At 50.5% G+C, this 69,730-nt stretch overlaps 3 protein-coding genes across 6 annotated transcripts; all 3 read right to left on the bottom strand.

Annotated features, from left to right (window-relative positions):
- Positions 1–18,047: 18,047 nt before the first annotated feature.
- Positions 18,048–37,510, bottom strand: MKS1 (MKS transition zone complex subunit 1). Of its 4 annotated transcripts, XM_090025540.1 has the most exons (18): positions 37,339–37,506; positions 37,149–37,261; positions 35,063–35,127; positions 32,747–32,902; positions 32,138–32,235; positions 31,756–31,884; positions 31,320–31,424; positions 30,028–30,136; positions 27,663–27,719; positions 26,059–26,101; positions 25,514–25,576; positions 23,473–23,543; positions 23,090–23,159; positions 22,662–22,769; positions 21,146–21,283; positions 20,398–20,476; positions 20,224–20,321; positions 18,048–19,615 (listed from the first exon to the last, which is right to left on the bottom strand). In XM_090025540.1, the coding sequence occupies exons 1-18, from the start codon at positions 37,416–37,418 to the stop codon at positions 19,518–19,520; spliced, it is 1,680 nt and encodes a 559-aa protein (XP_089881666.1). In that variant the 5' UTR covers positions 37,419–37,506; the 3' UTR covers positions 18,048–19,517. The 4 variants fall into 4 exon arrangements, with proteins under 4 accessions (XP_089881666.1, XP_089881668.1, XP_089881667.1 ...); XM_090025542.1 differs by lacking the exon at positions 37,149–37,261 and having other exon boundaries at positions 37,339–37,510; XM_090025541.1 differs by lacking the exon at positions 25,514–25,576 and having other exon boundaries at positions 37,339–37,509.
- Positions 37,511–51,223: 13,713 nt separating this feature from the next.
- On the bottom strand, positions 51,224–58,727 carry BCL7B (BAF chromatin remodeling complex subunit BCL7B). The gene is made up of 6 exons (XM_090026678.1): positions 58,461–58,727; positions 56,096–56,171; positions 55,665–55,761; positions 54,286–54,456; positions 53,785–53,864; positions 51,224–52,688 (listed from the first exon to the last, which is right to left on the bottom strand). The coding sequence occupies exons 1-6, from the start codon at positions 58,550–58,552 to the stop codon at positions 52,596–52,598; spliced, it is 609 nt and encodes a 202-aa protein (XP_089882804.1). The 5' UTR covers positions 58,553–58,727; the 3' UTR covers positions 51,224–52,595.
- A 503-nt stretch (positions 58,728–59,230) lies between these two features.
- On the bottom strand, positions 59,231–68,704 carry TBL2 (transducin beta like 2). Its single transcript, XM_090026677.1, has 7 exons — positions 68,548–68,704; positions 68,332–68,465; positions 68,062–68,246; positions 67,123–67,274; positions 63,273–63,399; positions 62,132–62,284; positions 59,231–61,530 (listed from the first exon to the last, which is right to left on the bottom strand). The coding sequence occupies exons 1-7, from the start codon at positions 68,663–68,665 to the stop codon at positions 61,074–61,076; spliced, it is 1,326 nt and encodes a 441-aa protein (XP_089882803.1). The 5' UTR covers positions 68,666–68,704; the 3' UTR covers positions 59,231–61,073.
- Positions 68,705–69,730: the final 1,026 nt, after the last annotated feature.

Genomic DNA, 69,730 nt, shown 5'->3' with positions numbered 1-69,730 from the left:
CTTACCTGGATCCACCTGACAAGCCCTGACCCAAACAGACCCCGATATACACCGAAAGCTTTTCCTGAGCCCCACAGCTGAGGTATGACAGGTGAATCTTTGCTGGCAGTCCTTTAGATGCCTTATGGCAGAGCAGCTATGAATGAGCACCGCTGCAGGTAAGGTGCAGTGGTGGACAATAAATATATGTACATTGATTAAACTGCATAACAGTTAAAGTTATATTGGTCAAGAGTTAAAAGTTATGTAATTCATATCATTGTTATGTGGTTATGCAGATGTTGGGGAAGTGGTCAAGTCTTGGTTCACCACAGAAAGGTAAAGAATAGTACAATAGTGGAAAAAATACTGAACATAAGTAAATTACTTGAAATGTGTGCACATGGAAGATAGTTTATATATGTGGTTTATCTTAAAACACACGTTGAAAGTTATAACCTCTAAATGCCTGACTGCCCGAGGACATTTCTGTGAGAGTCTCCTTTGCCCTTTAGCTCTTACGTGAATCCTTCTAATCCCACACCATTGTCTCTTCCAGCAGGAACTGCTCCGAGATGCTGCCTGCCACAGCTTGAAATCCTAGCTGTGTACACCATGAAACACTGAAACTTCGGAAATTTTTCCTGCCAAGTCTGAGAAGTAAGGACAAGTTTTTATCCAGTTTTTTCCTGACCCACCTTGTCTGGTTTCTGAAGATGAAAACTCATCTCACTGAGTAAAGACAAAGTAAAATTCATACCACATTGTAAGTAAAGCTGTAGCACATGGTATTTTTGTGGAATGAGCCAAAGTAAATTGGAGCAGAGATGGAATGCAGATGGCTCCAGGCCCTCTGATGCAACAGATTATTAAAGCCTGTTTCCCTACAGAAGACTTCCAGGATTTTCTTAGCTGTATGATCTTTGTTTCTTCTTCACTATGAGCACTTGTCCACAGCATAAGCTTTTTGTGGCTAAAGATGTTCCTGGGGTTTTTTCACTGTCGTAATGTACCACGACTAATGACGTAGCATGCATGCTATTTAGCATGTTATGGCCTAATATGCTATTACTAGTAAAAAACGCTAGGGGGCACATCATAACAATTCTACCTTCTTGAGCTCCCAGTACTAATTTTCACCAGAGGTCATTTTAAGATAGTATTTGATTCTTTGGTTGGTCTGTTTTCTTGGGTCGGGTTGGGTTACAATGGGGGGGGGGGGTTGTTGGCGGCTTTGGTGGGGGGGGGGGGCGGTTGAGTTCAATAAGCAGTGCTTCCCACCTCCCCTGCAAAGCCTGCCACCCCCTCACAAGTCTGGCTTGGCATCAGGGGTCGGTACCGCAGGCCACCCAAAGGAGTGTTCCCCCCCCCACGTCTGGCTTGCCATTATCCCTGGGTGTTGGTATTGGGGTACCACAAGCATTGCATCACCCACACACTTTGCAATGCCACCCAAAGAGGCTGGCCCCCCCCAGTCTTTTCTGGCCATTTTTTTTCCACAGGGTTTTGGCACTCTTTTTGGATGGGATATTTGCGCTCTTTTCTAGCCCAGCTCCAGCCTGTCTGGAGTTTTTTTTAAACACCAAAACAAGGCTGGTGGAAGGGGGTTACTGCTCTGCTGAAGACCTGTAAATTGTGGGAGCAGTGGTCAGGGTGTGTATATGCTGTATCGACAAGAGATTTTTGAGGCGAAGGAGAGGATGGCAGCACACCAGAGGCAGAAGGACTCAGCCCAGCAGGGACACTTGCCCCTGGGTGGCACAGGAATGCCAATGCAGCATTCAAGAAGAATGCAGGCTGCTGCTGCTGCTGAAGTCGGGTGCAGTGTTTGAGTGCAGGATGTGAGCCACTCTGTGACCTGGGACTTGAAAGACAACACCGCTTTATGCATCCGTAAGTGATACCCGACACTTGGCTATGCCCTAAGGGGTGGGTGGGGGGTGCATTGTTTGCTTCAACTTGGATGTCAATAGGGTGGGTGGATTTAATTGTCGTGAAGGAAGGTGTAAGGTATTGCATAGTGTGAGGGAGTGGGGCCTAGGAGCGGCCGTGAACTCCCTAGCACCCCCTACCGTCGCTCACGGTGGACTCAGCACCCTCAGAATCTCGCCCGCCACGACTTTGCTGTTTAATAGGTTAAATGGGAGGCTGCCTTTGTTCCCCTGGTGAACGGTGTGCGTGTTCTTGCCCCTACTCCAAGTGGGGCGCCTCTGTGCGCCCCTCCCGTAAGGGGTATGCGTGCCTCCAAACCTCCCCTTTAGCACGCCCCAAGCCTCGCAGCTGTTCTGTGGGACGTTGTACGGTTCCCTGCCCCTCAGGTGCTCTCCCCCTGGCACCCTGGGCTCGTCGCCCGCCTGGCGCCCCCTGGGCTGGGCTCCTACCCCCCGGCCTGTTACCGGTGCCCCAGGCCTGTCTCTCCGCTGTCTGGCTCCTACCGGCACCCCTGGGCCTGGCTCGTCGCCGCCGCCCTGTTCCCAGCGCCCCTGGGCCTGGCTCGTCGCCGCCGCCCTAGCTCCTACTATTCACTCCAATGTCCTGCCACTGGTAAATATCGAATTGGGCTCAGGCGGCCGGAGCCTTACCTGGCCTCCCCGACCCTACTGGGTCTTTGCCAAGAATCCCGGGTTGGGCTCAGGCGGCCGGAGCCTTACCTGGCCTCCCTGACCCTACTGGGTCTTTATCAATCAGAGCCTGCCCCACTCTGGGGCCTGGGCCGTGCCTCTCGCAGCTGGGGCTACAACCCCCACTCAGCGAGCACCCTCCTGGCACTCCTTATGCTGTGCCTGCTGTGGCACTGTGCCCCTGCTGGGTACCGGGGACCCCCAAGCTCCTGGGGAGCTCCCGTGAGGCCTCCACTCTCCCCTACAGCCTCACCCCGTCCTCCGGATTAACTGTAACACAACGCAAGCCACCTGGCTTCAGCATAAAACACAGAGCCTCCTGCTCATAACGTAAACACTGAGCCCCCCACCAGGGCCTCCAACCCTACCTTTCGTCAAGGGGCTCTCATCCCTGGCATCATCGCAGCCAGTCAGCACCACAAGACTGCCACTACCAATTCAGGCCGCTCAGCTCAAGCTCAGCTCAGCTCAGCTCCAGAGCTCCTGCTCCTCCAGCTGCCAGAAGGGAACTGCTAGTCAGGCTCTTGCCTGGGCTGTTTATAAAGGCCTGGCCCTGCCCCCTTCTGGCCACATGACCTGTCTGGTTGCCCCAGCAACCGGTGGCTGGGCTGCCCCAGTGATTGGCAGCTCACCTTACCTCATTCTCCGGCACGGAGCACCCCAGTGCCCCCATGACACATAGCATGAAGCCCCGCAGTGGCAGCACATTCTAGACCAAACCATACATCATCCACCCTAACTACATGGGGTTTGGCCCAATAATTAACAACTGTTGTGAATGTAGTGCTGTGAATTTAGGCTTCAGGATTCCCTGGTGTTCCTTGTAAGCTAGAGGTCAGGTCTGGCAAAGCAAACAATTTTAAATGGTGTTGGAATTATGGTCTCCCCAGGACAGCTTCTCAGTTCCCCAAGTCAAGTCATGGATGGCTGTTTTAGGAAGCAAATGGGTGCAGGCTGCCAATGTCTCTTCATGACAAAATTGCCAGCAAAATATTCAAAAATTGTGACCCACTCACTGCTGTAGCCTGGAAGCCAACAGGATCCCGGGCACAGGAGGGGTTTTCATTCTACAATTTATCCTCAAGCACACGAAATATTCAATTTCTATGCTCTGCACCCAGAAACGAGATTATGGACCACCACCCGCATTGCACTCCCTCCAACAGTGTAAGAACCCTGATCACCCTGTGGGAACGGCTCATACAGGATTTGTTATTGCCTCCTTATCTAATGGAAATGTGTTTCAGTCATCCATTCTAACACATTCACCGTTTCTCGCCTGCAGTGATCACCCATCATTTTCACCAAATCACCAGCACAATAGCTGTTCAAGTATGCTTCTGAATGCCAGTGGCTAGACTGTCAAAAATGAAGAACTGCCATAAATGTCTGGAAATTGCACAAAACACCCTTGTATTATGCCTCTCTTCATAAGAGGTTCACAGGTCTCAGGTCCTTGGACATACCCCAGAAAAGGTCGTAGCAGGCTATATCAATGTCTCATCTGCTCTGCTATATGTTTTGTTGGAAATGGCGGGGTCCAAAAAAAGGCAAAATTTGGAAGACATGATGGAAACTTTGCAAGGGTGGGGACTAAACTGGGCTTATGCAGAAGTTGAGGCAATGATTGATATTTGGGGTACGTAACAATGTGGGGTCCCCTAGGGATGGCCATGTTACCCTTAGGGCTCCTTAACCATGCCAATCTTGCCCAACAGGCACGCTCTCTCTCACCCGCCACATCTTGCTGGTTCTATTAATATAGAGAGGCTGCCCTTGATCTTTTATGTTTGGACAGGGTCTTGCTGGATTTTACTGAACCCTGGGGTTTGTAGACCCCTTGGCATCCTGCTTCACAGTGGATGTCTCCTGAGACTCTCTCAGCCTTATGGGCTATATGCATGGCTCCAAACCACCCCTTTACCACACCCCAAGCCTCACAGATGGTACTGATGTTGTCTTGCCTAAGCCTTACTATAATTTGGCCCCCTTGTCCTCCCTGGGCTCTCCGCAGCCCTGTCTCTGCGCTGCACTGGTGCCTGGGCCTGTGCACCCCAGATACTGTGCCCACACTAGCGCTGGGGTCCCCACGCTGTAGTGGGCCCCCACAGAGGCCTCTTCCTTCCCCAATAGCCTCACCCAAACCACCAGTGTTATAAAACAGCAAATGAAACATGAGCCCCTGGGCTATAACAGAACACCAAAGTTCAGGGTCTGCTCTGCTCCTTTAAAAGAGTAAAACTTCTTCCCTGGTACTAAGTGCCTAGTAGGTAAGGGTAGCTTGTGAGCTCCTGGAGCCCCATTAGCCCTAAGGGCAGCATACCTGATGACTGCCACGTCTCTGGTCTATTCCTCCCTGGAACCTCCTTCCCCTTCAGCTGCTGGCAGGGAACTGAACTGCCTAGTCCCGGCCCTAGGGTTTATATGGGCCTAGGGCCCTGCCTCTTCCCAGCAGCTGACCAGGTGCAGGTGCTGCCAATTTCCTCATTAGCCAGTTGTCATGGTAACCTGCACCTGAGCTCTTGTCTGGCTCTATGGGCTCTCTCCCCAGGCAATCTCTGCTCTTAGAGGAGCAGGCACCTTAGTGCCCTGCGACAGGGTGAAAGGAAGGTGCTGATACAACTGGAAAACCAAAGAAATAAGCTGGTGTACGTGGCTATTGCACTGTTAGAGGAACATGGCATCTATCAGGACTGGGAATAGTGTCGCCGTAAGATCAAGTCCTTGAAGTATGCCTTCCATCGCATAAAGGACAATAACTCTCATTCAGGTGCCTCACGTAGAATGATTCAGTTCTATGACAAGCTGTCTACCACCCTTAAAAGAGATGCTTTGCAGGCTTGCCTGAATGATTTTGGGACAACAAGTTTGTTGCATGAGGAACCAGTAACTCCCCAGTGCCATAGTATGTCAGCAGCCACTTCGCAAGCTCCATGCAATCATCTTCCTCGGTCGCAGACTCAGTCACAGATGAATAACCTCGCTTGGGACTGCTCAAGAGACCTCTATGGCACACAGCCTGAAATGAGCTTGCCCTCTACTCCGGTTAGCCCAGGTGTTTTGGTACCAGACGCCCAGGATGATCAGCAGCAGGTGACCAGAAACGACTCTTCTGTTCATGTTGAGGAAGAGGACTCTGACTCAACCAATGTCCTGTCACAGGAGTCTTCAGGTTCCCAAGTGAGTCCTGTGCCCGAGACCCCACAAGACTCACGGACAGTGACTTGTAAGTTATAGCAGTGGTATTAGCCATGGGGCTAAAATATTACTGCAGCGCACGTCCTTAGTCTCCTGGTGTTGGGGAGACTGGTCCCCTTAAACAAATCTAACCTACTCCCTGCTGGGTGGATGACAGTACATGTTCTTCCAGGCAGAGGGGTACCAGGTACAGGCAGGTAAGGGACAGGATGCCTTGAGACTGGTCAGAATATTTTTGGGGTGCAGCCTTCATAACATGGTAGTGGGCTTTCATTGGTAATTCTTGTGGAGGGTGTCCTGTTAAAATATTTTAAAAATTACTGTCCTTAAAATATTTAGAAGTAGCTGAATGCCTCATGAGAGCTTTCTTTTTTTCTTGGACACAGCAACTCCTACTACTGCAGCAGTCATGAATAACACAGCTGCAGGTGGTCCCGAGTCGACTGGGGGGCACCATGGTGGTGAGTGGGGACCACCCACAGGTGCCGCCAGTGGTGTCGGCAGCGAGGTAGGAGGGGGGGTGGGCGAGCGGCAAGCGGGGGCCACCCACAGCCACCACCAGCCGTGTTTGTGGTAAGCAGGGGGCAGGTGACTGCCCACAGAAGCCATTGGCAGCTTCGGCAGTGGCCAATCTCAGGGGAGACACGTGCCCCCATGCCCCGCTAAGCCTTGCCCATGGCAGCAGTGGTTCCTGGATCATCAAGAGCAGCTGTTAATGCTCACGTCAACACAGTTATAGAACAAATCAAAGAACAACTAAGGAAAATATTCTTCAGAGACTGGCAGAAGTGTCCCGAAACATATCTACATCCACTGGTCAAATGACATGTGAAATTCATGATATCTTTAATAGGTTAATGGGGAGGGAGGAAGTCAATTTTGATTTTATGGAAACCAGGACTAATAAATGTTAGAATGTTTTAAGGAATTCAGTAAGAAGGCTGACTGTAGTTTGCGGCTGGAGCAAAGGTTTAGACAGGAGCTTCCAACACAGTTTTACGATTGCAACAGTACTGAGAGCAGTATTGACTATAGGCCACCCCAACCAACTGTTCATTCTCATCCAAAAGAGAGCTGTGCCTCCTCTAGCTGCAAGTGGAGAGCCCCAAGATGATTCAAGGATGAAGGACAAGAGGATATTGAGCAGCCCCAGGGAGGGTCCAAGAAGGGGGCATCTCGTGGGGTAGCAAGTTCTTGTGCCTAATGCATGAGCGTACAGAAAGCTGAGCAACATCCTAACAGAATTCCCATTCAACAGGCAGTCCTCAGTGATCAAGCTGTAACTGAATTAATGTATTTTTTTTCTCAATTTCAATTAGATAGGCTTTTATGTGAAAAGGAGGTGATGGGATGCTCTATTACCCCCTGTGGTGGTGTGCGTCTTAGGCAATGCTCCCTCATCTACTGTCACCTCAATTTTCTTAAAGCAGATTATACTTCTATCTAGCATTTCTCTTTAACATTAAAGGCGGGGGTGGGGTGTGAACTAGTTAGGTACACTCTATATGTTTTTTGGTTTAACAGCTTTAGTATTTTTTTGAAAAATGAGGGAGAAATAAAGATCCCCAAAGGACTTTTGAAAGTGCCTTGTACTGTTTCGTTTCCATACAAGGAAAGGTTGACGTTCCACTTTAAATCCACCTATGTTCCACACTCCAAAGAAGACCAAAATTGCATCAACTATTAGCAATCTAATCCCCAACCTCTAATACCAGAAATTCCTGTGTTTTCCCATCCTGGCCACCCAGACAACCCCGACAATTCTCCAAGTCTTGGACGACACAGGTAGGCAGCCGGAGCACTGCACCATGACAGGCCTGGCCAGCCCCTTTAGAAACACCTTCCCAAGTGTCAACATTACTAGGGTTCTCCATGGTCATCCCTACAGTTGCCCAAGTCATGCTTGGCACAGCTTATCAGCTACCAGCTTGTGAGAAAGGAAAGGGTTTATTGTAGTTTCAGTCCACATACCACCTCAGAAATTCTGTATATCAGCTACCTCCAAGAAGATCCATGGACAAACAATAATATCTTCATCCATCTGCAGGCTGTCATCTGGACTGCCTGAATTATAAAACCTTTCCAATGTTTTTCTTAAATATATAGCCAAGAAAGTTTTTGGAAACTTAGAGAGGTTATTCTATGGTTTGAACCTGATTTCAACCATACTTCATCTGCCTGAAATGGAAATTCTGAGTCTGCAATTTCGAGGGTGCCTGTATGTGAGCAGGGGGGCTGCTCTGATGTGCTGGAATTCAGTGCATCGGATCAGATTTGATTAACTGAATCTGCTGGAGTGTGGTAATTACCGTGCTCCAGCAGCTTTCCACACATTGGCAACGCATAGGGGGTGCATGCAAATACACGTGCACTCCCTGAGATTGGCGGTGCACCCCTGGAGGCTGGCCACTGCCACCAGTGCTGGCGGTGCCTGCAGGCGGTCACTGCTTGCCATCCCCCTCCTTGCTGCCAACAGTCCTGGCAGTGTCTGCGGGCAGTCGCCGATTACCACCGGCCACTGCTGGTAGCGTCTGCAGGTAGCTACCTCCCTCTTCCCCCCCACTGCCTATACTGCTGTGGCCACCTGTGGAAGGTCCCCTCTCAGCCCGCCCTCGCTGCCGACATCAGTGCGGCTGCCTGCAGGAGCTCCCAACTCACCACTGCCATGTCCTCCCCCTCCCCACCACCACCACCTCCACCTGCAGGTGATCACCATGCCCCCCCCCCCAGCCTTGGGAGGCACAAGGAGTTTATACTTCCATATCTCATGTACCAGTGTCCCTGCACTTCAGAATGGCAGTGGTGACACTTTATCTGAATTTCATTCAACAAGCTTTAGATAAAGCACCCCCACTGCCCTTTTGAAAGGCAGCAACACTGATACATGAGAGGCTCCATGCGCTTTAATTAAAGTAGCAACTAAAAGTGCATTTTTTCTTGCTAGTACAAATACTCACCTTGCACCCAAAAAGTAACCTGAGTACTTGAGAGCTTCTCAGATATACTTATGCTCCTTGGTAATTTATGTCACTCTGTACATGCATGCAAAGATTCCACGAAGCTCTCAATGATTCTCTTTTCTTCCTCATATATAACCTTCCTTCCTCTTAACTTGCTCCCCCCTCTCTTCTCTTTTACAGGGCCTTTTGCAACACTACTCTCTTGTTACTGGCTGATACACAGAATAAAACAGAAGTTGAAAGCAAGCCTTTCCCTTCTAACCCACAAGTCAATCCCATCCTTCTACTTGGGTGGTATAGAAAAGATGATGTGCTGGATGCCTTTCAGACTGCCAGGACATGCAAATACAAAACAAGTTTTTGCATATTCCCAAAGATCATGAAGTGACTCTAAGCCTTTTACTTCCACTGAGTGGCTTTGGCACAGGGAGCAGGGGAAGCTACAAAGTAAACTGCTAGAGCACTGAAAGCACATTAGGTGCTTTACAGACAGGTGTGAAGAGAAGTTCTCTCTCCTGCAAAGCTGTCTGTACCACCGTACAAAGGCTGCAGATTGGGAAACAATGAATCACTGATCAGATATTGAGGCTGAGATCAAGTGGTGAAATCATCATGCACCCCTGGCATGCTGGCACTACATGACAGTGGTACCTGGGCATTTGACTTCAAGTCATGACACTGCTACTGCCAGGCAAGCAGGTGACCCACTGCCATGGCCATTTCATATAAGGAGGCAGCATATCGCCTCTGACCTCTGCCCCAACTCCAGTCACCACCGAACCCCAGTCCAAGTGAGAAGAAAATTCCACCAAAGCTACTGAAATAACTGCGGCTCTAGGAAGGTACCACTCCCAGTGGTAATACTTTGATTCTTTCAAGAAATTTGAAAATGTCGATGGTCCTTCCTGAGAGTTTGTCTTCTCTGTGCAGCGCAGCCAGCCCAGGGAGGGGAGAGGGATGAAGTGTTTCTGATCCTTGTGGTCCAACCCTATCTTCCCAGTCAATGACTCTATGAAAGCACAGGGGCTGCACAAGTCAATGAGAACAGCATTTAGTGGCAGGGCCTGTACGATGTGATTCTCAGATTTGTTCAAAGAGAGTGATCAGCCCCTGGCCCAGATCCTTGGGGTCAGGGTGTGGATGCTCCTGAGTTTTGGGGCTCCAAAATCTAAGTTCTGAAAATTGAACAAGAGGCCAGAGCAGGAGCAAATTAAGAACTTCTCCCAGTTCAAACCAGGTCACCGACCTTCATGTGCCATGCCACTGACCTGCCCAGTTCTCCTCAGTCCTCCCTCAAAGCATTGATGAAGGAGTGAGGAAGAACATCTGGGTCTGGTGAGAGTAAAGGAAGCCAAATCATCCCTCTCAGGTGGAAGCATCCTGCCCCCTTGGTTTGTTCCCCTGACATGGATCAGGGCCTTTATTGGGCAGGGGGACAGAGGTCCCCTTTGGGGACACAGGGAGCTCCTGGAGCAAAGGGGCTGCTTAGCATGTGTCAGGAGGCAGAATCAAGGCCATGAAAAGCATGACAAAGCTCAGGCTGAAGAGCTCAGCACAGAGTAGTGCTGACTGCTACCCTCTGGAACGAGAGCCACACTGCACTGTACAGACCCTGCAGGGATCTGGATTTTTATATCATCCCTTTGTTGATGTTAGGAATTCCACACTGGCCTTTTGCAACAAAGAAGTAGGGAAGCAAACAGCAGTATCCCTGCATCTCCCAGGAAACAAATACATGCACAAACTCACTAATACATAGGCATGAGATTAGATATTTAACTGTACTTCATGTTCTAAACAGTATCCTTCAGATCTGACCCTAATCTCTTTCCCAAATGGAATATAAACACAGTATAACAGAACAGAGGTTCTCAGCTGCTGAGCCATGGATGCTGCTGTTTTCTTGGGCAAACTAAGAATATAGGATCATCAAACTGTACAGCCTTCTTGGCTCTTGATCCAGTCCTGTGTATTTGTAGGCAAGTGTATGCTAAAGAAATCCCCATAGATGCCACTTCCACCCCTAAGAATCAACTAAAAGTCACAATATTTAAAGCTCCAACAATGTTCTATAAGTTGGCATAGGTAAGAGCAGGGAAGATGAGGGCACTGCTAATGTCTACCACCTCAGCGACAGAGGAGTGATTTGTTAAAATATGCTCAGAAGATTCTAGGAAAATGGCCCTGTCCCACACTACAGAGAAAGGCAAAAACTCCATCATCCAAGCCAATCTGACCATGGGGAAAAATTCCTTCCTGAGCCCAAATATGGCAATCAGTCTGACCCTGAACAGAGGAGCAAGACCCTCTGGCTAGGAACCTCTGGGTTTTCTAAGTACCAGCAAAAGCAGCAACATACCCATGCCATACCCCCAGCCTTAGCTATGCCCAATGTCCCAGTGCCTCAGAAGAAAGCATAAAACCCCACTTAGAGGTCACTAGCATTCATGAAGGCAAAACAATTCCTTCTTGGTCCCAGTGGCAAAAGTCCTGAGACAAGGGATTACCAAGTGCTTTCCACACTGCAAAAGCTGCCTTTATGACCACCCTAAGGTCTGCAAACCAATGGCATTAGTTTTGGGGCTGCTGGACTTATGGTTGATACCTCCCTGTGCTGGCCAGTGGGGAGGTCAGAAATCTGTGGAGCCTTATAAGGGACAATGCTGTGCTGTCCTTAGGGAGATGGATGCTAGGATGTAATAGGGCTCTGGGGAAAGTATGTGAGTCTAGGGTTAGGGTGAGAGCCCTGAACCTGTGACCTCTTTGCCCACCCTGTTCCCAGGACAGTAGATTTCTGGATGGCTCTGGAGAGCTCCATCCCAGGGACGCCTCCAGAGTGGTACAAAACACACACCCAAGCAGGGGTAGCTCAGGGAAGTGTTTAACATTCAGTGGATGGTAAATAAGGAAAAGGCTGCACCCAGGGACCTGCCAAATCCAGCCTTAGATGCTGCAGTCCTCTGGGCTGCCAGCAGCAGCATCAACCCCAGCCAGAACCTTCCCTTATGATCAGCCAAGTCTAGGACCCATCAACATTTTGCATGAAGTCTCTGATCCTGTACAGGGAAAGGGCAGACAGAATGTGGTTTTTTTTGTTAGAGGCATTCAGTCAAGTCAGAAAGACCCACCCCACTTCCACTATGTCCACAGAGGCTGGCACAGCTCAGCTGGTGAGTTCTAGCTCGGGGTGAATCTCCAGGTTTCCCCTCTTATCCAGCTGAGGATGGAAAAGGGAGCGGCATTTATGAATGTCTCAACAGCTTCTTCTGCAAAAATCACAAGGAGGGGCATTAAGTGCATCAGCAAGAAGCTGTAGCAGGATGCATGGCTGCTAAAAGTGACAAGGACATGTATTCATAGTGGTCTTCTGCAGGAAGGGTTTTCAAAAGTGTCATGTCATGAAATGAGCTGGAGCCAAGGCCTCAGAGAAGTCAGGTGGTTTGGTGCATGTAAGCTGCAAGGATCCTCTGAACAGGCCTGATGGTGGGGGCCAAACCTCTGCAGCTTCTGGAGAGTCATCCCCTCATGCCTGGCTATAAATCCAGATCCACCTCTGAGGCCATGCAACTGCTTTGACAGCCCCAGCATGGCCCCTACTTCATATCCCATTGAGAAGAGTCAGCCCCACCTAGGCACAGCAGTGTGTGCAAAAAAAGGGTCCATCTCTCAACAACCACTTGAAGGCATCTCTACCCCTAGCTGGGCTCTTAGTGTTACTACGCATATACAGCCAGTGCTCTAGGCTGTGCCTAGGGTGGCTGTGCCTAGGACAGCTGGACTGTCCTCTGTCCTCTATTGATACAAAACCAGATACCTTTATGTCCTCTATTTTTCCCTTGACGACAGAGTAGCAGAAAACCAGAATGTCCTTGATGATGGCCACCCTAGCTGTGCCAGGTGTTCACAGCTGTAGCAGCCACAGCCAGGCCAATCACAACATCATCCCAGGAGCCATCCCACTTCAAGGCTCGGGCCTAGATTCTCAGCACCCTGAAGCTTTTAATTCCTTAGAAAATACCTCATGGCTGAGTGCCATTGTGTCTGTCAGTGCCATGGCTGTGCTCTGCTCCTGCCCAGCAAGCAGGGATAATGCAAGCCTAGGGCACAGCATCTGAGGAGGCCCAGATGCTTCATGCCACTTAATCCAGATATGTGCTGGGTAGCTCAGCGAGCAACAGGAAAGCATGGGGAAGTTCCCCTGTAAGGAATTGGGTCACTAGGAAAGAAGCCTTGCTTGGAAAGGTGCATCTACCTGCCTATTCTTTAGCTCACTGTGTCAACCCCTCCCTCAGGGACCCCGCATCAGTTCCTTTCCATCCCTTGGGCTCATTTCCTTCCTTTCCACTCCGCTCATCTTGCTGCACCAGGAAGCCTTCTTCCTCACCATCTCATCCCCAATTTCCATCTTTTTCCTTTCCCTGTGGGGATACTCACATCACAGCTTGGGGCAGGCACTTGAGGATGAGCAGTAATCAAGTAACAACAACTGTACTGTCCTTTTTTATCCTCCACACCTGGAACATGCAGCAGCACATCTCCAGTGTGGCAGTGGTTTCTAATGGGAGAGGAAAGATCTTGGATTACAGTGACCTTGGTTAGGTGGGAACCCATGGCCCCTTGGGACCCTAGAAGGGCCTCCCCTGTTTAAGTGATTTTTCAGTAGCTCCCCAGAGAGCAAAGGGCTCTGTGCCCGTGGCTGGAGATCTATTAAGTGTCTCCCTGCTCTGTGTCATGGGAAGGTCCCAGTTCCAGAGCCCTGTGTGGGTGCTGGGCTGGGGCCCACCTCCACGGCCTGAATGGCAGAAAAAGCCCTTACAGCCCCATTTGCATCCCACCATCTGCCTTTACAGAAAGAACTGGGCTGTGAACTGCAGAGAAGGATCTGGGCACAAGGATAGGTTCTTGTCTCTGCAATAAGTTTCTCTGGCACGGTTCAGTTTGGCCCATACTTCAGCCAGATTTCCAGAGGAGGTCAAGCCAAAAACAGTTTCAGCTCCACCTTTTAGTGAAAGCAGAAGAGGAGATGGATTGTGTGGGGGCCAGTTGGAAGAGATGGAAGTGGGCCAGGATGGAGAGGAGATTCAGGGACTGAATCTGCTCTTGGATGTAGCAGAGCAGATGTGTATTGTGGCTGGTGGAGGTGAGATGGATTTAATGGGGAAGTTGTATGTTCTGCTGCTCCCCTTTCCTGTCCACATCTGGGCAGGGCCTAGCTAACAGCCATGCTGGTGGAGAGGGGGAAGCAGTTTAATCCAAAAGTGGGTTCCAGGTGATGTAGGACTTTATAAGCCAAAGCCAACATCTTCAAAGCATTCCCACTCCCTGCACCCTAGGCTCTGATGCCCTCTAGGACAGTGCTTCTCAACCTTTGTTATACCAGGCCCCATTTGTAAACACTGATGGCCAGTAAATAGTTTAAGTAGAAGACAGCCCCCTGGCCCTGCCAGTGCCCCTCACTCCAGACTTGCTGCTCCCCACCCCCGGGATGCAGCCCCACAGTGTGTGGGGCAGGGGATGGGTGTGTGAGGTGGAAGGGGTGTGTGGGGCAGCAGGGGCATGTACCCTCTCAGATTTGTGCACCTACAGCAGGCAAGGGGCTGCAGCCTGGTTGGGCCAGAATAGGCAGGAGCTGCCTCCACCACCCAGCAAGTGGGACCCAGCATGGGAGAGGGGAACAGGGTGATGAGACTCATTGCTGTCACCAGGACCCTCGTGCCAGCCGTGCCGCTAGCAGCGTGAAGAGTAGTAGACGCGGGAGGTGGAGCATGGTGCCCTCACCTACTCCTGCCAGCCACCTGTGCGCCCGACCAAGGCCCTACTCCATGCCATTGCCCAGCTACTGCTGCAGCTCCCCTCAGGCCTGCCTCACTGACCCCCACCCCACCTCTCCCCCGGGGTAGAGCCGAGACCTGAGGGGAGTGGCAGTGGTGGCTGAGCCATGGGGATGGGGTAGAGCTGCAGCCCAGCACATGAGCAGCTGGCAGTGGGAGGAGGTGAGTTCAGTGCAACCCACAGCCCTGTCCATTACTCCTTGCAGTGCTGGAGGCTCGGCTGGTGTGGGGATCCTGGCAGTGGTGGCAGAGATGGCAGCAATAAGTCTTGTCACTGTGCTTCACCTTCCTGTGCCAGGTCCTGGCACTGGGCTCCAGAGGTGGCTCCTACCCATGATAGTCCGACCAGGCTGCAACCCCATGCCCACTGTGGGCGCACAAGTCAGGGGGGCAAACGCCCTCCCATGTGTCACCTGTGTCCCCCACCGCCTCCAGTGCTTTGTCTATGCTCCCCCCGCCTCATAGATTTACCTGTGGGGAACTTCAGGAGCTGCTCTCCATGCTGCCTGGCTGCCATGTGCATATGTGCTTGTGCACATGCATGTGGTGCCCCCCTGCCTGATCACCCTCTTCCTTCTTCCCCCAGCCCCAAGCAGCCCCTTGCAGGCTGGAACTCTGGCAGCCTGCAAGGGGAAACTTGTCATTTCCCATGGGTTTCCCCTTTAAAGGAGAATCCATTTTTTAAGTTTGTTCATAACCTTTCATATAGTCTTGCAATCCACTTTTGGGTCACAGCCCATGGGTTGAGAAATGCTGCTCTAGAAGCACTCACAGGCGGCTTCCTATAGAATTCCCACCTCTTTGTGTCAAGCCCTGAGCCAGCTATGGGCAAAAACCAAAACAGAGACCTCTATGCTAGTCCCTTTTGCGAGGGCAGAGCTCAGGATTCTGTATGTGGAAATGGTAAAGGCCAGAACCACCTGAACCTTGAATTAAGGTCAGCTCCAAAGGTCTTTGACATGAATAAAAAGACTCCCATCAACCTCAGTGGGCTTTGACTCAAACCCTAAATGCATCTTGAAGGGACCACAAGGTCATAGTGCAGAAGAAAATCTTTTCCCCACTTCTGTTGTCAGGCTTGTTTGCGGTCCTTATGCTCTCAGCACAATGATCCTGCTTGTGTGAAGTGAGATATTCTGGCCATATAGAAGTTGGGAATGCAAATCACTGAACACATCAGCACAATGTGCTCTGATTCACCCCAAGACTGTAATAGAAATTGCTGGGTGAACCTCTCCAGTCTGCAAGGTGGAGCAACTTAGCTTAAATAGGCTTCCCAGTCCTGCCTTCTGCTCTCAGTATTTGGGCAAGTGTTCCTCCATGTGTATAAAAATAAGAATCCTGAAAGGATGTTTTGTCTAAACTTGTGCATAAGAACTTATGCCACATCACTCTGACACTTTGGGTCTATGGATCTCAAAGAGCCCATGAAGCATTTCGTGAACACAAATATCACTCCATCTGTGAGATAGGGTATACTATCATCCATTTCCCAGGTGGAGAGAATACAGCACTTTTGAGGTGGCTAATTTGGGAAAGGACCCAAGAGCCCTATCTCTTTATGTTCTCTGCTCTCACTACAAAACCACATGCCTCCAAAACAGGCAGTGGGTCTCTGTAGCATGTATGGCACTGAGCGAAGTCACTTTCTAGCAGCTGCCTGGATCCTGACTTGTTCACCCCTTCTGACCTCTCAGGGTCCCACCCTGTTGTCTCATCTGCCATGCTTTGCAGTTATAATTGGATAGGGAGGTTGCCCTAGAGGGCAGAGGGTTTTGTTTCAGGTCCCAGCCTCACCCTTCACAGGCTCTGGGGCCCCCAGCCCTGACTTCCCCCTTTGCAGGTTCTGGGCTTTCAACCCATCTTCACTATCTGACACCGCAGTCCTTCTGTGAATAGCAGCACTCGCCCTCTTTGGAGGGTCTAGGACCTGGGGTGCCCCTGGCACTTTTCTTGATAGCATTCTCCTCCCCTACAACTGGTTCTCCAGTCTATCAACACAAAGAGAAATGTGAGCATCTGCTCCCAAACAAAAGGTTCCCCTAACCCTGGGTCAACAGCATTGTGGCAACAAGCTATAGCACCAGGCCCAAAATACTCATCCCCACTGCCTGTTCATGTAGGAGCTTCCTTGCAGCTTCCCTGAAGTCTGAAGTCCTTTCTTCTTGCGCAGTCAGGGCCCTCTCCTCCCACAGCCCCATTCCTGGCAGGCTGCAGGGCCACACTAACCCCCTTGCCTCAGGCCTGGGCTTATATTCCTTTCTCTCACCTGACCCACTACTTCTGCCCCAGGCCTGCCAGTCACTGGCCACACCGTGCTGGCTGCACTTGGGGTGGACCATTTTATTAAAGGGCCCTCTGCCTCATCAGTTTGTCCAGAAGGCTGGAGCTGGCCAGCTGAACTCTGGCTCCTCTCTTCAGTGGTAGGGCAGGGGCCCCATTACAGTCTCTTGTGAAATAACTGAAAAAGCAAAAACCAAAAGCATCATTCTGTGTTGGCTGGATGCCTGGTGACACTAGGCAATGACTATCATGCATGTAACTCTATCCGGAAAGCAATCACACATATTAAAGGCATTAGTTGGAAACAACTGCCCATGAATCCTGGCTTCCCAGGCCCCCAGCACTATATGGTGACAGGAGGATGGGGAGCTTAAGAGTAGACTGAGAAAATTCCCCCAGGTCAGATACAAGACAGACCTGAAAGTGAATTCCTAGAGCAGCCAGATCCACCAAGAGATCAGAGGGGCCTTCTCTGTAGCATCAAAATGGAAAAGAGAGAAAGGGGTGGAAGGAGAGACTGTACTGAATGGGGAAGAAGGGGAACAGTGACAGTGATTACACTGTGATGTTGGTGAGATTCCCAAGGGAATCTTGTAAATGAATCACTGCACTGCATATTCACTGATTCTCATCTCCCTGCCATTGAGAAACCTCAGGAAGAATCCCACACCACATTTGGTATTGTTTGATACAAACTTCAAATTTGAAAACTATGGAAGGGACTGTCACTCAAGTATTGGGCTGTACAGTCACATCTGCACATGTTCAGCAAGCTGATGATTCAGCACAATTCTTCTGTCTTGTGAGACAGACAGATGCCTACTACTGCTGGTGAAGTGAATCAGAGTTTTACAATGAAGGAGGCTGGTATGTGTAGGAATTGGAAAGTGACTAGAGTTGCCAGAGCTGACTGGAAGGGAAAGGATGGTTTTGCTTTTAAGACAGTTAAACACTCAGAACAGCAGACTTCTGTCCCTTCCTCCCCTGCAGTTTAGGTGATGATGGGAAGTCATTTCAAGCACTCTTCTTGGAGCTCTGGAGACACAGGCCAGGGGACAAGGCACCTGACCTGGCATGTCCATAATATGTCTGACTCTTTGTAAGTTTTGGTTGCATGCAAGATGTGTAGATAAACAGCTCTTCATTTGAGAAATGACCCAGTCATAAGACACAGATGGAGACAATCAGTTTTAGTGACAACCCAACTTCTACATAGGCTGATTGTTAACAGTAACAGTCCTTTGTCCGGGTCCTACATACTTCATTACACAGAACTGCAGTAGCACAATCCCACAACCTCCAACCACCTTCTTACAGGAGAGAGAACATGTCAGTTACTAATGTAGCTGAGATTTGCCAATTGCCAAAAATCCAGCAAAGATTTTGCAAAGCTTTTAGTAACAAAGCTCCAGCTGTGACCAAAAGTGAGTTTTCATGGCAAAGAGAACTGCCATCTAGTCATGCAATAAAACTGCTAAGGTGTTGTCTGAACCATCTGAGTTAGAATCCTCACCCTGCATCATTGTTAACCTTCCATCACTGCCCTGCTGTACATCTGCAGCAGGCAGATCATGGAATGACTGAGTTTAATCAGGGCAGGACTTGCAGCATAATGTGTATGTGCTCACACTTCTTGATGCAATACTGGCACTCTTAGACGAACCCATGGTCCAAGCTTGGTTTGCACTGATGGCTTTTGATGAAGGGCTAGCAGAAAGGAACTGCTGGTGGGAGGGTCACAGGAAGCAGGGTAAAGCCTGCCCTGGGTTCTGTACAAAACCTCTCTTGGACACCACTCCCAAGAAGGAAGGGGGCTACTATCTCCAGGGCTTAAGGCCTGAGGTCCTTCCTCAGCTTTTGGAGGCTTCCTGAATCTCTCCCACGATCAGCATGACAGCTTCACCTTGTATCAAACCATGTATGGAATACTCTAAACAGATGTATCTGGACATTAGCACCAAGGCCAGCCTGGCAACTCATTACCCTCCCAAGCAGGGTCCCAAGCATCCAGCTCCAAGGCAGGTTGTGACTCTTAACGTGGAGCATCAAATGGGATTTTAAGGTAGTAAGCTGAAAGGGAAATTGCTTCCTCTACTTATGCCAGTACTGATACAAGGGAAAAAATTAGGGGGTGGGCATCCTACTCTCCTTTCCCCCAGACAAATGCAGCAGGAAGTAGTTGTAAAGTTTTAAAGGGCAGGAGATGAGACTATGGACACTGACACACATTTCGTTAATGACACCATGGGAGCTGATCCCAAATTCCAACAATCACACCTCCTGCCATGCCACATCATACCCTAACTGTGCCCCTTTTACTTGCCAGGGATCATGATCCAAGACTCCCCCAATACCAGCAAGTTGAAAGCCAGATACCCACAAGTCTGGGGCTGGGCTGGAGCCGATAACCAGCTGCTTTTTGGTCCTGGGGCTGGATCTGCCATACATTCAATTTAAGGTGCCATACAAACCAGCCAGAAAATGTTCTACACCTTTATGGCTGGTTTACCATTTTATGGCTCCTTAAACTGGATGCATGTGTAACATCCTTGCCATTTATGCCACAATTAACATGGGTAGTATAAGAGGTACTTCTAGCAGAGGGAAGTTCTGCTAGGCTTCTGTCCAGTAGAGTAGCAGGATAGTCATGGCTGGTGCACAGTGGAGGCAGAGGTGCTGATCAGGTCCTGAGGAAGGCTCTCACGTGCTTCCTGCATCCGTCGCCGTGCCTTCTGGAATGCCTCTGCAACAGAGCAACCGAGACTGATTCAGCACCTATGGAAGCATGCTAGCTAAGATAGCCCCTCCTCAAAACAGACTATCTCTTTCTCTGTCTGGACGGGGAGAGTTCACTGGCTATGACTAACTTTACCCTCAGTGAAGCATGAGACCACAGCTATCTCTCGTCATCCTCCTCCCACACAACCAATTTTGGCTCCATGCTGCAGTACCCCATGCTAGCTGCATATTATATCATTGTCAGAGCTAAGGGGTACTTCTGCTCCAATTTCCACTGCATGAGACATAGAACAGCAAGGCTCTTCTTTGAAGTCAATGCCTGCCTGTAAGATGAGCTGATCAGGCTGATCATTCACTGACTTTGCTAGCTCAGCAAAGGCTTTACCCTAGCGGAAACTCTGTTGTGCTACTCACTGGAAACTGATGTTTCATGCAGTTGTTTACCCTCTGTTCTGCGTTCAGTCAAAAAATCTCTGCAGGGAGGAAAGCCAGAGGGGGCCTCTACACAGTAATGGTTTCTTCTGAAACACACCAATCCCTCCTCCTCTTCTTCTGAAGTAAGCAAAGTGAACCAGAGGTTCCCCATTTGGCCAAGACAAAGAAAGAACTCACCAAGGACAGTGTAGAGAGAGCTCTGCTGGCTGACGCCTCCCAACCGGTCCAGTACACTCTGCATGCGCGTCCTCTGAGCACTGGACTCTAAGAAGGCCCTGCATGGAAGCAGAGAACTGGGTTATGTCTAGAACCACCAGCACACAAACTGGGGGAAGATGTGGCACCACTTACTTGGATTGTTGCAAGCAGTGAAGCCGGAAAGTGACACTCCCTGTTGTCTCTGTGCGGAAGCCAAAGCGGCTCAGACGCTCTCCCTGTGGGTATAAGACAAATTAAAGTAGTCCTGCCTGCAGCTGGTGAAGCCAAGCTGACCCCCAGGGAAAGGGATCCCTTTCAAGAAGATATGGGCAGCACTGGTGCATGGAGTCTCCCTGTTCTGAAGCAGCTCAGAAGCTTGGATGCCAGCTTCCCAGAAGATACTGTGAAGTGCAGACATAGCTTTCAGCTGTGCTAAGGACAGGGCTCTTTGGGAAGCTGACAGTGTAGTGGGGGGAAAGGTTAAACTCTACTCTTCTCTTCAAAATGTAATCCCAACCCATACAAGAGAAGAGATCATACTTGCCCTTATATAGATATAAAGGAATTCAGTGCTGCTGTGAACAGTGCTGAACCAATCACCACCCTTGAGAAGACAGGCCACGGCCAGGAGTGGTACTGCAAGCCTCACATAAACAAGAACTCCTGGCAGGACCCCTTGACAAGGGAATGCTCAGCCATGTTGATCCACCTATTTTTTGGTCCATATTCAGGCTATCCAAAAGGGGACCAGTTCTCAGGATGGGTTCAAGAAAGCTCCCATGACTGGGACCTCAGCTCATCCCTGCATGAATTTGGCCCAGGATGCCCTCAGTGACTTCCCATGGGAGGAACAGAATCTATAGCCCCCTATGAGGGAGCAAAACAACCCCTGAGGTGAAACTTGCCTTGAAGGTAGTTGGCACCCTGACATAAGTCATGTCCTCCAGTTCAGGGGAGCCACCAATGAAAAACCTCCTCAGCTCAGAGACTGTCCCCAGCTCCACAGGTCGCCAGGTGGGGACTGTCAGGGTGTGGAACCCTGTACCAGGACAAGGAGGAAAGCAAACAGGTAATTCCATATTCTCATAGAGAAACACACAGGAGGATGGCCAGCTACTTCCCTGCCCTGGACTGGATGAAAATAGACTGTGTGACAGCCCCCATCCTCCCCTACAAACACATACTCCCTGAACACCTAGCAGACCTACCCCACTTAGATACAGCTAATAATAGAGCAACCACATGCATTTAAAAATCCAAGCCCTTAAATATCACACTTCACATTCTTCCCTGAGCAGAAGAATTACATTTACATAATGCTCTGCATTTCTGTAGCACTTTCCATCTACAAGACTCAAAGCTTTTGGCAAACAGCTTCTCCAACCCTTGTGGGTAGAGAAGGATTACTTCTACCCAAGGGTGGATCCAGAGAGGATGCACTGGCGTGGATGCACCCACTTTTCTGACCACATAGCCGGAGCTGCAGCTGGGGACTCTTTAAATCCCCAAAATAGGTAAGAATTCCCTGCTTTCCCTCCATGCTCAGAAGCATGCCCTACACCCCACACATACACACACTTCCCTGCCTGCTGCTGGGGCTGTCACCACTGTTCCAAGGGCAAGGGGAGCTCCTGTCCCATTCCAGCTGGGCGGTGCAGGGGTTGGGCTCAGTCTGAAACAGTGACAGCAGTGGCAGCAGTGGATGAAGGGGGTACCCTTCCCAGCATGGTCCCCCTGGGTGTTCCCCTCCAACCTGGGAACAGACATGGGGAGGGGGAATCCACCTGCTCACTGCTGCTGGGACCAGGACCCTTTTTACCCTCCTGGAGTGGATCTGGAGCTCCCCTTCCTCCCAGGACAGCAGAGACAGCACCAGTGGCAGGTGGGGGGCAGAGTGGGGGAAGGTGGGCCGGAAGGGAGGCGAGGAGAGGGGACATGAGTAGGGAGGGAAAGGGAGAATGCTTACCTGCTTTGGAGACTTAAATAAGTCCCCAGTGGCTGCTCCTATGGCACTATCTGCCAGCCCTGGGAAGTTCAGGGGGTGAGAGAGGGGGGCTGGGAGCAGAGCATGCAGCTACTCTTGCAGTAAAATCCTGGATTTACTTTTGCTCCTATCATATGGTAATGGCATAAAATGCCAGCATATGGTTGTTGAATGTTACCTGATGGAAACAGGGAAGGAGTAAAGCCAGCAATGTTTGTTGTCTCCCACCAACAACACTGAATACTGCATGATACAAACCAAGTTTTTCCTCAGTGCTTCATTTAGGGCAAATTATCACCTCAGCATGCAGTGATGGAAATCTCTTTCTAGAACCAAATAATCGGTTGAGTCCTATGCTTGTGAAGGAGAATTTCCAGACAGTGGCATCTAATGTTCCAACCACTTGACATACTGTCCATTTGGGAGACTTTACCTGGAGCTGATGGCAGTATTACAGAGCCGTAGCCTTCAACACGGTACCTCTGCCAGAAATCCAGTGATAGAACCTCAAAGTAGAGCACAGGCCACTGGGGGAGAGAGCCTGAAAGGAGATAAAAATTATAAGAGTCCTAAACAAGCCTCACTAGGGTCAGCTGGTTATGGAGAACAGGCTCCCTAAATACTACGGGGACTTCTCATGCCAATGTTTCCCTGGGGTGTGACTATTTGCTAGATATATTACATCCATACAGTGACAGCAAAAACATTTGCTGAATGGAAAACTCTGCCCTTTGCTCCCCTTGTTCCATAGGAAGAACTCCTGTGAAGGGCCACTGTGTGTCAGGCTGTGTGGTGCCTATAGTGTAATACACTGGCAAGGAAGTTTAGACAAAGATGCCCTTGGGCAACAAGGAATCTCACCTTCTGATTCATCTTCTTGTGTGAAAAACATCTCTAGGGTGAATGGGTAGGAGAAATAAGCCACTTTGTCCTAGGAAAGAGGAACAGGGCAGAAATCAGTCAATTACCTGCATTGTGCAGCACATGTCAAGAGCAGCCCAGGGTGGGGACGGGACAAGTCAATGGTGCCCTGGCCATGATCAGTCCCACAAAGAATACATGATCTCCTTAATCTTGGAAGTCCCCAAGAAGATGCCAGGAATGAGAACTGCACCCTGCTGAGTACATGAATTCCACTGCATTACTCCGCTCAGGAAGCAAGCACGAGTACACTATTCTCCTTGTAGGAGTAGCAGTGTCAGAAGCCCATCATGCTACATGACTTCACTATCATAGCCCCTTACCCTGCCTAGTTCCTTGGTAGCACATGTCTGTGTCACCCCAGAGAGTTGCTGGAAAGCTGGGCTCGACCAATCTGGCAACAGAAGAACAGACCATGAGCAAGAAGACTAGTCCTGTAGGAAAAAAAAGCATGAGGCAGGACTCAGCCTGTGGCAATTTGGGCTGTTCTAGAGCAGCCTGCAGCATAGTTCAGGGGAGAGTGTGAGGCCCCTGACACTTACTCTATGGTGAGCTCCCCTGGAGACTGCACTGCCCTTTTGCTGCACCCAGCTACTACTCTAGGGAGATCCCTGAGACTGGGTACTATGGGATCAACAACACTTGGACTTACCTAAATCTTATTTGACAATCAAACATAGACAATGGCTGTACCACCAGAGAGAGAGAGAAAGAAACCAACAGAAGGCTAATGGCGATCAGGAGAGGTCCCGAATGATGGGAAAAGGGCAAATACAGTGCCTATCATTAAAGAAAGGGAAAAAGGAGGATCCAGGGAACTACAGACCAGTCAGCTTCACCTCTGTCCCTGAAAAAATCATGGAGCAAATCCTCAAGGAATCCATTTCTAAGCACTTGGAGGAGAAGGTGATTAAGAATGGTCAGTGTGGATTCACCAAGGGCAAGTCATGCCTGACCAACCTGATTGCCTTCTATGACAAGGTGACTAGCTCTGTCAATGTGGAGAGACCAGTGACTGTAATATCCCTTGATTTTAGCAAGGCTAAAACAATGTTCTCACAGGCAGGTTAAGGAAGTACAGGCTGAATGAACAGACTGTAAGGTGGATAGAAAACTGGTTGGAGCATCGGGCTCAGAGAGTAGTAATCAATGACTCAATGTCTAGCTGGCAGCCGGTATCAAGTGGAGTGCCCCAGGGGTCGATCCTGGGGCCAGTTTTGTTCAATGTCTTCATCAACAATCTGGAAGATGGTACAGAGTGCATCCTCATCAAGTTTGTAGATGATACCAAGCTGGGGGGAGTAGTAGGTACACTGGAGGGTAGGGCTAGGATTCAGAGTGACCTAGACAAATTGGGAGATTGGGCCAGAAGGAATCTCATGAGCTTCAACAAGGAAAAATGCAAAGTCCTGTATGCATCAGCATAGGCTGGGACCTGACTGGCTGGGCAGCAGCTCTGCAGAAAAGGACCTGGGGGGTTGCAGCGGACAATAAGCGGAATATGAGCCAGCAGCATGCCCTTGTTGCCAAGAAGGTTAACGGCATTGCATTGGAGGCTGCATTGATAGGTGTGCTGCCAGCAGGTGAAGGAAAGTGATTATTCCCCTCTATTTTGCACTGGTGAGGCCACATCTGGAGTACTGTGTCCAGTTTTGGGCCCCCCACTACAGAATGGATGCAGACAAACTGGAGAGAGTCCAGTAGAGGGCAACAAAATGGTGAGGGGGGTGATTTAGTTGGGGATGATTCTGCTTTGAGCAGGGAGTTGGACTAGATGACTTCCTCAGATCCCTTCCAACTCTAACTTTCTATGATTCTGTGACCCCTACGCTATGACACCAGACAGAAGTAGCAAGAACTACTAATGAGATTAATGACTAATGAGATTACCCAATGAGACTGACATCTAAGAATTTAAAATAGAGGCAGCTGGGCTCAGAGCCTGACAAATAACAAAGTAGTACAAGTGCATGTATCAAGGCCAGCAGGGTCTTCCATAGTGTGATGCAGCACATCGCTAAAGAACATCTTGTAGCTGGGAGTCAAAGTCACACAGCCATGCAAAAACCAGGAAGGAGCACACCAAAGCCATGCCAGCTGGTTTAATGTTAGTGCAGAGCATATGAAAATGAAACACCAGGCAGTGAGAGCCACTATACAGCCCACTTGTTTAGGTCAATCCATGCAATATCATACTTTTAGCTCTGGAGTAGAATCTTAATACCAGCCAAGATGGCAGCCATCAAATGAATTTTTTCTTGCTTTTGAAAAAAGCTAATCTAATGGATCCTACCACTGATTGATTTCCTATGGCCTGTGACATGTCTGGGACTTTGACTCAAGGACTAAACCACAGATACTCACAAGCAGGCAGTTCCAAGAAGAAATGAACGTAGAGATTGTCATATTCATAGCCTTGGGCTGAAACTGAAAGGAAAGGCCCATAAAAATGGGGTCTCCTAATCACACTCCAAACTCCTTGCTGCCACTGTATTGTCTGGGAGATGCAGTCTCATTGCTAAGGGGTTCCAAAAACTTCTCAGTGAGAAAAAGAAATTACTGCAACTGGTGAGCATAAAGCAGGCTCTTCATAGCAACTGGACAAAATTCCCAAAGTGAGTTTCCTTGAGTGGCTAAAATCCTTTTCCCCACAACATCACCCAGGCTACAGAGACTTCCAGACAAATTCCTCTCCTTGCTGTGGTCCCCATTACTGCCCTAGGTTGTCTTGTGGCACATCTGCAAGTAGCCAGAAGTGATGGGAGGTGCTAGGAGTGAATCACTCAACAGCCTTCAGTGCTTCTGACCTAGCCTGGACCGGAAACCCAAACTCCCCAAACTTTTCCTCAGTGCAGGGGTCCAAAAGGCAGCACACCAGCTTCTATCACACATCTGAAACAGACACTCACCTATCTCTCCATTCACAAAGAGTCGGAGTGTACCAGGGAGCGTCTGAGGGTGAGAGAGAGAGAGAAACAGCTCAATGACAACTGATTGATCCTTGTGCAACCCCCTCTCAAGAGGGCCCTCCGTTAATGGCACCTGGTCACTGCAGGACATTTCAATCACTTATGCTAGGTACCCTAACTCTTTGATTAGCTCTCTGCTGGTGAAAGGAGAGAAGACACCCAAGGGCAAACATCCCAACTTCTCACATGATCCGGTCCAAGAACTGAATAATTCTTCCCCACACTCTTCAGATAGGCCCAATCCCCACAAGATGGAAGATCACCATACTCTGATAATCAGGTCCCTTGCAACATTTCAGGTGGTGCCCCTAAAACTAGTAACTTGTGAGAACTTGGGGTGCACCAATAAAGATTTTTTGGACCAGTGCTGATGGCCAATTATTAACAAGCCATATCGGCTGATACCAATTCATTTGCCAATATGCAGCCCGGTAGCTTGGAGAGCAGTGCTGGGCTGGTAAGTCTGTTGGGGTGAAGGTGTGGGGGGAGGGAAGAGGAATGGGGGGGCAGATGAAAGCCCCCGCAGTGAAGGAGTGGGGATGGCCCCAAGGCCCCCCTCTCAGCGCTGCCACTGCCCACAAGCACAGCCCTGGCCCAACCGCACCCCCACTAGAAAGAGCCCAGTGCTGCCCCCAGCCCGCAGCGGCAGCCCACAGCAGCAGCCCACCGTCACCACCTGAAATGTTGCAAAGGACCTGATTACCAGAGTATGGTGATCTTCCAGCTTCGCACGCAGAATTGGGGGACATAAGCCCTGCATGCCTCCCCGGGGGGTGCACATAGCAGTGGGAGTTGGCACCACCCCACGCCTCCCAGATGAGCTGCTTGTGGCTCCATCCCACACCCTACCCCGCCCCGGCTGGGCAGCCCCTGCTCCTGCCCCAGCCCCAGCCCTACTCCCTCCCTCGCTGAAGGGGCCTGGATCTGCCCTCTCCATGTCCCTTCTCTCCCCCATTCCCTTTCCCCCCCAACAGACTTACTAACTGGTTGCTGCTCTCCAAGGTGCCTGGCTGCACTTCTGGCCAAGTGCATACAGCAGCTGTGCACATGCACATAGCATTTATCAGAGACATTATTGGCCACATTAGCCAAAAAAACCTGATTGATGATAATGTCGATTTTCCTTTTATCGGTGCTGAAACAATATGGACTGATGTATCGGTGCACCTCTAATGGAAACCACGATCCTCTCTCTCCCTAGATGATTCCTGCTGAAGCTTAAGTGTAACACAGCTTTGGAAGAGGTTTTCTGAATCGATTTGAATTATGCAAGGAAACATCTCATTTACACTCAACTCAAAAACCTGTCATCCCATTGGGTCAAAAACCAAGCAGAAGAGATTCTAAATATCAGTGATTTTTTGAGCAATACATGTGAGGTTAAAACAAGGGCTTGAACAAAACATGTACTCTAGCTGAGTGATTTGCAGGTCTGAATGATATACAGGACTGACAGACAGCATGCAGATATCCAAAATAACCCAAAGTTTTTTGTTAATGTTTCAAATACTGAGGACTCCACACCTTTGATATATATTACTCACCATCTCAAATTCTGAGCCAACAAGACCACTAAGATACTCCTTGTGACGACTATACAACTGAAAAAAACAAGAGTGAATCAGAAAAAAGTACTTGCAAGCCACTTTACAGCAACCATTGCAATTTCCAGACTCATCACAGCAAACAATCTCAAACTAGGAGATGCATGAGGAACACAGCCCCAAACCACAGGGACACACATAAAGAGAAGTGGTACCTGCACTGCAGAAGTGGCAATAAAAAGATGAAGTTTGAGTACACCAAGAAGGAGGAAATTAACTACATCAAGCAAGAATATCTTTGGAGACCTAGGAACTCAGCTGAAGAGAGGATGGACACATGGACATCTCAGCTTTCCAATGAAAAAGTCCTAGCAGCACTGGAATCCCTTCAGTAGTGACTCCTGGATTGCAGTCTCAGCACTACCAAATAGGATACCAAATATGTGCTCAAACAGCCTGACTGATTATTAGGCAGTCTTCAAAGTAGTTTGGGGAAAAGGTGAAGAACAGTGATGGTTTAACACAAATGGCCTAGTATCTACTTCCACAATAATCCAGGACAAGGTAGGCTCAAAATGAAAAAATCACATGCTCAAACTTTTCCACAGATATACACAGATCATAGATGTTCTATGCAAACAGAGGGAATGATCTAGAGCTTGCTTCAGACAGGATGAAGGAGGAGGATAAGCTCAGCAAGGGAAGTGGCTGGAGAAGGAAGAGCTAGAGAAGGTCTTTTCAGTTCCACTAATTGAAGGAACATCTCTAAATACATCTCTCTGGAAAGGACTCTCTGTTTTGGAAACTACTACTCTCAGGTGTGCAGGGAGGTAGCAGATAGATCAACTAGAATATGCTAGAAGACAGTTATGCTGTAAGAATTTCTTGGGAGGCATAAAGGAGTACTGGAACAGCAGTTTTATGCTAGATATGAGTTCTGACTAGTTTGTATTACTGGTTGATTTTAATTACGCAAGGAGCCTAGAGTCTGAAACAGATGACACTAACAGCACATGCAAAAATTTGAGAGACATAAACCACAAGTCTGGAATGAATAACAACCAAGGAAAGAAATAATTAGAGAGGTGGACCTCTGAACTAAGAGAGAAAGGGACAAGGAGGGACAGGTTCTCCTAATGCAGGGGTGGGCAAAATATGGCCCACAGGCTGTATTCAACTTGACAGTTGATCCTAATCAGCCTGCCACTGCTAGAAGCCCGAGGAGGGAGGACTGTGTTTTGGGCTGCTCTGCTCTGCTGCAACTGGGGCTGAGCCAGGCTGAGATGACTCCTCCATCCCCCTTCCCTCCCAAACCTGACTTCCTGTTGGCACTGCAGTTGCAATCTTGGTACTGTGGCTGCTGGCAGCTGGGCCCGCACAGGATGGGGCGTGATGCAGTGCAATAAATAGCCATCATGCCTACCTGCCACAATGAGCCATTGCCACTGTGGCACAGTTAGTCCATGCCAGCCATGGGCTTGGCTTGGGGCAGCCACCCCCAACTTTCCCAGTGCAGCACAGTGGCGGCAGTGGCTAACTGCGGTGAGTGGGACAGCTACTCAGCACAATGCATTGCACCCTGTCCCATGTGGGCCCAGCTGCCAGCACCTGCAGTGCCAGGACCGCACAGAGCCAACAGGAAGCCAGGCTGGGGGGGATAGATACAGCGGAGCAGTGGAGTCTGCATGCTGCCCAGCCTGGCCCCAGCTGCAGCAGAATGGAGTGGTGAAGGATGCACCCCTTCCTCCTCAGGCTTCTGCCAGTGAGAGTCAGGCCAGATAGGATCAACTGACCTCCCCCCTGGCCCTCAACAGCTCACCAAAACTCTTTAAGTCCTTCAGCCAAAATAATTGCTCACCCCTGCCCTAATGAGAATAATTCTGTTATCAAGAAGACAGCTATAAAATGAGAAATTTGAGGCTGAAGCTCTTTCAGCTAAGATACAAGGAAAAAACAACAGTCACTACAGTAGGTTTCCGCTACAGAAGCTCAGGACTGGAAGAAAACTTAAATGCTACAGGAGACTTTAGTCATGAGTGATTTTAGCTACTCATACTGTAGCAGAGAAAACACTACAAAACCACACCAGTAAAAGCCGAACTCCCAAGGTAAATTAGAGCTGGAACACAGACCAGCTGTCTGATTTCCAGACTGGGCAAGCAGGGATTATTCACTCTCAGTGCCATGCTAACTGGTGCTGCACTTCTCTTCACTCAGCTTCCCTGTATCAGATTAAAGGAGAACCAAGTCTGGACAGCAACAAATAGATCTCTTTTGCATACAGAAAAATCATTCCAGGTCCTGTCTCAATCTGTGTCATATGAACCAAAATACCCAACAGTCTTTAGGCAAAGCAGGTCTTTACATCTTTGAACACGCGCTGCTCCCGTTCCTCTTCCTCTTGCTTCACCTGGGGTGAGGCATTCTCAATGGTGTATTTCCACAGCTCTCGCTTTTCACCATCCATCTCAATCCTGCACAGCACCAAAACACAATGAACAAGACTCAGAATAGACAAGGAACAGATCCAGTGCCAACCCCAACATAGTCCCAGAAGCAGCCACAACCCTAACATACACCCACTCATGAGGGCCTACCCAGCAGCAGGGGCTCATTAAGAAAACCATCAGTATATATATGTCTGTGCCCTTGTCACCCAAGGATCAAAACTTCCCCTTTTCTAGGGAAAGGGGAAAGCTCTCTCTCAGAACTCCCCAAGAACCAGCCTTATTCAGTCTGTCTCCTGACAGACAGCCCTAGTATGGCTTCACAAAGGTCTTAAAGACCCTGGCTCTTCTTAGCTCCTGGCTTCTGTGATCTGTAGCACTCATGCCTATTGGAGCTCCTTCTTATCAGTCAGCTCCCGGGAAGGAGAGAGTGTTTTCTTCTTTTTAAGATGGATATCAGAGTGCCAACTGTCCCATAGCACCACAGACTCTGCTCCAAAACAAATGGTATTTATTGTATCATTCCAGTTCCCTCTGTCCTCACTTGGACTATTCCTTTACTCTTGGTCCACCCTGGGACTTTATCCCAGTCCACTCTGGACTTTCTTTCGCACCCTGGCTGCCTTGGATCCTGGCTCATTCTCCTCTGGCCCAGCCAGCCACACTTGCAACAAACCAGTTACAAAACTGTAGCCTTAACCTGGGGACAACCTCACTCAATACAATGGAACATTATGTCATGGAAAACCAAACTCAGAGTAGTCTCTGTGACCTGCTCTCAGGCCTAGACTGCCACATGCCCCTGGGGTGCAAATGGCATATGTCCTACTTAAGGAACTATTTACATGAATTATTAACAGGAGAGGGAGACCAAATAAGCCTGTTTCTTGTGGGAGTCCCAAGGAAGAGCTTTCCCCTTCCCCTTGAAAAGGGACATAATGCCCTATGTGACAGCACTCCATATAAATACATCTTTCTAACCTACCTGGGTAGTGAGCTGCCTGTTCAAGAGCCTCAACAAACAGGCACAATGATAAGATGACACCAGGCAGAACCATGATATTATCCTGCAGGCATCTCAGATCATGCTTCCAATCAAAGTGTTAGGTTGCAGGATCTCCGAACTAGAAACCCCCTTTCACAGTATGAAAGGTGACCCATGAAAAGTAATTTCAGTCCCTCATCATGCAGTTAGTCCTGCCCAGCTCACCTGTAAGCACCTTTGGTGCCTGTGAAATCTGGCTTCACTGTGATCACCCCATTGCTGTCCACCTTGATTGTGCAAAGAACATGTTCATACTCCCTGCGGCCAAGCCTGGGACAGAGACCAAGAAACAGCAATGGAGTCTGAAAAGAGCCGGCAGACCTTTGGAATGACAGCTCACATGTGTGCATAGGGCAGAGGGGGTTCAGACCCATCTGTATCCCTCCTCATCAGAAAGATAGGGGGAGGAGGGGAGGAAGACATGTACAATGCCTCCCACAGAGATAACAAGTAGGAGAAAACAACAGCTTGTATTGTTGAAGCTCTTGGGAGTCCTCCAATCCCCTTTTGGTGACTTGTGTAAGGGGTTGGAGCTTTGATAAAGAGGGGAAGAATAGAGGTTCACATCCAGCAGACCAACTCACTCTGAGCATTTCCTTACTTTCCATATGCTCCCAAGTCTGCCATAATATACATGGTCTGAACAGGGGTGTTGATGACATGGTTATTCTTAATAAATTCTTCCGAGGGCTCCCAGGTGATGATTCGTGACTTCAGAGTGCTCCCCTCCCTGCCAAGGATACCACAAAATGCTATTATCCACAATCTCCAAGCCACTCTATAAAACACATCATGACACCAATGTAAACAACGGTGTACATGGTGAGATGCACACTCTGGGATCCCAGCATGAAAAACCACAGCACCAGGCTCTGTATGGAGAAGCCAGACCCAGATGGGTACCAGTGCTGGAATCCACTCGCAGGTTCCAAGGGCAAGGGCACTCATACATCAGTTTGTTCTGAGTCATTCTTTGTACTCACATAGGCCTGCAGTCCTGTCTTCTCCTCCTCACATTGGCCATCCTTTCTGCCAGATGTGATGTCACCTCATAGTCTGAGTTGGTCATTTTCTGACAGTGCTAGAAAAGAAGGGAGGAAGTGAGACTGTTATTCCTACACAGGAACAGGTTCTCTTTCCCATGAGAAAGGCAGAACCATTTAATGCCAGAAAAGAGTTGAAAAGAGCTGTCCTTCTCCCTTCTGAGCTCCGAAGGCCATAGCAAGAACACAGGCAATAACATGTAAATAGATACACACGCATGCTCCTCTTAGCTGCTCTAGGGCACAGAAAATAGCCCAGCTGTCAAGTGACTGCAGATTTCATCCTCCATTCTTTTAACTTGGCACATTTGAAGCTCTACCTTGCTAAGTCATCCACCATTTTGACAGCTTCCTCTTGGCTTTCATTGTGCAGCTCTCAGAAAGAGACAGAACTGGGGCAGTAGGTGGGAGGTACCTTGCAGAAGCAGTGTGTTCTACTGCCCTAAAAAGCTGTCTTCTCAGAGTCCTTGGGTTCAGTTGATGCAGGACCTGGCCATGCTGAGAGAGATGACAGGCAGCAACAAATTAGGCATGATTAACAACAGATACCTCCTCCAGGTTGGTGAATCGGTCATGGTCTGTGTAGGTGAAGATGCGGTAGTTTTTCCGGCCTCCTGTCTTCTCCAGTTTCAGGATCTCCTGGTGATACTGCCGATCCAGGGGAGACTGACAGGCTGACTCATTTTGATACAGATCCACCTCAAACTAGGAATGGCACAGTAAAAACAGAGATTTTGGCATAACATGGATAGCAGAGATTAGAACCAGGAAAAGCCTCACGGCTGAGATTTTTTAAAGAAGCCATAGCAAGGTAAGTGCCTTTGTAAAGCCCAGTTTTTAGCCCAGGGGTGGACAATTATTTGGACTGGAGAACCACTGAATGCTGCATGAGCATCTGTGCACACACACACATGTGAGCTCTCCAAAGCCAGGCCAAGTCTGGCACCAGGACAGCAGCAAGAGTGGCAGCATGAGCCCACCTGGGGCTGTAGTATCTTATCTCTGCTCCTTCATGCTCTCTGCCCCTGTGCTGCCCAGCTTGACTGCCAGCAGGTAGGAAGGGAGCTAAGAGCCAACCTGTGTGAGGGGCAGGGCTGGGGCATTTGCAGCCCCACAGAGCCCAGCTGCAAGGGGATGGGGAATGCCACCACCTCTTAGCCTTCCCTCTCCCCCCTCCCCCACTCACTGTGCAAACCCCAGTTTGGAGGAAGCCAGGGAGGGAGACTCAGATCCCCCCCTCGCCTGCCGCCACCACTGTGCAGTGCTGAGCAGGCGGGCAGGCTTCAGGCCTCTGGTGTTACAGGACACACTGAGCAGAAGCAGCCTGGCCCACCAACCCTATGGGATTGGACTCCATCTCCTAGCTGCCATGCAGTGCCGGGCAGGTGGGGGTGCTTCTGCCCAGCATCCCATCACACCAGCAGAAGCCAGACACGCCCCCCATGGGCCGGCCAATGATTCACTGATTCTATTTGGCCCATGGACAGGGGGCAGGTCCGGTTCTGGCCTCTGATGGTGCCACAGGCCAGACAGAATCAATTGGCAGACCAGATACAGCCCACAGGCCATACTGTATTTTGCCCACCCCTGTTTTAGCCCTACCCTTAGTTCTTCAGGTCTCAACGAGGCCATTCCCCAAGGCTTGAGGTACTCCTGCACTGACATCACCCACAGGGTTCCAAGGTGCTTCTAGGTACAGACCATTTTCTTCTCACAATACCACTGCCTGAAAGTGACTTGGGCCACTTTTAAAGGTAGGGGAGCTTGGGCACAAAGATGAAGCATGGCTCACCTGAAGTCACACAGAGTTATTGGGACAGATAGAAACAAAACTCTTGATATCTTTCAACTTGCATTTCTGACCTTTAGCCCAACCACACATTCATTCTTACAAAGGCCATCATGTGATTTCATTTTAAGCAGGTTTCAAGCAACAGGATTTTCACTTCTCTCCTGGGGAAGCAATTCCACAAAATGATAAACCCCTCTGCTGCCTGGAAGTGGTGTTCCGTATTCATCTTCCATTTTGTCTGTTGTAGTTTGACCCTGTCATTTCTAATTATTACTGCATTAATTTGTGGCCTGATCCTGGAGACAGATGTCAATACATTTACTCATGAAGAGAGTTCCATTCCTTCTGATGGACTTACTTGGCTGAATAAAGCTGCTCAAATACATGAATGCAGGACTGAGCTAAGTCTGATTTAGTGCTTTAGTGGCTGTAATCAGTACACAGAGTCTTTGTAGTATTAAATTGGATAGCTCCATCAAACAAATGGTGAAAATTTAGGTCACAGCCATGTTTCAACTGAAGACAAAAAGCCCCTATCTGTAGGAGAACAATATTTGTGGAAAAAAATGTTACCAGATGTTACCATTTGGTCAACATCTAAGGAAGTTTCATAGAAACTAACTATGCAAAAATTAAGATGGCTAATTCTTGTGAGAGTAAGGAGGAAACATTAAGGCTGTTCTTTACACACAAATTCAGACTTCCGTCCTCAAAATATTTCACAGAAATCAAGCTGTACTTTTGTTGTTTACACACACACACACACACACACACACACACACACACACACAAGGAGAAAATATTATTGAAAAGCCACCAAGAAGTACATCAGAAACCAGTTCTAATTGCTCTTGTTCTCTAATTTAGCACAGACCATACAAGATATCAGAGAGTAGCCACCCCTTCTAAACTGCAGCAGCACGACTGGGAGTCACAGGAACCTCTAATCCTCTTCGCCATTTGAAGAAGACACTAGAGGTTCTTGCACTAGTGCTAATGGAAATAGATTCCCCAGCAGTGACGTGAGCACTACCTCCTGCTGGCAAGGTCCTCCCTCTCTTCCACTGCCTCACCTGACTGAAGAGTTTCTCCTGCCATCCAATCACTGCCTCTTCTTCCTCATCATCAGGACAGCCACCTAGAAGATAAGAGGTGTCAGACCACTGCTTCATATTTCACTTGACCCTCTGACCCTGCTTCAGAAATGTGAGCAAAGAGAGGCCTTTGAGCATTTCTTCTCCATTCTGTTTGGTTTACGGGCAGCACCTGGAACTCACAAGGTAGCCACACTGCCACATTTTGAATTCCCAAAGCACTTATACCTAGAGAACAAGAAGCTTACATTCAAATCCAAGCAAGGCTTCTGGTGCTTCTTCTCTCTATGGTGGCATGGGAAGCGTACTCGCAGCTGAAGCCCCGCCAACCGCCAAAGCCTCATGTCCACAGGCTGAATTCAATGGCTCTGTAGGCCCGATTCAGCCTGCGAGTCATAGGTTGCCAATCCCTGATCTAGACAAACTATTGGGCTGGATGCTTTTCTGTACATTTTCCAGCTCTAATACCACATTAAAGAAACTACAAATGCAGTAAGTCCTTATCATATCATTTTTACATGTAAGTGGTTGTAGCTGCCATCGGCATGTTAGGTGATAGTAAACAGAGTGGACTAAATGCAAGGGAAAGTGTCCAATGGAGGATTAAGACATGGTCCATGCTATAGAGGTACTTGGAAACCCTTGACAAATATTCCAAGGAATTTGCTTTTCCCTGTGAACATCATTTGCTTTCTGTGGGTCTCTGAGTTTAGAAATAAAACTAGACAACAGGGAGGAATTGCTTGTTTTCTTTTGCAGGAAAGAAAAAGAGCCCCATGACTTGAACAGCCCTATATCTAACAGTAAGTTAGACAACTGCTCTTCCTCGTGAAGATATCTCCGAAGAGACAGCCCCTTAGGCTGGTTGTACTTGCATCACCCTGGCTTGAAAGACTTCAGTTTGAATCTCAAATCCAGCTATTGCTCCAGAGGAACCCAAGAGGGGCAAGACCTGCCTTAGTTGAGAGGAAGCATTTGATGGTGGTAGGGAGGGGGAAACCTTTTCAAGCTGCAAGCCAGACTGACCTAGTTCAGGTTAGAGGTGGGCTTATGCACCGTGGGCAGGCGTGAGGGTCCAGCTGCTGTCACTAGTGCTTTCTGCAGCAGCTGGACAGAGAAAGCACCCACCACTGCTGCTTTTCTCTGTGATCTATAGCTGGTGCTCATCCCCACAACAGCACAGGAAAACTTACCTGGCAGTGGAAACACCATGTATCCGGGTCCAAGAAGGCAGTTTTCCTTAAGCCCTCCCAGGGATAACTGTTCTTCTGGCACAGTTTAATACCTACCGAGGAGTTGGAGCTTAATGCCTATTTTATGGAAATGGAACGCTCCACCCCAGCTTGCTCCTGTGGCCACATGGTTGAGGGCAAGCGAAACTTGGGGGCATCCAAACCCCAAGCCTCCAGGCTGATACCCACCAAAAGACACTGGAAGTATCTGAAGCCCCCGGCAGGTGGAGGATGTTTGCTGGTTGTAGGGGCACGTATGGTTTGGGACTGACTCATGGATTTGGACTTGATTTGGCTTGAACCACAAAAAATTTCTTTTTTTTTTTTTTAAAGACATCGGGGAAAACAGCTGCTGAAGGCCCCCACTGCTGCAGGGAAAAGTGCTGTGAGCAGAGGCTCTCTCCGGGGGGGCTGGGGGGAAACAGCAGTGGCAGGTGTTTTTCTTGTGCAGTCACTGGGAAAAGCGGCAGGAGCAGCTGGGTTCTAATATCACACCCCCAAACTGGGTCAGTCTGGCTGCTAAAACCTGGCTCCTAACATCTGCCCAGCACTGACCCAGTCTGGGGTGGAGAAGCGGGTACATCTGGCTGCTGAAGCACCACTTCCACCGCCCGGCCCCAGCCTGCAGGCCACAGGTTGCTGAGCCGGGTGTCACTGCACTGCTGACTACCAGGGGCAAAAGCAGACGTGTGGACAAGCCACTGCAGGCGCCAGCAGCAGGCGGAGGCCCCGGGGGGTTGTAGAGCGGGAAGCCCTGAGGCTCCTCGGGGAGACCTGGCTGAGGCGGCCCGGCTCTGAGGAGGTCTCTGCAAGGGGGGGCTGACGCCACCTACTTGCCGCGGTGCTGGGGGTGGCCGGGCCCAGGAGCTGCTTCCCCGGCGGGCTGGCGGAGCGCGGCAGCCGCTGCAGGAGGAGGCCGGTGGACGTGACGCGCTGGAGCCTCACCCTGGTGGGGGCACGAGAGGACGGAGCGGTGAGCCCGCGGCCGTGGGGACGGGGACGGGGACGGGGACGGGCCCTCACCGGAGGCGCAGGTTGCGCACGGGGTCGCGGGAGCGGTAGACTGCGCCGCCCGTGTCCGTGCTCCAGGCCGACTCCGCCATGGCCCCGCCGCAACCATGGAGACGGCGGGCGCCGCCCCGCGAGGGGCCGGGGGAAAGGCCCGCCTGCGGCCCACCGGCCAAAACAGCTGGCCCCGCCCCGGGCTCGAGCCTGAGAGCTGCGGGGGAAGGAGCCTCCTCCCCCGGCAGGGGAGGACACGCTCACCTCGCGCACGGGCCCGGGGAAGGGCACGCACAAATGTTGCCTGCCCCAGTGAGGCTGAAGATGCCTTCTGGCTTCACCGGGATGTCATCCTCACACCCACGAAGACAAGCAGCAGATTAAAAGCTCAAAAGCCCAGTCGTGCAGGCCGACCGAACTCCAGCTAGCTACAAACATCAAGGACAACAAAAAAAGTCCTTTTTTAGATATGTGGGGAGCCGAAAGAAAAGCAAGGACAACATTGGACTGCTGCTAAACCAGATGGGACAACTGACAACCAATGCCCAGAAAAAGCCAACTTGCTAAATGGGTACTTTGCATCAGTTTTTCACCAGGCCCATGGGATGCTCCTGCCCACTGTGGGTCAGGGAGGCCGGGGTGAGGGAGATTCCTTACCCTCCATCGAAGCTGACCTTGTGAAGGAACACCTTGACAGGCTGGATAGCTTCAATTCAGCTGGCCCTGACAGTTTACACCCCAGGGTACTCAAGGAGCTGGCGAGCATCATAGCCCAGCCCCTGGCACAGATCTTCAAGAACTCCTGGTGCTCTGGTGAAGTGCCAGAAGATAGGAAGAAAGCCAATGTGGAGCCTATCTTCAAGAAAGGGAGGAAAGTAGATCTGGCAAACTACAGGCCCATCAGCCTGACCTTTATCCCAGGAAGGTCTTGGAAAAGATTATCAAAGAGGCCATCCTTAACAGACTAGCTGATGGCAACATCCTGAGGGATCCCCAGCATGGGTTTGTTGCTGGTAGGTCTTGGGTGTCAGATGTCAGCTGCCCTGCTTGGTTTAGCAAGGGTCCAGTGTTGCCCTTGTTTTTCTTCTAACTACCCACGCATCTGAAGAAGAACTTTTTATTGTCCTTGATTCCCATAGCCAATTTCAGTTTAGTTTTGGCTTTGGCTTTCCTAGTTTGTTCCCTACATGTGCAGGCCAGTGCTGAATAATCCTCCTTGGTAATGTTACCTGATTTCCAAACCTTGTAGGCTTCTCTTTTCAGATACAGGAGGTCCATGAGTCCCATATTGAGCCACAGGGGTCACCCAGCCCTTTTGCTACCTTTCCCACAGGGTGGGATGGACTTCCCTTGTGCTTCAAGGATTGCATCCTTGAGGAGCAACCACTCATTGTGGATTCCCCTCTCTGTTAAATCCTGGTTCCTTAGGGCCTCAGCAACTGCTAGGCTTCTGAGCCTATGAAAGCCAGCTTTCCAAAAAATCAAGGATTTCTGCATTGCTGACTGATTTTCCAGCTTTGCGGTAGATAGAGAAAGTGATCAACTCATGATCACTGCCTCCCAGCTTCCCTTTGATTCTCAGGTCACTCACTAGATCATCCCTTTGCCCAGTACCAGATCCAGGAGCGTCTTACCTCTTGTTGGCCTGTAGACTTCTTGAGACAAGTAGAGTTCACCAGTGTAGCTGACAAAGCTAAGCAACCAATCAGATTTGGCAGTGTGCTCCTCCCATGAGATGTCAGGGTAGTTGAAGTCACCCATGACAACCATGCACTGGGAGTGTGCAGCCTCTGCCAGTTCCCCTGCAAATGCGTGGTCAAGATCTTCCTCTTGGTTAGGAGGTCTGTAGCAGTGTTCCCTCTAAGCTGCACATGTGCGCAGCCACACACAAGTAAAAATCTTGCTGCGCACAAACTTTTTAAGGCCGCGCACCTGCCCGGAGAGGAGCTGGGTGCGGAGTGCAGCAGAAGCACCGGGGCCGACATGGGACACTTACCGAAGGTCAGCTCCTCATGCAGGGCAGGCAGCGACTCCTCCCCAAGGGAGCGGGGGCAAGGACAGAGACGGGGATGGGGTATGTCCCCAGCTCCCCTTTGTTCCCCAGGCTCCTGGCATTTGTGTACAGGCAAATAAGCCTGCCATCAGAGGTCCTAGGCTTCCCAGCACTCCTAAAAGAGTCCCATCCCTGGGCTGGGGTAGGAGTGAGTTCTGTTGGGAATTCACTTGCGTCCCTTATACTGTATGACTTACTAATTCTGAGGTTATCACTTGGTGGGCTTGCACCAGTGGTTGTCTGCCCATCCTCCAGTGAGCTTAGTTTAAAGCCCTGTCAAAGTGACCCCTGCTGGATTGCACAGGGACTCCTGTTGTACACTATCATCCTGCTAGCCTTCCTTGCTCTTCCCTCATTCTTCAGGCAAACAGCCTGGTGGTAGGCATCAATCACCTCTTCACCATGCCTGATGGCACGCAGCTTGGAGCTCTGCTATCTGGCACTCAGCGACTCTAATGTGGAGCATGCCCCACAAGGGGAGATGTCCTTGCTCCTGATCCCATATGCCTGCACATGTGCCAGGCAGCCCCCACAACCAAGAGCCAGAGGCTCCATCTGGGTGGAGGCTGGAGCCATGGGCTCTGTCTGGGTAGATGCCTCAGTGGTACTGGGTGGGGGGGGGCTCCAGCCGCAGGGGCCGGGATATTCAGGGTGCAGCATAATCACCACCATCGTACAGGTAGCAGCCTGGGCTACTGCTGCACTGTCCCTTCTCTACAGGATCACTGCCTAGAGCCTTGTGCCCCTCCTGCTCACCCTTCTACACGAACTCTCACGTTAACTCACGTATTGGACCCAGAGCGCACCTGTTTGTGTGGCTCCCTAGGGGCTGGGCTAAGTAGGAGTTGTTGGGTGGGGTGTGACCCTCCTTGGCTCCACTCAGCTGCCCCACTGCCTAGTGCTCACCAGCTGCAGGCCTCACTTACTTGCCAGCTCACTCTGGGGTCTGGTTGGGGGTCTGCCAGGACCCGAGCTTACTGGGGGCACGGCCGCTTTCAGTCATGCGTCTCGCTCTGGAGCTGGGTCTTGACTGAGGGCTTTTTTCATTGGCACGGCCATTTTTAGTTTCATAGTTAGTAGGGTCGGAAGGGATCTGAGCAGATCAAGTCCAACCCCCTGCCATGGCAGGAGAGAGTACTGGGGTCAACCGACCCCAGCAAGGTGATTGTCAAGCCTTGTCTTAAAAACCCCCAGGGTAGGAGCCAGCACCACTTCACTTGGAAGTTGGTTCCAGATCCTAGCCACCCTAACAGTGAAGTAGCGCCTCCTGATGTCTAGTCTGAATTTACCCTCTGCCACTTGTGTCCGTTATTTCTAGTCACTCCTGGTAGTGCTCAGGGAAACAGGGACGCCCCCAATGCCTGCTGGTCCCCCCTGACTAGTTTGTAACAGCCCACTAGATCCCCCCTCGGCCTTCTGTTGTGGAGGCTGAACAGGTGCAGGTCCCGTAGCCTGTCCTCATAGGGTCTGCCCTGCTGCCCCCTGATCATGCGAGCGGCCCTCCTCTGGACCCTCTCCATGTTGTCCACATCCCTCTTGAAGTGCGGCTCCCAGAGCTGGACGCAGTACTTCAGCTGCGGCCTGACCAGTGCCGTATAGAGGGGGAGTATCACCTTCCTGGACCTGCTTGAGATGCATCTGTGGATGCATGACAAGATATGGTTGGCCTTCCTGACTGCATCCCCACACTGCCTTCCCATATTCATCTTGGCATCAATGATGACTCTAAGATCCTTTTCTGCCTCTGCACTGACGAGAAGGGAGTTCCCCAGCCTGTAGGTATGGTGCTGGTTCTTCCTCCCCAGGTACATCACCTTGCACTTGTCAGTGTTGAATCCCATCCTAGTCTCATCCGCCCACCCCTGTAAACTGTCTAGGTCCAATTGCAGCCTATTCCTCCCTTCTAGCATGCCCACATCCCCCCACATCTTAGTGTCATCAGCAGATTTGAACAGGGTGCTTTTTACTCCCTCGTCCAAGTCACTGATGGAGATGTTGAACAGTGCAGGCCCAAGGACTGAGCCCTGAGGGACACCACTGCCCACATCCCTCCAGATCGAAAATGACCCATCCACTACCACGCTCTGGGTGTGGCCCTCCAGCCAGTTAGCAACCCATTTGACTGTGTGGGTGTCGACACCACAGTCCCCCAGTTTCTTAATGAGAACGGGGTGAGAGACAGTGTCGAAGGCCTTCCGAAAGTCCAGGAAGACTATGTGCACTGCTATCCCTGCATCTAAGGGTTTGGTGACCTGGTCGTAGAAGGCCACCAGGTTGGTCTGACAGGACCTGCTGCTAATGAAGTCGTGTTGGTTGCCCTAAGCATAATCTCTTCTGCTGGCCCCTCGTGGACATGTGCCAGAATAATTCTCTCAAAAAGCTTACCCAGGATTGAGGTAAAACTAACTGGTAGGGCTGTGCAGAGCAGGTAATATTCGATTCGACAGCGATGTCGAATATTAAACCGGGTCCCGCTTCGATTTCCCATCCACTTTGACTCAAGGTCGAAGCTCTGTCGAATATTCAAGCTGCTTTGACTTCCCCATAGGCTATAATGGGAAAGGTCAAAGCAGGCTATAACTTTGGCATTTCTTGTCTGAGCTTGATGAAACTTGCAGGAATGGTAGCTCCTGAGGAGCCCACAAAGTCTGCCAACGTTCAACAAGATAGGTTTGGGGGTGCAGAGAAACTGCACCCCAAATTCTTGACAGCAAACCGCCTGTGACTTCTGTGTGGAAAGCCACAGGGAGCTCAAAACAGCAGGCTCGCTCGCCCCCGAGGAGCCCGCAAAGCCTGCCAGCTTTCACGGTGATAGGTGCAGGGGTTTGGGGGAAACTGCACCTTAGGCTACTGACAGACAAAACTCGTGATGCAGATGGAGCGAGGAAGGCAGCATTTGCTCTGTCTGCACCTGGCGCTTGGGGAGCCCCAGCAGCAGGAGGCTCACCTTGAGGAACACCAGTTGCTCCCCCAAACCAGCATCCAAGCAGGTGCAGTGGGGTGTCACAACATCTGCAGCCATGCTGAATACCCTCTCGCTTGGCACACTGGTCGGTGGACAGGACAGGTAATCCCGGGCAACTGTGGCCAGATTCGGCCACATCGGGCTGCGGGTTGCCCAGTAGGCCAAGGGGTCACAGTCCGGGGGCTCCACAGGCCCAGCACGATAGGCAGACACTATGGTGTGAGGGCTGTCTGCCTTATCCTAGGGTCTGGACCCCCTAATGTTTGCCATGGCCTTAGCCCATATTGGCAGCACCTGGGGTGGAGGGGAAGACTGGCTCATGGATATTCAGGCAGTGGATCCCCCTGTCCCACTTCCCCCGCCTCTGCCGTTCCACATCCGTCACTTTCTTCATAAGTACCTCCCTCCAGTGACTCAGTGTCTTGCTGCCACATATGGTGCCCTTCACCCTTGGGTCACAGATGGCGGCCAGCATATGCGCTGTATTGGACCCCAAGGGCTCAAGCCTTTTCCTAAGGCCCTCCTTCAGCTGCCTCACGAGTGCCTGCGCATCTGGTGAAAGCGGCCTGCCCCAGCCAGGAACATCAGCCCCCAGGAAGCTCTCCATTTGGCTGCGGAGCTCCTTCACTATGGGGACCACCTGGCTGAGGAAGGCATCAGCAGCACTGAGGGTCTCAGTGGCCTTGAGGAAGGGCTTGAGGACCAGCAAGATCTGGGAGATGGCATCCCACTCAGCTTTGGTCAGGGGGCCGCCGATCCCAATCTCCCCAAGCAAGGCCAGCTCGTGGATGGCCTTCTGTTGCTCCACCAGCCTCTTGAGCATCAGGTATGTGGAGGTCCACCAAGTCTCCACATCCTGCATGATTCTGTGCTGTGGGACATTTAGCTCTGCTTGTTTGTCCGGCAGCATCTTGCCCCCCTTGATGCTCCGGTGGAAGTAGCCTGCCACCTTCCTGCATCTGGAAACAAGCCTGCTGGTGTTGCTGGCGCCATCACCAGCAGCTCTGTCCCCCTCCAAGGCATCCCTCACAGTCAGCTGTAAATTGTGTGCCACACAGCGAATACCAGCAAAATCGGCATCACGGTCTGCTTTGACCATATTGGCCCCGTTGTCGGTGACCATGAAGCCGTGGGTGAGCTCAGCATGCCCAATGCTCAGCCACCTCTGCACCATGCGGTTCATGGCCCCCCTTATCTCTGCTGCTGTGATGAGCAGGGACTCATCCATCACCTTGGCATGAAAGAGAGCCCACCGACGGCCTGACTGGCCACACCAGTGCCCTGTGAGGGAGAGGTACGCATGATCTCCACCTTGGCTGCTCCAGATGTCTGAGGTGAAGTGTACGGTCACCTGCGGACCTGCCTTGTGCAGCTTCTCCCTCAAGTGCTCCCTGCATGCTTCGTATAGGGAGGGCACCACCGTCCTGCTGAAGGTGGTGTGTGCGGGCACCTGGTAGGATGGAGCCAGGAATGCCAGGAGCTGCCTGAACCCTGGCCACTCAACAAAGGTGAAGGGCTGGCCATCCAGAGCAAGCATCTCCCCAGTGGTCTGGGCGACTTTGCTCGCATTTGCAACTGGTCCCTTTTGCCTCCAATGTTCCAGGGTGCCCTGCCTCTGCTTTGGGGGGATGGGGGATGTGGAGCAAGCGGGGGCAATTCCTGTGGCAAATGGGTAGTACCTGCGGAGATGATTCAGCATCCCCGAGGTGGTCACGCGCTTTGTTCCCTTGCCCCGGCTGATTTTGGCTCGGCAGTGCACGCAGATAGCAAACGTGGGATCATCTGCCAGCCCATAATGATCCCAGACCATGCTAGTACTAGGCCTTTCCCTCTGGTGTGCAGGTGCATCTGTGGATGCTGCTGAAGTCTCTCCCTCTTCAGCTCTTCTTCTGGAGCGGGAAGGCTCAGCATAGGCAGTGACACGGGGTGGAGTGCGCTGCTGTGCTGGTTGCAGTTCTGGTGGGAGAGGTTGTGGCTGCTGTGTCTGGACACGAGAGTCTCAGGCACAGGCAGTGGCTCTGGTGGCACTGCTGCTCCCCTCTCTTTACTGCTTGTAGCAGCCTCATCCCTTGTAGCAAGCAGAAAGAGGCTGCCTCTGAGTTTGGTGGGGGGAGAAACTGCAGCTTTCCTGCTTGCAACCCCTTGCTCCCCTTCGTGCAGGCTGGCCAGTGTGGCCACCTGCCTTTTCACCCCGCTTCATAATGTGTTCCTTCGTATGTAAACTGGAACCTCTAAGTGTACTGGGCGCCGCGGATTTGATTTCTGGATGTTATGTAAATATGTTTGTGTGTGTGTAGATAATATATTGAGAAGTGCTGGTGTGGTGGAAAGAATGAATGATGTATAAAAAATATATATATATATAAACTAAATTCCTATATATAGAATAGATCCTAGGCTACTACTAACCCTATCCAATATAAGCGTAAACTAATACGAAAAGTAGTTATAAAATAAAAGCACTAAGTTCTCAGAAATCCCTGATGCTAGTGTTGCAAGCAGGGAATCTGTTGAAGATCAGGGCTTCCAGCCATCGTGGTCTGACGCAGAGGTGCCGGGGTCAGTTTCTAAGCCGTTGGTGTTCTCCAAGGCAGAAAGCAGGGAGCTGAAAAACCGCAGCCTTTTATGCATTTTCTCTGGCCCTCCCCCAGAGCACTGGGATTGGAAGGGACCTCAGAGAATGCTGACCAGTCACTGGCCAGCCACAAATGTCAGTCATGAAAGCACTCCTTCCCCCTTTCCCCCTCCCTCCCCTTACTTTCCCCCCACCCCTCCCCACCCCCAGGGAATCCAGTACAGGCAAATGGAATATTCAACCTTTCTCTGTTAATATTCGACTTCCAGTATTAGATTTGACAGCTATTCAACCAGCTGCTATTCGACTCGACTTTCACTTTTCAAGGTCGAATATTTGTCGAATTGAATATTAAGGTCGAAGCTTTGCACAGCCCTACTAACTTGCCTATAGTTCCCCGGGTCCTTTTTCCTCCCCTTTTTGAAGATGGGAACCACATTGGCACTTTTCCAGTCCTCTGGCACCACACCAGAGCACCACGAGTGCTGGTAAAGCCGTGCCAGGGATCCTGCAATGGCCTCAGCTAATTCCCTCAGCACTCTGGGGTGGAAATCATCCAGACCAGATGATTTGAATACATCCAGTCCCTCCAGAAGTTCCCTGACTAGATCCTCCCTGACCCTTGGCTTATGTGCACCTCCTCTGGGGCCTGAGGGGGGCCAATCTGGTTCCTGCTTAGGAAAATGGAGGCAAAGAAGTCGTTAAATAGGTTAACTTAGTTGTCTGGTGCGACGACCAAATTTTCTACCGTGTCTTGCGGGAGCCCCACGTTACCCGGTACCTTATTTTTGCCCCCTATGTATTTAAAAAAAGGACTTCTTGTTGTCCATGATCTCTACCTTGGCCTTCCTGACTGCCCCCCTGCATCCCCGAGCAACCGCAGTATAGTCCTCCCTGGTGATGGACCCTCCCTTCCATTGGGTGTGCGCCTCCCTTTTAGCTAGAAGACATTCCCGGATGCTTTTGGTGAGCCATGGGGGCTTTTGTGCCCTCCTGCTCCCTTTGATCCATGTTGAGATTACCTCCCTTTGGGCTTGGAGGATTGTCTCCTTAAGAAGCAACTACTCTTCTTGGACACCTGGCTCCCCTCCCCTCCGGGACCTCAGTGCTTCCCCAACTATTCTTGTTAGCTCATTGAAGTCCACCTCCTAAAATCTAGGGCTGCTGCCTTGCTGCAGGCCTTTGCCACCTTGCACTGGATGGTGAATTACAGCAGGTGATGATCGCTGTTGCCCAGGTGGTCGAGCACCCACACCCCCCTCACCAGGTCATTACCTATGGCCAGCACCAGGTCCAACAAGGCATCTCTTCTGGTGGGGCTGTGCACCTCCTGGGTTAGCTGGAGGTCCTGCATTTGGGCTAGGAACCTATGTGAGCGGTCAGACTTGGCTGACTGCTCTTCCCAGCAGATGTCTGGAAAGTTCAGGTCACCCATGATGACCATGTCCTTTGACCTAACTACCTCTGTGAGCTGACTTAAGAATTCCTGGTCTAGCTCTTCCCCTTGAGTTAGACCCACACCATTAAATCTCTTTCCCCTCGACTGCCCTGTATTCTAACCCAGAGCCCTTCAGAGTGCCCCTCCTCTGACTCTGTGCTACCTGGTGAGGATGTGTATTCCTCCTTAATGTAGAGCACCACACCCCCGCCTTTCCTCCCTGTCCTGTCCCTCCTGTACAGCCTGTAGCCCTTGATATTCACTGCCCAGTTGGGCAGTTGGGTCCCACCACATTTCTGTGAGCCCTGCTATGTCTGGGCTGGTGTCAGCTAGCAGGAGGCTAAATTCCTCCTTGTGACAGGTGTGTCTCTTTGGGGTCTGTCCACTAGTGGCCCCGCCCACCTGTTATGGGCCAACCGCCTGCCTTCTCACCTGCCATGCCTTGTTGTTACTTGCTTAATTAGAGGATGTTAGTTAAGCAGGAGGCTGCCCATTTTCTGCCCCAATGCCAGGGGGCACTATCTGCGGCTCCTTTCCTCCCCTTACACTGCAGCCTAAGCCTCGCTGATGTACCAGATGTTGTTCGGTCAGTCTTGCTTTCTGTAGCCTTGTCTCACAACTGTGCCCCCTCTGGGGCTTGTCAATCATCACCCCCTCTGCTCCAGGGCTTCTCTCAGCCTCAGGGCTCAGGGGCTGTAGCTGTGCCTGGCCCCTTCCTTGGCGCCAGGGTCAGTGCACCCCAAAATGCTGCACCCCCTCTGGCACCAGGGTCCCCACGCTATCGTGGAGACCCTGTGAGGCCTCCTCCAATCCCTAATAGCCTCACTCGGTCCTCCGGTCTAAACAGCAAACACAAAACACAAGCCCCTGGGCTATAACATAAAACCTATGCTGTCCGGCTAAACAACATTCAATCCCTACCAGGGAATTCTCCACCCCATAACAGCAATCAAGAGCTGCTCGTCCAGTCAGGCTTCTCCTTGCTGTTTGCTCTGGCAGAGCTCCTTCTCCCTTGGCTGCCGACGGGGAACTCCCTGCCTGGCCTCTGCCTGCAGTTATATGGGAGCCAGGCCCTGCCCCTTCCGGTCAGCTGACTCCCACTGGTTACCTTGGCACCCTGCAGCTGGATTTCTTACTGATCACTCCACAAGTAGCAGGCACCTCAGTGCCCAGCTAAACTCCTACTTGTTTCCTATACTACGAGCATTTGTGTAGAGGCATATGAGGCCTCCTGTGGATGTGTGCACTGGCCCCCTAATCACAGCATTGCCCTGGCCCCTGTTGCTTACCTGTGTATATGTTCCGCTCGTTGGTCTAGGCTGGGCTGTACTTGTGAGTGCTGCTTGGTTTAGCGGTCCAAGGCTTCCTCCTCCCTCGTCTTCCCCTTCCCCCATGCGCTTGCACAATACGCCTCCCAGCACTGTGCTGTTCTCAGGACAGGGAACAGCTGTCCCACCATAGAAGGGGACAGGTAAGTGCCCCTCCCACTGCTCCCTAGGGGCTGGGCTAAGCAGGAGCCCTAGGGGGGTGGTTGTTACCCTCCTCAGCTCCACTCAGCTGCCGCATTGTCTGCTTCACCTTAACCTTGGTCAGCATACCGTAACTGATGGGGATCACACTATGATGGTCAAAAAATCACACGAGGAAAAAGACAAGGGTGACACCGCTCACCATTGGTGCTTGGAATGCACATACACTAATGGACTCTACAACAGCAGAGAAAAGAACAGCTCTGGTTGGTAGAGAACTGGCCAGATTCAACATTCAAGTACCAGCCGTGTGTGAAACTCACCCAACTAAAGAAGCTACATCTTACTGAAAAAGGAGCCAGCTACACATTTTTCTGGAGTGGCCATAGTAAAGAAGAGTGATGTCTGATGTGAAGCTGGTGTTGGGTTTTGCCATCAAAACACTACTAGCCAGCAAGCTTACAAATGTCCCAAAGGGAGTGAACAACACACCTATGTGAATGAGACTCCCACTGTCTGGGCAAAAATGTACCACTATCATCAGCACTTATGCACCCACCATGGCCAAGCCAGATGTGATTAAGGACAAATTTTATGAGGACCTTATGGGCTGAGGGAAACAGATCATCCAGTTTTCTTTCCCTAGTTTTCCTAGACACTCACTGAACACAGAAACCACCTTATCCCCCACAGGTGTCCTTCCCCCCAACCTCCATAGCCCCAAGCATACGCATCTCCTGACCAAGTGAAAAGCTTGTGTTGGTGACACACTGTAGTTGAACCATCGTAATTTATCACCGGCTTAGATCAAGGACAAAAAGTGCAACCATTGGTTTAAATATAAGGATCCCCTTGGCTTTTCAAACAGACTTGGACTTTCAAGGTTAATTATCACACTACTAAAATGTTACTAGAGAGGGATTCAGTATTAAATAAATGGTACACGTACAACCTTAATTCAGCCTTTTCACCGCTTCTCCCTTCCACCTTGTTTGTTAGTTGTAATTAGTGCATCAGCTGGTGGCATTTTGGTGATGGACATCTTGATAAGGGCTTGAAGAATCTCCCAGAGCAAAGTAAGCTTAATGGGGGAGAGGACCAAGTGACAGATAAAACAAAGAAAGCTGAAACAGTCAATATCTACTTTGGTAATGTCATCACAAAAAAATAGCAAATATTTAACCTTAATAAGGAGATACAAGTTCAGACTAGGTTAGAAAAATAACAGGTTAAGAATAGAAATTTCAGCAAGGCCTGATGGAATTTGTCTTATAGTGCTTGAGAAACTAGATGAAATACTCTTTTTGTCTGGTTGAGTCGGTACCCAACTTGGTAAGTCAGGAATGTAACAAATTAAATTCCTCGTGCATAAATATATAAACTATAAAAAATAGTTCAGATATTGAAAGATACATGATAAATATTTTGATTGATTAGTAAGCATGTGATTAAACAATGTATCTATGGAGCTAAATGTATAATAGCTTGTGATTAGATTGTTCAAGAAAGTGCATGCAGAAAAGATGCATGATTTTGAAAGATTTTCGACCTACCTCCTTTGGCAGTTGACTTGATCACCTGGCACAGAATAAAGGCTGTTCTGATTTATGCTTATAGTGCATTTATTCAAACTTGCAGTAGTGGGACTGGAAGTAACCCTGGAAGCAATGATTCTGGTGCCGTAGTTACTGAAATCTGGACTGGGTATTAGAATCCATATAGTGCTGTATAAGCAACCCAGGCAAGGTTCTTTGAGTAGATGTGATATCTTTTATTAGACAGAGTAGTTGGAAAAAAAGTTCTTAGCAAGCTTTTGGACAAAATCATCCTTCTTCCAGCATAGGAAGTCTCTGCTGTTCTGAGACTCCAAGGAATGAGAGAAGCTAAAAGTGTGACAGGAATGTCAGTGAGAATGTAAATAGGTAGAAATTAGGGAAGCAAGAAGTGGTGGTGGGGGAAGCAGAGGGGGAAAAGCAACCCTGCTTCCTATCCATGTTAATGCCTTTTAGCCATATCTGTTTGGCTTTGTTTGCACAGAACACCACAGCATGTCATAACCATATTAGTTTATTTTATGCCCTTTTGATAAAATATATGTTAAAGTGATATAAACAGGTCTTTATGTTGACTCTGCCAAGTTGGTGGTTTGTCCAACCTTGCAGGTTTGAGTTCTGGGCTCTGATCCCTCAATGTCCAGTCCTAGAATTCCCATAATGATGCCTCTCAATCTTGAAGGGCATCAGAGATGATTCTACCAGTCTGTCTTCCACTTGCAGTAACAGGGCTTGAGGGGAGAGCTGGGCATGAGATCCTGTGGAAGATCCTGTATGAAAAGCTGCTTTGCGATTCTAGTGCTTGGCTGTGCATGAAAACATCAGCAAGTTGCACATGCCCCAAGAGTCCTAAGGGAAGTCCAAGCTTATCAGCAACAACAAATAGGCAGGGGTGGGCTTGCTTTTAGGGAACAGTCATACAGGAAACTTGGTAGAGACATCCCCCTCCAGGGGTACAGAGCAGAATCACTCATGAATAAAATGGGGCAAGTGTTCACATCAAATAGTTTTAATCAAAAAACCATGTTCTGATCCCCAACCTTTTTGGGAAACAAACTAAAACAAAACCCTTAACAAATTGAGATTTTTCTACAGTAAAGTTGATGTAAATTGTTGTTCCTAGGGCAACTGCAGAAGATGTAGTGAGTTGTTTTGTCCTAACTGGTAATGTTATATGGTATAGCTCAGGTGGGCTAAACCTGTCCTTTGTGGCTATGAGGTTATCGAATCATGCAGTTAATTTTCTCAAAGGGATTGAATGTGGTTTCTGCATTTTTTGTGAACCAGTCAGGAAAAAACCCTCCCAAGCAGCAGTGAGGAAGTGTCTTCCATGCATGGCAAGGCTGCGTATTAACCATCCTCTCCCCTCCCCTCCCTTCCCCTCCCCTCCCCAAAGAATATAACCCAGCTCTGCCTGTTGCTCTGCAAAACACAGGAATGAGAATATGATGTACCCAGCGTTGATTTAAATTGCAAGGCAATGTAGAGATCTAGGACAGACAGGCCCATCCATCCAAGGGCCATGGCAATGACTGTGGTGCAGATGCTGCCTTTTGCTGTTCTTTCCTCTGCAGTATCCAGCAGGATGAGACCTTCCTAACAAGATACAGGGACTAGACAAGACTAATAGCACATTCAGTTTCTTGTTGCCAGTATTAGTGCCCTGGGGACTCCTATGGTGGCATCAGATAATAGATGTGAACAATACAGACTCTAACCTGGCTTCCAGGCAAGACTCCTGTCCCATATCTCCTCTCTTCTGGCCTCCCACTGCTCCCTGGAGAAGAACCCAGCCCACAGCACTAGTGGAAGCCAACCCCTTGCTAGTCTACTGCATTGAGAAGCTCACATACTGTATTTCAAATAGTTTAATTTTAAAAATATTCTATTCAGTGCTAAAATATCTCTCCACTTCCACGCGCAGCCGATGCCTTCGACTTCAACAGAGACTCAATCACAGACTCAATTTGACATGCAGATCGCAACAAAGAGGAAACAGGTCCATGAAGTTGGAGGAAAGGGACAAGAGCTCCATGGTCAACAAGCCAGGGGCATCTCTCACCAAGAGACGGGGCAGGGAAGATGTGCTGAAAGATCATGGGTGCCAATGCAGAGGGTGCAAGGGTGTGCTAGGAAACGGGTCCCTCAACAGTGCTGAGTGAGGACAAGGAGCCCTGGGGTGAGAGGGAGGGAAGGGGGGTGAGGAACCCTGTATCCTACCTGTATCCTTCTCTATTCAGGGATCACAATTGTACCTAGCTTCACTGCAGGAGCTCTCCACCCCTAGGCTAAGGAAGGCAGTTACCTCTCTGCTCTGTGCCAGCCTCTTCCATGGGCATTCACATTAGGCAGAGTCCATGCCAGGTGCAGCTAGATGGATAGCAGGGCAGTCAGCCAGGGACCTGCTTAGATATTCCCTGACTCCAGTGCTAAGTTGGGCTCTGTACCAAGAGCTTGCTCCCTTTCATGGCCCCCCGAGGGGGTAGCCCACAGCACCTCCATAGTGCCTAGCTGCAAAAGGGCTGTGCCCTGGTGCACTTTGCCTTCCTGACACAGTGGGAGAGCTCCCATTTCCTCCAATACTAATGGCTTAAACTAACAGCTTATTGCACAGTGTCCCAGCTTGGGATCCCTGCCCTGTGGTATGGAAGGCCTTTGTCAGAATCCCCACAGCTCCAAGGCCCCACACCTTGACTGTTCCCCAAGCTCCCCATTGCCCTCTGTGAAGCTTGTTTACCACAAGATTCAGGATATGGTCAACAAGAGGGAGCAGAAACCATAGTGCAGGAGGAACAAGACTCTTCCATTCCCAGCAAGTGGAGGAGGAAGGGGGGGGTATATGAGGGATCTGGAAGCAGGCAAACCATATCTGCCAGGTCCTCAAAGGCCACCCAGAGCAGGAAGCCCAGAGGACTCTTCCCCTTGCCCATGCAAGCAACACGCCAGAGCCCCTATGCCACTATGGTACAGTTCAGCAGGAAAAGAGGGAGCCAATAAATAGAGTCAAATTTGCAGGTAATGACGGCAGGAGATGCCCTAAAGCCCCTTTTCCCAGGGGAACAGCAGGCTGGCTCTGGGAGGAGGTGGTGGGAGACACCCAGTTCCCTGGGGAAGGGCAGACTGGCTCTGCAGGGTGCTGACAGGAGGTGCCCCATCCCCAGGGGAAGGGCAGACTGGCTTTGCAGGGGGCTGGCGGGAGGCGCCCCGTCTCCAGGGAAGGGCAGGCTAGCTCTCTGAGGCTGTATGGCACACAGAGTTCTGATCGGCACAAAATCTCTTTAGAGGCGGTGCGCCAGAATCTTCTTCCTCTTCAGTTACCTGGAACAGCAAGAGAGTACAGATTAATGATAGCACAAAGAAGGCATCCTGCTCCGTGTACAGCTCAACATGGTTCCTGGGGTCTGTGCTCACACACGGACACAAAAAATACTGTAGAGAGGGAACTGATCTGATCATGTGGTTCAATGGGTCACCAGAGCACCAGCAGTGTAAGCTTCCAGCCATGCCATGCCTGGATGCAAGGTTCTCTGTTAGCTGGACTGGTTATTTCACTGTCTCTACATTTTCTCAATGTGCTGCCAATCTTTGCACTGACAGCTTAGAGCCACAGCACAGAAACTGTTGGGGAAGCAGGAGATTTTTGGTAGCTCCACAAGGAGCACTTCAGGATTATGGAACAAACTCATTAGGATTATGGAACAAGCTCATTAGCTGGATGCATCTGTAAATGGACAGCAGTGAAAAAACTTGCATTGCTAGATTTCAGTGTCAATATGGCACAGAGATGATAGCTGCAGTTCAACTCGATATGCGTCCAGTGAAGGCTCTGAGTCATAGTTTCATAGTTTCTAGGGTCGGAAGGGACCTGAGCAGATCATCTAGTCCGACCCCCTGCCATGGCAGGAAAGAATACTGGGGTCAAATGACCCCAGCAAGATGTGCATCTAACCTCCTCTTAACCACCCCCAGGGTAGGAGCCTGCACCACTTCTCTTGGAAGCTGGTTCCAGACCCTAGCCGCCCTGACCGTGAAGTAGCGCCTCCTGATATCTAGTCTAAACCTACCCTCTGCCAGCTTGTGACCGTTATTCCTTGTCACTCCTGGCGGTGCTCGGGGGAACAGTGACTCCCACAATGCCTGCTGATCCCTCCTGACTAGTTTATAACAGGCCACAAGATCCCCCCTCAGCCTTCTCTTTTGGAGGCTGGACAGGTTCAGGTCCCGTAGCCTCTCCTCATAGGGCCTGCCCTGTTGTCCCCTGATCATATGAGTGGCCCTCCCCTGGACCCTCTCCATGCTGTCCACATCCCTCCTGAAGTGAGGCACCCAGAACTGGGCGCAGTACTCCAGCTGCGGCCTGACCAGTGCCGCATAGAGGGGGAGGATCACCTCTTTGGAGTCCTTCTTCCTTTACCTGAGTCTCAAGAGGTACAGGCTCTTCCTTCGTGAGAGTGGGAGGTTCATCTGCAACTTCTGAAGGAGGCAGAGAGGGCTCTGGAAAGAAACAAAACACTTTCCTAGCTTAATGAGTGAGCCAGCTAGGTACCGCCACCTTGCCTGAAGCACAACTTGTTCTCAGGAGTCAGGAGGGATCCAAAGGAGGAACCATACCTGGAATATATTCCAGTATCTGCCCCTGAACTCCAGGGAGTGCCTGAGAAAAGCCAACCCCATCTCAGGCAAATGGAGCTGTTATAAGCATGTTTTTCCAAGCCTATACATCATAACATTGATACCTCTGCACAGCCACAAACAGACCTCCACTCAGGCAAGAAGTAGATGCTCTGTACCCCCAATATGGGCAATCCAGAATGGCTGGCTCAACAGTGCTTTCCTAGGTTCTCTCCAGTCTCCACCCTCCCAAGATATCCTGTCTCAATGCAGCTGGCTATGCCATACCCTCCCCAGCACTCACCTTCCAGGGTCTCCTGCCCCAGTGTAGGTGGCTGCGAATCATCTGTGCGGAAGTCAGACGTTTGCGCAGGACTCATTGATTCACTCTGCTGGGGGCTAGGGCTTGAGTTTGGGCTACTGTCAACCTTGAGCTGATAAACATCTGACAGGGAGCTCTGATTACTGTTCTCATCTGAAAAAGTATCAACATGTCAGAGAAAGAAAGGACCTCGCCTTGCTGCTGTGGAAGCCTATGCAGCCCAGCATAGATGAGCTCTGAAGGAGAGGACCAATGGAGAAGGGCACCGGGCATGACTTTCAGCTGACAGAATTCACATACAAGCAGAAGCGTTCTGCAGCTACCTAGCACTCTGGGCTTGCAAAATTGTGTATACTTGCCCCCTGGATTTCCAGCAAGAATTATAAGTAGGATTAATCTGCAGGGGAGAGGATATAGGTCCTCAAATAAAAGAAAAGGAAAGGACATGAAAACAAAGAAAAGGAAGCAAAATGATCCCTGGAGAGTTTAGTGAACACACAGCACATGGCATAGTTGCATGAACAAAGCTCTGCAAGATATGCTTATGAATTACATGCATCAGGACCACAGGCCATGTCCTCAGCTTGTTCAGTCTACTGGATGCCTTTCACCAACAGCCAAATCCCTAAGTACACAAATCCACTGCCAATACACAGGGATTCTAAAGCCCTTCCTCTTTCCCTGGGGAGGCATGGACCATCCTATGATTTTGGCAACCCATGAGATACCAGGACTCTGGGACTGTACTCACTAGAGCTTGTATATCAGTTAAGTACTGCACGTGGTAGAAAGGGATGCAGCATCTGAATCAGAACTTCCTACGTCTCTGAATAGTGGAAGCTACAGTGGGAGGAACAGTGTGGAATATGGGGTATGAGGTAGAAAATTCTGAACATATCCTGTTTATTCTCCCCTTCAGCATCCACTCTCTACCACCAAGGATGACAGTATATTGGACTGGGGGTGATAATAAGGAGAGTTCCAGAACAGGTTCTGCTGGCAGAACCTCAGTCGTTGCAGAAAAATGAAGCAAAAATAGGGCAGGGGATGTAGGGAGCTCTCCATCCCTCCAATTCTCCAAAACATTCCCTATGATGCCTCTTGCTAGAAAAGAAAGGGAAAAATCACAGCTATAATTACTCATTTTATGGCTTTTCCATCAGACACCAGTAATGAAAAGCTTCACCATAGATAATCCTAGAGGCCTAATACGTGTTAAATCAACATGCCTTGTAGAAATTCATACTGCTCCCACAGAGATGTACAATACACAGAACCTAGCAACCCTTTAGCTCCTGAAGTCCCTTTCCCTGCCTACCTGCACACTACAGAAGTAATGGGATGAGGCTGAGCAGACTCACCCTGAAACTCCAGGAGGAGGGAGGAGTTGGCAGAGGTGTCAGCTGGGAAGCCATTGGATTCACGTGCCACGTTGCTACTTGATTTGGATTTCTCTTTCTTGAAGGGAGAAAGAGAGAAAAAAAACCCTGAGGTTAAAGGAGTTCACTGTCAACAGGTACAAGGGAGAGACATGAGCTAAAGTTTCAGAGGAAGCTGCCCTCCCTAAGGACACAGCTGCCTTCTCTCTCTCCTCTAGTCCTGGCAATAGCACATGCCAGTTCAATTCATTCATCACTTCAATGTACCAACCCAGGCCATAAGCACAGTGATGAAGACTAGCTCATAATAGCCATAAGGCTCCTCTGCCAACTATACACTGTTCAGGCGTGTTCTTCCCCAGCCACAGCTTGGAAACCTTTAAACTCTCTCCTTACATAGGCTCAGCACTTACCTCCTTACTGTCTGCTACAGGCACCCACTTGAATATCCGGAGGGAAGTGTCTCCAACTGTCACCCACTTCTTCTCCCTACCACATGCCAGGAAAAAGATTAAAACTGATGGAACAAGCAACCTCTGGCAGCCACACGGTTAGTGAAGCATTTAAGGGGTTGCTTAGTACGCAGCCATGTTCCCCCCCACTCAGATTGGTAATCCAGTTACCAGGAAGTTCAGGACCATGCCTGTACTGCTTCTTTTCCATAAACTTACCAAGGAAGGTTCAGAAAAGAGAGTAAAACTGACAGCCCTACCAGTAAAGCAGAGCCTGCGCACAGTGTCCCCATGGCTTTCCATATGGCTATGTAAACACTCAGCTGGGATCAGGGCTATTCAAACCCTGTCTTACTTTTTACATCTGCTGCCCCACCAGATGACAGGATACTGGCAGCTTCTCTTTATCCTAGTTTTTATATTAATGCATTCCTATCATCAGGGCCAGTACTGGGGGGGATGTAATCAGACCTGCACTCTGTCCCTGGGGGTGGCTAGCAGGGTGGGAAACTAGAAGCCTATCCTAGGTCGATGACTAGGTCGAACGGTCACAAACTCCTGCAAGATCGTTTCAGGCTGGACATAAGGAAGAATTTCTTTACTGTCCAAGCCCCCAAGGTCTGGAATAGTCCGCCATCAGAGGTGGTTCAAGCACCTACATTGAACACCTTCAAGAGTAAATTGGATGCTTATCTTGGTGGGATCCTATGACCCCAGCTGACTTCCTGCCCTTTGGGCAGGGGGCTGGACTCGGTGATCTCCCGAGGTCCCTTCCAGCCCTGATGTCTATGAAATCTATGAAATCCTAACAATGCCCGCACCCCACCCCAACAAGAGTAGGGGAGTGGTGTCTAACTGGGGAGAAGGGCAGGCAATGGGCAGGGAGGGGCCACTGGTAAGAGCAGTTGGTTTGTGAGCCAGCTGCTGCATCTCATGTCTTGTAATCTAAGCTTTTGGTTTTGAAACAAATTCTGCCTCCAGCCCTTATGACTAAAGACAGTACTGATGATCACATGGGCTTTCCCCTCCACAAACTATGGCCACTAGGGGTCAGACCTCTTCACCTGTCAGAAAGATGCAACTATTCTCTTTTACAGCGGCACCAGAGTTAATTGCAATATAACCAGTACTGCCGGGGCAAGGACGTTTTGTCTGTCGAGCACTGGGAGCACTGTAGGTCCCCCTGAAGTACCACGAGTCCTCGTTACATAATTGGATGTTAAATTTAATATTCACCCTGCCCTCCAGTGTTCAATGTGGGGTGGGTTCCTGTACCAATCGCTGTGTTTTAACTACCAGCAGGGAGAAAGCTGGAGGTTTTGGCTGCTGTGGATTGGGACTGTCCACACTGTTTCTCATCCTTGCTGTTTGGGATTGTGGGATAATCTGTAACCAATAGCCAAGATGTTCCCAAAATGCTCAACAACGCAGCGGGTAGCAGCGTGCAGCTCAGCAGCACTAGTGTTGGTTCTCCATGTGCTCACGGGGTTTCTCACCCAGCTCGGGGAGGCACCACGTGCGTGGTCGCTAGTCCCGAGCTCACGGATTCGCAAGTACGAGCGCAGCGCGGGGAGCAGCTCAGAGCAGGCGCTCGGGACCCTTTTAGGAAGCGAGGCGGAGCCTAGGGAACGTGCTGCGGCTGCAGCACGAGAGCCCAGAGGAAGGGGCTGGAGCTCCGCACCAGGGCAGAGGTGACCTGGCACTAGGAGGAGGCTCGAGCCAGCGCTCGGGCCCCAGTGCCTCCCCCGCCCGGCAGGGGCTGGGGGCCGCCCGGGAGCGCCATCTTGTGCGGCCCCAGACCGGGGCGGAGAGGGGCGACAGCGGCTCCTCCCCGCAGGGGTTTGCTCCTGCTGCCCTCGCTCCAGCTGCGCCCCCGAGTCCTTCCGAGCAGCAGCAACGACCCGGCGGCGCCTCCCTCCGTCCCTCCAGCGCCCCCAACCCCGGAGCCAGCCCCCGCCCCCACCGCGGGCCGACTCGGGGCAGAATTAGGCGGGTTCCTACTGCCCCATGGTAACAATAGACCCCCGCCCTCAGCTGTAATTGGCCTGGGAAAGTGCCAATCCACAAACGTATCCAAAACCACGCCCTCACCGCGTGGGTTGAACGACGATTGGTTCCGGCACCTGCCAATCTGGCAGCCCTTCCTGTCCTCACCTTCCGCAAGCCGCAGGTAGCAGCGATTGGACGCTCCCCATTTAATCCCACCCACCGGCCGGCACGGCTCTCTGATTGGGTGTTCTTCACTGGAGGGCCTCCGCCGAAGCCCGCATGGCACAGTGATTGGTCGCTCGCCTCGAGGCCCCGCCCCCCCGGCCCCGCCTCTCACCATTTGCGGACGCGCTCGATGGCCGCCATCACTTTTTTGATGTCATCCTTGGCGCGGCTGCGGGTCTCGGCTCGCACCGAGCGGCCCGACATGGCGCCCGCAGCCCCGGCAGCCTCGGCTCCGCAGCACCCGCCGCCGCTCCCGGCGCATGCGCGCGACCCGCCCTACCCACGCCCTATGCGTAATACGTCAGCGCGCCCGCGGGGAGGGAAGAGCGGGGTGACGCAGTGCGCCTGCGCGGCGCGGCCGGCGCCCGACTGACGTGCGTGCGGGGAGCGGCGCCAGGGCGGGGGCGCCGCCATGTTGCGCCACGATCCTCGAGTCCCCGCCCCCGAGAACGCATGCGTGGCAGCCCCGCCCCGGGGTCTCAATCCCAGCAGAGCGGGGTTGGCTTCTGCTGCTGGTGGTAGTCTGGAGCCACGTGTCCAGACCGTGGTGTGTGGGGCCCGCTCTTGGCCCGAGCCCGGCCCCGGGGTCCTGATCCCGCTGCTAGAGCCCGAGGGCTGACGCCCACCGCACTGATCCGCGGCAGTGGGGGTCTTGCTGGACTGCAATTGCAGAGACGCTTCCCCTCTCCCTTCCTGCTGGAAAGGCCCCGTGGGGCCAGCTGAAGGTCTTTATGAAATATGGTTGACAGCGATTAAGGACAAAACACATATTCCAGGTATCCCAGTCATAAATCCATCTTAATTTGCTGCCTTCATCCATGTTTAACTGAATTTTAATGGAGCATGACAAATCATTAAAATAAGCAGGAAATTGGACATTGGTAGAATCCATGATATTTTTTTATGAAATAAAAAAGTAAGAACTGAGAATCAAAATACAGACGTGGGTAAATAATCCGAATACAAGATTAAAATACATGACTTAAATCAGGGTTTCTTGACTACCCTTTTACAGTAACATTTCACCTTTACAGCTGGGCTGCATCAACAGTGTTTCAGATACTCTCTGAAGTCAGCAAATCAGGCATTAATAGTGAGAGCACTCCACCACATTGTGCACAGCAGCACACAGCACTTGTATCACATGGCATTGGGGGAGATTTGACACATTGCAAAATATTAATAGGAAAGGAAGAGGGGTCAACCCTAAGTTCAGGGGGTGGGGCAGCCTTGTGACAGCCATGCCACATTAGCACCACCCCCTCCAAACACCATTCCAGTCCTCCCCTCTGGACCCTCTAATGCTCTGCTCTTCATCTACCCTCCTTTCAAGTGCTGCATGCCCTACAGAGGTTGCCCACATCACTTGCGGCACACAGACCACATAGGTTGGCCACCCTGGAATTTGGTTGTATCCAGCCTAGGGTCCTATTAGTGATATATTTGTCTATGGTAGCAGAACTTTAGTTTCAGTGTCTCCCAAAACACGCTAGTGTCAGGTTTCAGGACTCATTAAGACATAATCTTACAACTAGAATTCCATCCCACATAGAATCCCAGCATAAACTGCGTACCACAGGGCTCAGTCACCCTGACATTTAATAAGGGCACACAACCCACAGAAAGCATTTGTTTTCAGCACTGAGTGCCTAGGCCCTATTGGCTGTTATGTATGCTACACACCTCTGTACAGAAATACTGTACTGCAGAATCCCAGGCTATTTACTACCTCTGTTTCAAAACCAGGATATTTTAAAATATCCATTAGCTTTTAGCTGCAAGTGCAGATGACAGGACCTGCACAGTAGAACTGTTCTGCCATCGCTGTAAGTGGGAGTAAAGTGTGCCGGTTTGCACATAAGGAATGGGATAGAGATCCCTTATGAGATACTTCCCTGTCCATCCTACTAATATTTTAGTGATGTACTGTCCTCTCTGTGTCCTATCACCAAAGTAATCTGCTGCTGCATCTCAAGATGTAGCATGACTGGTAACAAGATACAATCAGCCCCAAAGGAATCTCATCTATAGTTCTAGTATTAACATTTAGAAGGAAAAAAAAATTTTGTTGCCAAAGATGTTGAATCACTTTCCCAGAGGCGAGTTACACAACCCCAGTAAGCATTAAGGACTGTTTTTTTTATAGTGTAAATTCAGGCCATCTGCCATCTCAAACTAAATGTTACATTTATTGCTCACTGCTGTTTTGCATCTTCAGCATGCCAGCAAGCATTTGCTACATTCCAGGCCAATACCTTAGATTTTTAGCAACTGTGAGAGTTCCAAAGTTTGGAGCAAGCCCAGAAAAATCTCTCTCACTAGATGCGCTTCACCCCTGTGAAGCCATTTCACAGCTCCTTAAAAGGCATTCATCATTTCTGCTCTAACTACCTCACACAAGAACTACCCTCCCATTTGGTCTGGAACCTCATAACATTACTCAGGATCAATGAAGTTTTAGAGTAATTACAGGCTTCCTTCCCTTCATAATCTTCCCTAGGCAGCTACCTCCCAGAATATGGCCTCTTTAAACCATCTCCACCTCTGCCACTCAGCTTTCCAGCTCTCCAACTCCGTTTAGAAATACACAAGGGAACCCCAACGGGTTGAGCAGTCTGTACATTTTTATTAGCACTCAATTCAGTATTAAAATCCCAATAAATGCAAAGTGCAAAGCTCCCCACCTCAGAGAGGCTGCACGTACACTGATCCCAGTTGATGGAGGTTAGTCCTTCTTGGCAGAAATAGTGTCCAGTGCACTCTGGGCATCTGTGATCTGCTGCTGCAGTCTCTCTCTGGTGGCCATATTAGTAGCTTTTTTCAGCATCCCTTTCATTTCCTCCATCACAGCCCGGTAGCCTGCTGTATTGTGGAACACCCGGATGGCTCTGTCTCCACACGACGCCAAGTAACGACTATTAATATCAAAGGCCAAGTCCGTGATGTACTCTCCATGAACGTTGAGAAAGCGCTCCTCCTCCTCTCCCCTTCGGGTGTTGTACATGATGATATGGGTGCCACAAGAGATGGCCATTACCCGGGCATCAGGGGACAATGCAATACGACAAGGCTCAGACACCTCACATTTCCCTGTCAGCAGCAGATAAGGATCTTGTTGCTTCTTATACTCTATGTCAGTGTCCCACAGCTTCCATGTGCCATCTTTTGAAACTGTTGCCATCCTACAGCAAAAGACACATGTCCAGGTCAGTTGCAAGGAGCAACACAATACCGTTCCCCCTTCTCCAGCCCCCACAAACTGCAGACCCTACCAGGAAAGAGGAGCCATTCTCCTGGATACTGCATGCCATGATGGTTTGACTGGTGACCTGCCAACTCTGGTACCCAGGGAAATGTTGTATTGAAGGTGGGGGAGAACAACCATGCACCAGAAAGAGGGAAATCTGAACTGGGGAGTAAGGTGGGAACTTGCCTTGGCAAGCAGTCTCATCAATGCCAACATGCTGTCACAGATGAGCAGATTAGACAGGCATTTATCAGGGATGGTTTAGTAGGGGATGATCCTACCTTGAGCTGGCAGTTGGACTAAATATGATCTCTTGAGGTCCCTTCCAGGCCCTATTTTTCTATCATTCCTTTTCCTAACTTTCTTATCAGTCAGGATGGAGAGATTCAGCACATAGTGCTTAGAGACTTGCAGTGCTGAGGAAGGAATCTCTACTGACTTATTACTTCTTTATGCTGGAAGAGGATCACCCAACCAGTCACAGGGAAGGGTGTACTAGACAGGACATGAACCAGGGCAGCCAAAGGGCATCTTACCGTCTGGAGTCATTAGAGAATGAGAAAGAGTACACGCCAGCACTATGGCCTTTAAGCTCAAAAGCCCTGACAACTTCTCGGAAGTCTCCACTCTTGCCAAAGCACACTTCCCACACCTTCACATCAGGGGTGAAGCCACAAGATGCCACAAACCTGGAAGACAGCCCAAACAGGACATCAGTCAAATGATGCTAGACCAGGCAGAGTGCTTCACCAGGGACAGGATGCACTGCTGTTGCTCCCTTATCTGTCTGACTGTTCTTTGAACACACTGGGGAGATTAAAGGTAGCCAGGTGGGGGAACCCAAGCAGATATGGGTACTGCAAGAGCTCAAGATGCTGGCTGACCCTCTCAAGAGATCCAAGTTAACATCCCGGGTTCTCACTAGGGAATTAAGTGCCATTTGCCACTGTTTACACAGTGACAGGTGTATGGCACTCCAGGAAGTCAGTATGGGACAGGAGACTGTAAGGAGACTGCTCCACAAAGGATACCCAGGGCATGGCATGGGACACTTAGAGGTCACATTCCCAAATGCCCCAAGACAGGGTAAGTTCATACAGCATCACTGCCATGACATGTCAATGAAAGACTGTTACAGACTTATCTTTGTTAAAGATGCATTACTTGCTAGGAAAAGCTTGTTCTCATCTACTGCAGTTACAATTAACCTGGACTCAAAAGTTCAGGGACATCTGCTTTGTTCTTCTGGTTGCTACATGAGCCTGGATGCAGTGCCAGTGCCCATCATGTGTGCCTTCCAAAGGGCAGTAAACTGGGGCAACAGTATTGCTGAAGCTCAAGTCAGTGAACAGATGCTGATGGTGAAGGTGAGAAGACCCCTAATATGCTAGATACTACTGCTCTCAAGGTTCCCAAATATCTTTCCAACTAACCAAGCAGAGGAACATAAAACCTCCATGATTTCTGAAAGGCTTCAGGGCCAGGATCACTGTATAAAAGGTGTATTCATCCAAAAGTTTAATCAAATCAGTGACAAAACTGAAGCTGAGGATGCCCCTTCTAGGGAAGGGAAGAGTCTCCTATCCAACTTTATCCCTTCAACCCTCACCCTGGCATACAGGAATGGACAGTATCCTAATCCCTGCTACCTACTGACAGTATCCACACTCTCCTCACCGCCCACAAGGAGACACAGCTGCAAAGGCATTGTTCATCTGATTAGTGTTGATGCTGGCCAGGACTTCACCCTTCAGGTCCCAGATAAGTATAGTAGTGTCACTGGAAGCTGTCATGATGAACTTCCCTGAGGAAAAAGGCATTCAAGTTAGAACATCTTCCAGGTCCAGTGTTAATTCTGCCCCACAGGCCCATAAGAGATGTGGGGTGAGAGACAAGCTAACACTTGCACTACATCTTCAAGGCTGTTCCTTCTACTGCCAACAAAGTTAAAATCTTGGCTAGGAAACTCTCTTCACCACACGAGGAAGATGATGGAGGAAACAAAAGGAACCCCTTTATTTTAAAGGACTAGGACAAGATACCACTCCCTGAGCACTTTCTTCCTGGCTTGGATGGCACAGACCACTGCAGTGCGGCTACTGAGAAGCTGCGCTGTCTGTGGCCTTTGAAATACCACTCTGATGTCTGATTAGAACCCATGGGATTCAAGTTTATTTTGGGAGGAGAAACGAGATCCTTATATGCTCATTTCCTGACACATGCCTCTTTGTGACTTTCTACTGCAGTTACAATTAACCTGGACTCAAGAGGTGAAAGACATTTGCTTTGATCTTTTGGTTGCCACATGAGCCTGGATGCAGTGCCAGTGCCCATCACACGTGCCCTCTAAACAGCAGTTAACTGGGGCAGCAGTACTGCTAAGGCAAAAGTCGGTGAACAGGTGCTGAAAGTGAAGGTGAGAAGGTGGCTTCTCACCTTCTGCCCAAGGAGGTTTTCCCACAACACAGCACATATTGACCACATTTTACTTTTTGCATCTCTAAACCTTGATAGGAAAAATGAGCAAACGCTTCCAATGTAATATCAAGTTACTTTGCAGCATTTGGATTGCCAATATCACAGCTGCATGTTTATTAAAAATAATGCTTGCACAATTAAACATTCAGCAAAATACTTAGGCCTGATGAAAGCAGCATTTAAACATTTCAAATTTGGGCCTATATTTAGGCTTGGCAACTCCCCTTTCAATACTATAATCTTTAAGCAAGTACCCCCCACCCCTCTTCTATCCAGAGACCTACATTATTTACAACTTGCTTTGATCATAAGACACTTAGTTCTAAGTTTTTTCCATCAGGAACATTCTGAGTGTTAGGTAGTAAGGCCCTTCTCTACTTTTCACTAGTCTGTCTAGTCCCTTTTTGAACCTAGCTATACTATACTGGTAAGAACTTAAGAAATGCAATACTAGGTCAGAGCCAGTTAACCCAGTATCCTGCCTCTGACAGTGGCAGAAACAAATGTGTTAGAGCAGTGATGCTCAATCTTCAAGGCCCCAAGGGCTTGAAGACTGGTGCAGAGTCAGTCCATAGGCCTAATCCAACTGCATGCTGCCCCAATATGGCATGCAGGGCCATCTTATCCATCCAGTGGGGCTCCTCACAGGTCTTGACATTTGGCAGCAGCGGGGGGACAATTTAACACTGCTACCACTCTTCCACTGCCAAGTTTCTGGACGCTTGGGGAGACCTACAGGCTTGATGACAGGACTCCAAGGCCAGAACCAGCCACATACCAGGGGCTGAGCACCCCTACTGTAGAAGGAGAGCACTGAACTAGGTGCATCTAAAGCAGTGGCTCCCAAACTTTTCAGACTCAAAATACCCCTTGACAGACCCTGTGGATGTAGTCTTTTTGGACTTCCGGAAGGCTTTCGACACTGTCTCTCACCCTGTCCTCATCAAAAAGCTGGGAGACTGTGGTGTCGATGCCCACACAGTCAAATGGGTCGCTAACTGGTTGGAGGGCCACACCCAGAGGGTGGTAGTGGATGGGTTCTTCTTGACCTGGAAGGACGTGGGCAGTGGGGTTCCGCAGGGCTCGGTCCTCGGGCCCGCACTGTTCAACATCTTCATCAGTGACTTGGATGAGGGGGTAGAAAGCACCCTGTTCAAGTTTGCTGATGACACTAAGATGTGGGGGGATGTGGGTGCACTAGAAGGGTGCAATAGGCTACAAGCTGACCTTGACAGGTTGCAACGGCGGGCGGATGAGAACAGGATGGGGTTTAACACTGATAAGTGCAAGGTGTTGCACATGGGGAGGAAGAACCGGCACCACACTTACAGGTTGGGGAACTCCCCTCTTGCCAGCACGGAGACGGAAAAGGATCTTGGAGTCGTCATTGACTCCACGATGAACATGGGCCAGCAGTGTGGGGAGGCAGTCAAGAAGGCCAACCGTACCCTGTCATGCATCCACAGATGCAGCTCGAGCAGGTCCAGGGAGGTGATCCTCCCCCTCTATGCGGCACTGGTCAGGCCGCAGCTGGAGTACTGCGTCCAGTTCTGGGTGCCACACTTCAAGAGGGACGTGGACGATATGGAAAGAGTCCAGAGGAGGGCCACTCGTATGATCAGGGGTCAGCAGGGCAGGCCTTATGAGGAGAGGCTACGGGACCTGAACCTGTTTAGCCTCCACAAGAGAAGGTTAAGGGGGGACCTTGTGGCCTGCTACAAACTGGTCAGGGGGGATCAGCAGGTATTGGGGGAGCCCCGTGTGCTGCCAGGAGTGACCAGGAATAACGGTCACAAGCTGGCGGAGGGTAGGTTTAGATTAGATATTAGGAGGCTCTACTTCACAGTCAGGGCGGCTAGGGCCTGGAACCAGCTTCCAGGGGAAGTGGTGCAGGCTCCTAGCCTGGGGATTTTTAAAAGGAAGTTAGATGAGCACCTTGCCGGGGTCATCTGACCCCGGTGCTCTTTCCTGCCAAGGCAGGGGGTCGGACTAGATGATCTACCTAGGTCCCTTCCGACTCTAGCTACTATGAAACTATGACCCCTCAGAAAGTGACAGCTCTTAGTTTTCAGGCATTTTTTAATACAGAAAAACAAGAGAGCAATTCTTCTGCTGAAAATAATTCAAAAAACTACAAAAGTGTCAGAATATTTTTAACACTGTGGATTCCCGTTTGAAATTTGAGTTTATCTTGTGAGTCATGGTTGCACACTTAAAAGTGCTAACATTGCCTAGCACCTGGCAGCACCATGGAAAGGATCTTGAGGCACTCCAGGGTACCATGACACCCTGGTTGAGAATCAGTGATTTAGAGTAACCTATTCCATGTTCATTACCCTCCCTCGCATGCATCACTATTGGATTAGAGATGCCAAAGGAAACATCTCTGACCATTCTGTTCTTCTATGAGTCTGTCTAGTCAAAAAAATTCTGTCCCAGAGCAAATATGGGCATGAGACATTACATGGATTACTATGTTCTAAGTCAGTACAAGCTAACCTTTTTGGCAGGCATGCCAGAAATTAGCCCTGCACCTTCCTTAGTGCCATTCTGGTGCCCTTTCCCTGCGCAACTTGTTGCTCTGCATTCTGTCTGACCCGCTGCTGTGCCACCTGTCCCCTCCCCGATCTCCTGCATGCCATACACACAAGCTGCCAGTGCCACAGATTGGCCACCCCTGTTCTGCACATGCATCAGATTCCTGATCTATGAGTCAACCTATGAGGAGACTGACTGCTTAAGAATAATTTGCATTAAAGACCTGACATTTTTTCAATAGAATCCCTAAAAAAGCAAGATGACATTCATGAGAAAGTGAGTTTAGCTATTTCTCACACTTACAGGAAGAAATTCCTGCGTGACAAAGTATATCCATTCTATCTATGAAGCAGCAGAGGCAGAAACATCAACTGCAAGGTCTTTCAGAAAAGGCCACAGGTGTGTCCAAGGCTGTAACTTTCATACCGGCAGTTACTGTTCTTCAAACAGAGAAAGGCAGATGATTTAAGAGCCCAGGTGAAAGAAGAGAGCTGCCACCCTGTGTCTGTACCTGTCTCAGCAATTCCAATGTTGATGATGGGAGCTTTGTGTTTCTTTGGAAAGTCTTCAGGGGCAGCAGTGAAAGTGAAACTCCCATCTTCCTTCTTGGTCATTTTATATACACGAATAGTCTCCCCATTAGCCAGCCAGGTGATGAAGGCTCTGAGAGAAAGAAGAGGTTATCTCCTGCAGCAAATATCATGAACCATCCCAAAGTCACATGGCCATGAGCACAGCCACACCATAGGCAACAGCAAAACAAGTGTCTTGTCTCACCGTGGCCCTGACCTGCAGGGGCCTTCACTCAGGCAGGGACAAACGACAACCCCTTCAACCTTTGGCCTCTTTGATGGAACATCAATGTGGAAGATAAACAGTGCTGACTGCCATGATGGTCTTGGTAACACAAGACACTGAGCTGGTTACTACATCAAGACTCTCACCTCACTCCACGCAAGCCAAGCAGCCAGCAGGTAACGTTTGGTTCCTACCACAGACTGGCTTTAAACCAGGACCTTGAAAGACTGCAGTTTTGTGTGATAAGGCACAACTGAGGACATGGCTGAGGTAGCCACTGCAGCCAAAGGACTGACCTGCTTCACATGGTAAAGGGCTCCGGGATCACTCCAAATCCAGACCCTCTAGAGGTGCTGTGAGGACACTCAAAGTGCTGCCACACCTAACCTTCCCACCCCGTCTTGTGGTGCTCCCCATAGCTTCCTGCTGTCAGACCCCAGCCTCTACAAAGCCTAACATGCTGCACCCTAGAGGAGAGAGAGCCTGGAGAAATCTGAGTCTAGCCGCGGGGATGGGAGAAGGAACTAGACACCAGTAATAGCAACCACTAAACGGGGTACAGGGGAAGAAATCTGCTGCACCCGCTGTCCTGCCCGGGTGGGCCAAGCCGCCCTGACGCAGAGGGCTGGGCAGGCCCGTCCTGCGGCGCTACCTGCAGTCGGGGCTGAAGCGCACCAGGGCGGCGTGGTCCAGCTCCACGTTGGCGCGCAGGCAGCGGTGCTCACGCTCCAGGAAGTCGCGGGTGCTCCAGATGCGCACGGTGCGGTCATCCGAGCACGACGCCAGGTACTTGCCGTTGCTGCTGAAGTCGAGGCACGTGACGCTGCCACTGTGACCCTGCGAAAGCGGCAGGGTCGGCGCCAGCCCCGCACGGCGTCGCCCCCTGGCCCGGCCCGGCCCGACCCGACCCCCCGGGCGGTACCTTGAGGGCGGCGGCAAGCAACGGGTGCGCGAAGCTGTGCTGCGGCGGCTTCTCCCGGCGGCCGCGCGGGGGCAGCTTGGGCCGCTTCGGTTCCCGCGTCCTGTCCGCGGCGGCGCCGTTGGCTACGGCAGCATCTGCAAGGCACAGCGCGGTCAGGGCCGGCCACCTGCCCCGGCCCCAAGCCCCGTCGTCCGGCCCGGCCCGGCCCGGCTCTACCTGGTGGTTCCGCGGCGGACGCCCCCCGCGCCTTGCCCCGGCCCAGCGCCGCGACCAGCAGCAGCACGAGTGCGCCCAGCAACAGCGACACCCCGATCAGCGCCGCCGCCGCCGCCATCTTCCCCGCCACCTCAGCGCGGGGGCGGGGCCGGTCCCGCCGGAAGTGACAGTGCGGGGGCGGGGCCGGAGCCGCCGGAAGTGACCTCCCTGAGCAAGCGCAACGCCAGGTGATGCCCGGGCTGATGCGCATGCGCTGCTAGAGGTTAACCCAGCGTGTAGCTGCGGGTGCGTATGGGTAGCCTGTCCCTGCCCCGCGGGGGCTCGCGGGCTCCGCAGCGTGGCGGTGTGGAGCGCGCTCTCCCCGAGCCGGGAGCCTGAGCTGGCTCTGGAGCCCCGTGCTCCTGGCAGGGCCCCCAGGGAGCAGGGCTAAGTGAGGAGACAAACCACCCTATAGCCCCGCCCTGGGAAGGGCCACGCGGAAGATGCCCGGGTCTCAGCACTGGGAGGTCCAAAGGAGCCTGCAGCAAGGGGGAGGTCTCCTGTCAGCTGTTTCTCCCTTGCCCCTAGGCCCAGGTGTCCACCTTGCCGAGATTGCGTGGTTATTGTATCTGCGCATCAGCTGCTTCTTTGTCACACACAGGCTTGCACTGCAGGGCTTGGTGCTGTGCTGTGCCAGCCTCCAAAATTGACCAGCAGTGATGGACACAGGCCCAGTGAATCTGAGTTTCCAGCCACAAATCTGCACGTAGGCGGCAGTAGCTTGATGGTTGTCTTGCACTGGGTTTGAGAAAGGTGCAATTCAGTAGCTGTTACCATGATGGAGCAGTCTTAGTCAGCATCCCGTCTGCTCACTTGACACGATGAAGGGGTTAGAAAAGGTGCCCCCCCCCAGTCACCCTCTCTGCATGAAAAACGTCATAAAAATATAATTTTTTTTGTAACACGAAATGTTTGCCCCTTAGTGGATAACCAAGAGAACCAACAACCAGAAAGAAGGACTGCTGTTGTCTCCAGGGAACTGGAGAGATACAACATGGACATCACAGCTTGGAGTGAAACAAGACCACATATGGGCCAGCTGAGGGAAGATGGTGGAGGGTACATCAGCTCAGGACAGATGCGTTCATGACATTGGTTTCACGATCAAGACTCAGCTTGTTAGTCAACTTACAGTTTCCCGTAG

This window comes from Crocodylus siamensis, chromosome 13 (genome assembly GCF_052110815.1).
Source record: "Crocodylus siamensis isolate JL-2025a chromosome 13, ASM5211081v1, whole genome shotgun sequence".
Taxonomy (NCBI): domain Eukaryota; kingdom Metazoa; phylum Chordata; order Crocodylia; family Crocodylidae; genus Crocodylus; species Crocodylus siamensis.
Note: the sequence above shows the minus strand (reverse complement) of the source record. Positions and strands in the feature narration are given on the sequence as shown.

Bases quoted from the DNA above. Each gene is read 5' to 3' on its own strand.
- MKS1 (XM_090025540.1), bottom strand. From the start codon at position 37,418: ATGGCGGAGTCGGCCTGGAGCACGGACACGGGCGGCGCAGTCTACCGC. The intron at 35,128-37,148 runs GTAGGTGGCGTC...CTTATCTTCTAG, and splicing joins CACCCCCAGCACCGCGGCAA to GTGGCTGTCCTGATGATGAG. The intron at 23,160-23,472 runs GTAAGGGGCTAT...CCTCTTTCCTAG, and splicing joins CTACCAAGGAACTAGGCAGG to GACAAAGTGGCTTATTTCTC.
- BCL7B (XM_090026678.1), bottom strand. From the start codon at position 58,552: ATGTCGGGCCGCTCGGTGCGAGCCGAGACCCGCAGCCGCGCCAAGGAT. The intron at 55,762-56,095 runs GTAAGTGCTGAG...TCTCCCTTCAAG, and splicing joins CTGTAGCAGACAGTAAGGAG to AAAGAGAAATCCAAATCAAG. The intron at 54,457-55,664 runs GTGAGTCTGCTC...ATACTTTTTCAG, and splicing joins CCTCCTCCTGGAGTTTCAGG to ATGAGAACAGTAATCAGAGC.
- TBL2 (XM_090026677.1), bottom strand. From the start codon at position 68,665: ATGGCGGCGGCGGCGGCGCTGATCGGGGTGTCGCTGTTGCTGGGCGCA. The intron at 68,466-68,547 runs GTAGAGCCGGGC...TGTGCCTTGCAG, and splicing joins GTCCGCCGCGGAACCACCAG to ATGCTGCCGTAGCCAACGGC. The intron at 68,247-68,331 runs GTACCGCCCGGG...CCGCTTTCGCAG, and splicing joins TGCTTGCCGCCGCCCTCAAG to GGTCACAGTGGCAGCGTCAC.